General features: G+C 37.1%; 1 protein-coding gene across 2 annotated transcripts; it reads left to right on the top strand.

Moving 5' to 3' along the window:
• The first annotated feature begins 54,729 nt into the window (after window positions 1-54,729).
• Window positions 54,730-68,667, top strand: OGFRL1 (opioid growth factor receptor like 1). Of its 2 annotated transcripts, none has more exons than XM_012750301.3 (7): window positions 54,730-55,127; window positions 59,230-59,316; window positions 59,477-59,555; window positions 62,612-62,690; window positions 62,786-62,852; window positions 62,961-63,106; window positions 67,774-68,667. In XM_012750301.3, the coding sequence occupies exons 1-7, from the start codon at window positions 54,861-54,863 to the stop codon at window positions 68,441-68,443; spliced, it is 1,395 nt and encodes a 464-aa protein (XP_012605755.2). In that variant the 5' UTR covers window positions 54,730-54,860; the 3' UTR covers window positions 68,444-68,667. The 2 variants fall into 2 exon arrangements, with proteins under 2 accessions (XP_012605755.2, XP_012605754.2); XM_012750300.3 differs by having other exon boundaries at window positions 59,474-59,555.
• The last annotated feature ends 3,422 nt before the right edge of the window (window positions 68,668-72,089 follow it).

The following is a 72,089-nucleotide window of genomic DNA, read 5'->3' as shown; positions in this document are numbered from 1 at the left end:
TTTTTAAACCTCCTGATGAATTCATGGATCTAAGTAATGATCACCAATGGCAGACAAGACCATAGAAAAGAGAGAATCCAGAAATATAAATCTTGGTAGAAGTATAATGTACCACATATGAGATGGTCTTGCCAAAACACACACAAAAATGAAACAAACAATGATGAATTCATGGATCTAAGTAATGATCACCAATGGCAGACAAGACCATAGAAAAGAGAGAAGCCAGAAATATAAATCTTGGTAGAAGTATAATGTACCACATATGAGATGGTCTTGCCAAAACACAAACAAAAATGAAACAAACAATGATGAATTCATGGATCTAAGTAATGATCACCAATGGCAGACAAGACCATAGAAAATAGAGAAGCCAGAAATATAAATCTTGGTAGAAGTATAATGTACCACATATGAGATGGTCTTACCAAAACAAACACACAAACAAAAATGAAACAAACAATGATGAATTCATGGATCTAAGTAATGAACACCAATGGCAGACAAAACCATAGAAAATAGAGAAGCCAGAAATATAAATCTTGGTAGAAGTACAATGTACCACATATGAGATGGTCTTGCCAAAACACAAATGAAACAAACAAACAAAACAAACAAACAAAAAACAAAAATTGAGCATAAATTTGATCAAGGCTCTAGGTCTAGCTAACAATTTGCAGGAAATATGAAGGGACAGAGGACTATGTTGAGCAATTCCATGTGACTGCTATGACAAAATCCAAACTGAAGGAAACTATAGGACAGATGACCCAGTTTATTCAACATATATTTTTGTTTCTTAAAAAAAGAAAAATAAAAGAGGTGGAAGAAGAACATACAGATGAAGAGATTTAAGAGACATATCAGCCATGAAATATCAATATTATTTGGAGATTTATTTTTTAGGGTAAAAGAAGTATTAAATCATCAGGGAAATAGGAACATTGACTGAATATCTTACATTAAAGATTCACTTTTAATTAAAAAAATTAATGGTGGTGTTGTGGTTGTGTTAAAAAAAAGAGCATTTCAAAATGATCTGTGACCTGGCAGTGGTAGAGATGGGGCTGTTAGGGAGGAAATAAGTAAAGGTCTAAATAGAGAGTAATTGGCTATATATTGGTAATTATTGAAGCTGAGTTAATTTAGTTTTATATGCTGAAAAATTCTGTGATAGAAAAGTTAAAAGTAAATGATAATCTTTAGTTCACAGTATGATGGTAAGAATACAAATATTAATTATACTTAATAGTACAAGGGGAGATTTCTGATCCCCAAATGGCAGCAAAGAAGCAAGCTGGCTTCATCTGCACCCCTAAAAAGCCAAAAAGAAATATATGGTGCTGAGACTATCACCAGCAATATACCAGAACTCAAATATGAGGATGAGCAAGTTCCTGAAGCCACAGAGAAGTGCAAAACTCCAAGCAGATGGTAAGAGAATCAGATTTCCAAATCCTTGATGCTGCTTCCCCTAGTTTGCCTGGCATTAAGCATACAGAAACTTCCTCCTGATTCATGGTTTCTACACTTAAAAAAGTGAAACTGAGGAGGGTAACCAGCTCCCCCCCCATCTTGGATTCCCACAATGTTCTCCATAGAGGTTATATCAATTTGCAGTCCCACCAACAGTGCATAAGTGTACCCCTTTCCCTGAATCCACACAAACATCTATTGTTTTGTGACTTTTACCCCTTTGCACTCGCTTGCTTTTTTCTCATCATCCACTCGACATTATCCACACTCGACATCCGAGTGCAAAAGGTTAATAATGACCATTGTGATGGGAGTAAGGTTGTATCCCATTGTAGTTTAATTTGTATTTGCCTGCATTTTTTAATGGATTTATTTGACATTTGTATATCTTCTTTTGAAAAATGTCTATTCATGTCTCTTATCCACTTTTAAATGAGGTTTTGTTTTTTTTTTCTTGCTGATTTATTTGAGTTCCTTGTAGATTCTGGATATTAGTCATCTGTTGGATTATAATTTGTGAACATTTTATCCCCTTCTATAGGTTACCTATTTACTCTGTTGATTATTTCTTTTGCTGTGGAGAAGGTTTTTAGTTTAATTATGTCCCATTTATTTATTTTTGGTTTCTTGTATTTACTTTTGGAGTTTTAGTCACAAATTCTTTGCCTAGGCCAATGTCTAGAAGAGATTTTCCTAAGTTTTCTTCTAGCTTTATGGTTTCAAGTCTTATATTTAAGTCTTTAATCTATCTTGCGATACATCTTGAGATACATGTATGTATCTACTATGTATCCAGTACCATGCTATTTGGGTTACTATTGCCTTGTAGTATAATTTGAAATTGGGTAATGTGATGCCTCCAGATTTGTCATTTTTGCTTAGGAGTGCTTTGCCAATTCAAGCTCGTTTTTGATTCCATATGAAATTTAGAATTATTTTTCCTAATTCTGTGAAAAATGGCATTGGTATTTTGATGGTAATTACATTGAGTCTGTAAATTACTTTGGGTATTATGAACATTTTAACAATATTGATTCTTCTGATCCATGAGCATGGGATGTTTTTCCATTTATTTGTGTCATCAGTGGTTTCTTTCATCATTGTTCTCCTTGTAGAAATCTTTCACCTGGTTGGTTAAGTATATTCCTATATATTTTATTTTTTGGCAGCTATTGTAAATGGTATTTAGCTTTTGATTTGATTCTCAGCTTGGCTGTTACTAGTGTATAGAAATGTCACTGATTTGTGTACATTGATTTTGTAACTGGAGACTACTGAATTTATTTATCAATTCTAGGAGTAGAAAAGAATTTCTTAAACAAGACCTAAAAAGCACAAACTAAAAAGGAAAAAGACTTATTAGATTTGACATTGGTATCTTTCTAATAAGAGATTAATTTACTACATGTATTCATGGTAAATGAATCAATAGAATTGATAACTCAATCAGAAAAGATCAATTACATATATGTAAAATTGGCAAAGGAGATGAACCAGCCACTCATAGAAGGCAAATGTAATTGGCCTATAAACACAAAAACAGAACTTGGAGAATAATCAGGGAAATTCAAAATCAAATAATGAAATACCATTCACATATCTCATATTAGCAAAAATTAAAGAGGGCTGCAATTTCAAGTGTTAGTGAGGAAGCTGACCAATATTGATCAGTAAATCTACTTCTAGATATGTACCTATGTCCAGAACTCTATCACATGTGCAAGGAACATATACAAGAAAATTTATAGCATCATTCTAAGGACAAAGTATTGGAAATAAATGTCTTATCATAAGCAAAACTGATTTTAAAAAGTATATTATCACAATAGACTACTATCAAGTGATGAAAATTAAATATATTCCCAAGTGTTAACATGGATAAATCTCATAAATATCAAGTTTAAACACTAATGAATATATTAATAAAATTATTAATACAAAATTCAGCCAAAAACTCCTAAATACAAAATTCAGAGTAGTAATTATAGGTTGTGGAGAAGTGGGCATGTCCATAACAGGGTATGAATGAGTTGGTAATATTTTGTTTCTTAATCCAATTGGTAGGTATATGGATATTTATTATATTACAAAACTTCTACATGTATTATATATTCTGTGATTAATAAAAATATTAAGAAATATATGTAGAAAATATGAATATATTCATTGAGTTTCTTGAATGAATAAACTATATTAGACCCTGGAAAGGAATATCATATTGAATAAGAAACACATAGTTTTTAGCTTTAATAGACCTAGAAACCTATCTGGGAAAATAGACATTGAACAAATAGTTACCATCATTCCATATCACTTGTCATTTCCCAAACATATGATTTTTTTTAATGAATTCATCCCTCTTCTTGACTTTGTCTGCTCTTCTCTTGACCCATCTTCCACCATGTAAGTCTCTGTGACTATAGTTTTTCCTTGATGTCTACTGTGGTATTGATCTTGCCTTTATCTCTGATATCAATGTGCTTAATTTTTTAACCTCCAAATTGCAATTATTAGTTTACCTTTCCATTTCTGCCAACAATCTGTGAGCTCCTTAAAAGTAATAAGCACTAAGTATCTATCCACTATCATGGCACATAATCTATGTTGAAATAGATTGTGTGGAGATGTAAAAAGTGAAGTACTGAGGCAATTTTGTAAATAACAGGACTCAATTGAAAGTAATACACAAAAGTCCTTTGCTTCAAAAACTAAAATATTATTGTACAAAAGCTTGTTTTAACATAGCAAATATAAACACAGTTATAGTTACCACCAAAGGTTTTTTGTTGTTGTAACAAAAAAATAACATTTTTTAAAGGCTATTGTCTTTTTTGGAGTTTCTTTGTTGCAATACTGGCTTTCTCTCTTATATGGAACTTCTTTTATGTGACATCAAAATAAACAGGTAAAGTTAATGGAGAATTTAGAAAATTTTGACGAAAACATTCTTATTCAAGGACATTTTTTATATATTTGGTTCTTGCAGAATTTTGTTCATCATTGGCCAAATTTCCTGGAAGAAAACCTTTTCTTTTAGAAGTATGTCAGTTAGGAAAACACTAGTATTTTTTAAGTTAGTATGTTTCTCCTTGAGTTGATACATTATAAGAACTTCTCTTTGAGTTGCTTTATATGTATAAGTATTGATATCTTTTTATAACATTAATTTTTTACTATAGATTTAGTTAGTACTTCAGATAACATGCTACTTTAGTATAATGTAAGTTTTTTTCCAAACTACTCCCAAGGATTAAGTCTTACTAAATAAAATTTTCAGAAAATCTATTTAATATTTATCCTGGGGCAATTATGATTAAAAAGACCCCAATACATTATTATTAAATTCATTTGTATGGAAAAGCAACTTGAAATTGAGGTGACAATTTTGGTGTTATATACATTTGGCCAAAACATATTACAAAAGGTACATTATCTGCTGCCCTGTGACTAAAAATTTTTTTCAAGTTTTCCTACACCAAATAATCTCCAAGCACATACACATTTAAGAAAATACTAAATCAAATACCTTAAAAGCATAAAAGCACAGATGAATTCAGTTTTGCATAATACTACCAGTGACTGAGATCTGGCTTTTGTCTTAAGACTTGTTCTCACAAAGGCATATCTTATTCCCATTGTCAGGACTACAATGGCTTTTATTAGACCACCTCATCAACACAGAGAGAAGAAGGCAGCAATTTGGTACATGTAATTCAAAAGAATTTCTTTGAGACTTCTTTGAGGTAATATCAGAAAGTTCCCTTGATTTCTGCTTTAAAAGAAAATTGGATCTTAAATTTAACTCCACAGAAACACATCTTTTGGAGTATCACAAATAAAACAGGTTTTCTGCCTGGGGACACTTGCCGACTGCTCTTGCAGATTGCACTTACTGTACTATGGAAAATGAAACACTACTACATTTATCTGTCTGAAAAATTACCCTGAGAAAGATGCCTACTATCTCCACTATTATTTCATATTAAACTGGGAGTATTGGATAATGCATTCAGACAAAAGAAGCAGGGACATAGAATGGGGGAAAATAAATAAAACTCTCTCTATTTGCTATTGATGAGATAAGAGATAATATTCTTAGAAAACCTGAGAGAATCAATAATAAAATGAAATACATAAATTCTGTGAGGTAACAATATAATTTTAATATATGAAAATCAATAACCTCATATATACAAATAATAACCAGTTAGAAGTCAGAGTGGAAACAAAAAGCTACATTTACAAAAACAAAAAACATAAAATACTTAGGTATAAACTTAAAAAGAAATGTGAAAAATCAGCCAGGCACGGTGGCTCAGGACTGTAATCTTAGCATTCTGAGAGCCCAAGGGGGAGGACTGCTTGAGCTCAGGAGTTCGAGACCAGCCTGAGCAAGAGAAGACCCCATCTCTACCAAAAATATAAAAAAAATTAGCCAGGCTTTGTAGTCTGTGCCTGTAGTCCCAGCTACTTGGGAGGCTGAGGCAGGAGGATCACCTGAGCCCAGGAGTTTGAGGGTGCTATGAGCTATGATGATGCCACTGCACTCTACCCAGGGCAACTGAGTGAGACTCTTGTCTTTAAAAAAATGTGAAAAATCTATCTGAGGGAAAACTAAAATATACTTGAAAGGTACAAAAGCAAATTTTAATTAATGAAAAGAAATTCTTTATTCTTAGACAGAATGACTCAATGTAAAAAAACTAATTCTCCCCAATATATAAATTAAATGTGATCCAACAAGCATCTAAAATTTATTTCTAGAGCTATATAAATTGATTCTAAAGTTCATATTATAAAATAAACATCCAAGTGTAGCTAGGAAAATTCATTCTGAAACAGAAGAGTAATTAGTTTTATCAAATTACTAAATATATACAAACTTTTATAATTAAAATAGAGGGTACTGGTACATGAAGAGACAGATCAGTAAAAGAAGGAGAGTAATTTCAGAAATAGAAAAAAGCACATGTAAAAATTTAATATATGATGAAGATGGCATCTCAAATCACTGAGAAAAACATGGGCTTTTAAATAAATTATGTTAGAACACCTAGAAGGCCACCTATACTTCATACCAGAATAAACTTCAGATAGGCCAGAGATCTAATATAAACCATATGCAATGGTTTGAACATGTCCCCTCCAAAATTCAGGTGTTGCCAATATGATAGTATTAAGAGCTGAAGCCTTTAAGAGAAGATTAGATCATGAGGGCATCTCGCTTGTGAATGGGATGAAGCCCTTTATAAAAGAGGCTTCATGCAGCATTCAGCTCGCTTGCTAATTCACCCCTTCCACTGCGTGAGGACACAGCGTAACTCTCTTTCGGAGGATGGAGCAAGCAACAGGCGTCATCTTGGAAGGAGAGACCAGTCGCTCATCAGACACCGAACCACCTAACGCCTTAATCTGGGACTTCCAGCCTCTAGAACTATGAGAAACACATTTCTGTTCTTTATAAATTATGCAATCTCAGGTATTTTGTTCTAGCAGCACAAACTGACTAAGACACCATACAAGAACTAGAAGAGAACTGGTGAACATTTTTAGTGACCTGTGGGTGAGTTATGACTCAAATTCTAGATACAAGACTGATACATACATTCAAGTACATTAAAAAGAAAAAAAAAACAAACTTTTGAATGACCAAAACACCGTAGTAAACAAAATCAAGTGAGAAATGGCAGATGAGGAGAAAATATTTGCTACATCATCTGTCTCAAAAATTACCCTAAGAAGGATGCCCACCATCATTTCATGTAGAATTCGTCATACATAAACACAGAGTTAGTATCACTCACATATAAAAATTTCTTGAAACAGTATTTTTAAAAAGATCAACAACCTATTATGAAATGAGCAAAGGATGTGAGTAATCAGTTCACAGAACGATATACAGAAGGCCCTCATATAAATAAAAAGTTTTGTAACTTCTGTCACAATAAGAGAAATGCAAATTGACACTTAATGAGATACCATTTCTTATGTTTTAGAATGAAAAAAATTAAAAATCTTGATAACACATTTTGTATACAGGGCTATGAGAAATAGTTTCCCAACTATTGCTAATGGAGATGCAAAGTGCTACAACCTCTATGGAGGGATTTGGTTTTATCTGACAAAATTACATATCCAGTTACTCTTGTCACACCAGCAATTCCCACTTGTGGGAATTTAACCTGAAGATACATTTCCACAAATGTGAGGGGAAAAAAAAAACAACAACATATGCACAAGGTTACTCAGTGAAGCATTATTTATAATAGCAAATTATTGGAAACAACCCAAATGTCCAACTACAGGAAACGGGTCAAATAAATTATGGTGCATTCATGCATGGAATATTATTCATTGTAAAAAAATTCAGAAAGAGCTCTGTGAATTGATATGAAGTGATTCCCAGAATACATGGTAGTTTGGAAAAGAAAACCCACCCCAAATATAAATGGCATTCTATTTTTTGTGTGAGAAAAGGAAATGAGACTATATACACATATTAGATAGATAAATAGATGACAGATAGATGTGTGTATGCGTATATTGTAAAACAGAAATATAGGAAGGATAAATTGAAAACTAATAAAAGTTTTTATTACAGAAAAAGGGTAGGTGGGAACAGGGTGGAAGTGATAGCATTGGGAGTGAGACTCCTAGGAATGTATCTCTTTATATAGTTTTCACTTTTGAATAATATAAATGCTTTGCACATTCAGAAATAAAATTAAATGAAAAATATAATCCTATAATTGGTTATAAATGGAAACAGATGGGCCTAAAGGTGACATATACTGAAGTACCCGGTGCAGAAGTGTCATGATGTCTGCAACTTATTTTCAAATGATTCCCCAGAAACAAACAAAACCACATAGAAAGTAAAAGGGAAACAACAAACATGGCAGAATGCTAATAATTAGTGAATCTAGGTAAAGAGTATATTATTATATTATGTTTTGAACACTTTTTTGGTTTAACTTTTTTTAAAATAAAAAGTTGAGGAAAAACAAGTCATACTGCAAAAAATAATAGTAGCAACTTTCCCTTTGAGACTGCAATCAGATTGGTCCAATTATAGGAGGAGAAATTCTCATTTTTCTGCGCCAACCACAGCAAAACCGTCTTAGAGTTTAAAAGTCCTATTCCAGCTAAGGAGGAAAACTGTGGGTAGAATTTCCCTGAAGTCACAGAGGCTTTGTGTCATGCTTCCTAAAAGGTTTAACATTGTCAAGAAGACTGTAGAAAAGATAATAAAAAAGATGACTCTTGGGTTGGAAAAATATTTTTGAATGAGTCAAGCTATTTTTTGTGTGCCTTAAAACAAAATACCTGTTTTTGAAGACTTTTTTACTTGTAAGCCAGCCATTGATTTAAGTCTGTGTGTTTCTTTGACTATCATTAGTTCTTACCCATTAGGTGCAATTAATGGTGAGTAGTAATTTGCACCTTAGAAAATCATGAGCTGCTCCAGGGCGATCTATGCTCTCTGAGTAGCTTGTCTCCCCACCTTTATTTCTATAGGGGTTTTCCTTAAATGTGCTCATTACTTCTTCAAATGGCAAATATGTGACTTGATGTATGAAAACATATCTAAGCCTATATAATTTATGACCAGAGCCAAATTCATGTGTGGGGAAGAGAAGTGAGCAATCTTTCTGCAATTAGTGACCACCAGCCTGGACATTAAGCTGAAATCCCAGGAGACAGACCATCCTTCAATTTGTTTTCCTTTGCTGATCTTCTGAGAGTCAATTCTGATTACCTTCCTTACAAGAAATTAGACAAAATGCAAAGCATAATTACCTTAGAGCAATGCTGTTTATTCTGTCAAAGCTCAGACCTTCCATTTTTATGAATAACATACAGTCCCAAAGCATGGTAAGGGATAGGAAGAAAGTATCTTCAACTCTCTCTTTTAATTTTGTTCGGGATTGTGCCTAACTCCAAATTAGAATGTCCATCCAGACAAGTGGAGCTGTGTGGTCATCAAGGGAACTCAGGTTTTCTGGAGCTAAGTTTATACAATTTTCATAACCAACTTCAAGAAAAATAATTAAAAAGTTATGAACAGAAAATCAGGTACAATGTTTATTTAGAATTAGAAAAATTGTATCTAAGTATAACTTTTGAGAGCTAACAGATACCACAAATAGAAAAATCCTAAAAATGATATATATATATTATTACTCAACTGCCTAATACCCATTTAAATTTTTTGTCAATAATCTGTTGATCAACTTTCTATGAAACATCAATTTTGTGATTTTTTCTGTGAAGACAATGTTAAGGTAATTCAGTCTTTCCTCAAGCACAGCTGATTGAGGTTTACGGAATTCAATTACCCAGAGACTTTCTACTTCTACAACTTGTTTTTGATAATGTTAGTTTATGAAATTGTATGGATTCTTGCTAAATTTGGATAAATCTCTACCAAGTTTCTTTCATATGTGAATTGTAAGATTTCAGGACATTAGTGAGTACATTTTGGATAGGAGAGAATTTCTGTTTTAATTGAGTATCAATAAAAGCCAACCCCCCCCCCCACAATTTTATACATCTGAACATTAGAAGAATCTTCCACAGACTAACTTATGTTTCCAGATATTTCAAACCTCACTTCTCTTTTCTCCTTCACTGCCCGCATGTTCAGGGACTAGGAATTGTTGGCACCTTTATATAACATGCTGGACAAATTGTCATAGGAGATGTAGGATTTTCTCTGGTAGCAAACTCACAGGGTGACTAGCAATTTAACTACACACGGAGTTGGCTGTGAACCACGTAAGTATATTCTTCTGAACCCAACGCTCTCCACAGCTGTTCTCTGACCTCCTGCCAAGAGCAGAAGTATGATGGAAAAGAAGACTCACTAGAAAATGACAATCGTTTTAAGTTATTAGCAATAAAAACATCTTACTTTAGCAAATTTTACAAAAGAATATGACCAGGTGAACATTTTATTAGGAATTAATATTCATTAATTTCATAGTAAACCCATCTCTGGCTGTCATTACAATAGGAGAGCTATCCTTTCCAAGTCTCTGGTCCCCGGGGAGGAGCCAGGAACACAGGGACCATGCTTGTGGCCCTTTTCATCCATCCATGCCATGAACATCTGTGTAAGAGTAAGAGGAAAATATAGTTTTACTCTTCTGTTAGTGCATCTTCATCTGAGTTTGCCTACATGCAGAGGTAGGGATGAAAAAATCAACAAGCTTTTTGGGGGAGTGCAGTGGTAGTGGTTTACATGGCCTGACAGGACATTGTGAGACATTTAATTGAAGGATCATTGGGGTGCCTCATAATTGTACAGGAAAATATTTCAAGGAACATTTTCAAATGTAATAAAATTTTAATATTCAACTAAAAATTTATTAGGTGGAAGGGATTAATTATGATCTTAAGGGAAAATGGTAAAGATTAAATATAATGTCCAAAAAGGCAAAAAGATATTAGCATAACATAACAAAATCCAACAAAAATATTTTTAAAAAAATAAGGGTAAATATCACTCTGTGAATTCTTCCTCCTCCTAGGGAAGAAGTTATTTATGTAGAGTAGAAAATCTGATGGGACATTTCCTTTATGAAGGAGGTGGCAGGTGGCTGCCTGTTGGAGTGTGAAAAACAAGTAGAATCATTTGGATGCAATTCTGAAAATATTAATCAAATGACAAAAGTACAAGTAGGGAATAATTTTCCCCACCTCTTGGAAATATTTTTGTGCAGAAATTCAGGAAGATATTGGAGTAACGGGAGATGATAAAACTACATCTCTAAGAAATAATAATTGCCAGCATAAAAGGAGATGCATTATTTGGTAACAGTGAAAAGATTCCTATCATTCAAAATATCTTCAATATAGATTTCTTCTTTAGCAGTTAGTTACTGTGCATTTTAAAATGATTTACACATAAGTCTTCAGAAGCACATCACATGTACTATTGCAATATATCTTTATATTACAGCCCAAAGAAACTGACGAGGACCAATTTTTTAAATTGCTATTAGTTGGCTCTGTTAAACAAACTCTTTTTGATTTTTTTATGCAGGTGTGTGTGTGTGGAGGGGCATGTGTGTGTGTGTGTGTGTGTGTGTGTGTGTATGTGTCTGTGTGTATTTGTATATGAGCTTTCATACCAATAGATTGATAATCTAAAAGCTTGTGTTTTATTTCTACCTCTGTAACCAACTACTTCTTTCATTTTAGGAAAATTACTTAAACTGGGCCTGAGTTTTATCATCTGTATAGTGAAGACTGGAGTATTTAATATCTAAGATTTCTTTTAAGTTTCAACATTCTGTGAGTCTATGTATGTCTGACTGAAAATTTGTAGTCTTTTACTCAGGGACTTGATGAAACAGAATCTAGGCTACTAGAAAAATGAAAATAAGGTCAAGATTAAGATTCTGATCTCTGCACTGAAGTGACCAGGCAATGAGTGTTAATGGCCATAGGTTACTTTACACTTTCACCTAATGCTGCCATCTGTCCGCCGTCAGCCATGGTTTTCTGACTCTCCTCTGTCCTCCCTCTCTGTGAGTGATCTTATCTCCCACTACACTGAGAAAATAGCAACCATTAGACTCTATTTTCTCAGCACTGAAGCTACAAAAGGTACCTGAACCTGAAACCCTTTTCTCCTCTCGTTTTGATGTCTGAAGTGTCCCTTCTTCAGTAAGGAGCTAGTCTTTCTACCTCGGCTTGCAGCCCCTTCCCTCTCACCTCATTGACTTCAAGGAAGTCCTTATTGCAATAGCCTCCTTCCTCAGCTTCTCTGAAGGCACACCCTCCTGGATTTTTATCTACCATATTGTTCCTTTGGTCTCTTCTTAGTTATTTTCCAGGGTTCCCTTTCTGCCTGGGATCTGTCATTGTTGGGGGCCATCTGTGCTTGGCCCCAGGTCCTCTTCTGTCTTTTTTTCAACCCACTTCTAGGTTATCTCATCCATTCTTGTAGCTTTACGTCTTTTCTATTTGCTGATAAGAGCCAACTTTGTATGTCCAGCCTGGGATAGCAACCGACTATGTGATTATCGTTTGCATGTTTCTCAGCTATTTAAACGTAGGCTATATAAAGCCAAACTCTTGATTCTGTCTCTAACCCTTCTCGACTTGAAGATAACACATTCAATTCTCTCTCTGTGCATGGCCTCCATGCTCCCCACAGCTCAAATGAGAAACTTCAGTACCATCCTGATTCCTCTTGTGCCTACTGCCAACATTCAAACCAGTGAGTCCTGTTGTGTCTCCCTCCACATTATGGCATGACACAGGCCACTTCTCTTCATTTCCAGTGTCAGCCACTATTGTCCATACCGTCTTTTCTCATATGGTCCTTCGTAGTGTTCAGTGCCCTCTCTGCTTCCAGTTCTGTCCATTTATATCCTATGACTCTCCCAGCATTCAGAGGATACAATAACAATGGTATTATTGAAAAAGTGATATAAAGACATAAATTATTCAAGGAATATACAAAAGTAAAAAGAACAATGTAAAAAGCCCTCCCCAAACCCTACCATTTGGAAATATTAGATGAATATTATTACAAAAATCTCATACATTTCCTTAGACAGATGGATGGACAAATCATTTTTATGAAAAGAGATACTATTTAATATTATTATATTTTTCTAACAGCTACTTCTTTGAAATATATATATGCATATATAGTTATAACATTTAAAATTTTAACAAAATAAGAAGTTGTATAAAGAACAAATAGCACAAAAGAGCTTGCTATGAAAAGCAACGAACTGTCGCCATGTCCCATCCCTTCCTGTATGCCATTTAAAAAGCTCAATGGCTTCTAGGCATAGATGTTTAAAATTCTAAATAGATTAGCCATGATGTTTTGGATTATCTACCTTAAACATTATCTATTTACTTTCTGCCATGGGAAGTGAGGGTTTAGCTCACTTATACTTCCCTGGACTCCCCTCTCTTTCTCTTTTCACAGGAAGTTCCACTACTTTTAAGTCCTCTTTTAGTTAGTTTTGTACCTTCAAGAATATATATTTCCCCTTAATTTCTTATTCGTTTAGTTACAGACCATCTATTTTGACCCATGTCTCCTAAGGTAAGGCCCTGGATCCCTCACCTCTTTCATTTTCTTACTTTTGCAAACTTTTTTTGCCTTATTTTTATATTGGCAAGCCTGAAAAAAAAAATGATCTCTTATTATATAACCACAGTTAAGTTGTCGACGCTTTGACTTTGTTTAGATTTTAAAAGTTGAAAAATCAGCAAGCATTGCTTACATTAATTATCCTAACTGTGCGGACATGGCTCATTGCTGAGCCAAGCAGTGATCACATGATAACATATAGCGTTTGTACACAGTGCTCCTCCCCATCAGATTTCTGCTTGCCTTTCTTTTTTCTTTAGCCAGTCCTCAGGTTTGTTACTGCAGTTTCAAAGAACTATCGAGTCTATGGAATATCCCTTTCACCCTCACATACTCCCTTTTTAAAATACATATTTATTTCTAGACCCTACTTTAGGACTGATTTTGCTACACAGCCATCATCTTGGGTATTTCCTTTGTCATTATTATTATTATTATTTTATTTTTTTCCTTTTTCTCCCTTTATTGTTATCCCAGGTTAGATTCACTGTTTCCTACATCTTATGCTCTTCTCATTCTTAGTTACTTTCTTGTTTTTTTCTGATCCTTAAGTAACCTCATAATAAAAGGATGCATGAGAGATAAATTTTCTGAGTCTTTAGATATTCAAAAATACTTTTATTCTATCAGCGAACTTGATTAATAATTTGGCTAGATAGATAAGGACTTTTGAGTTCAAAATAAGTTTTTATCGGACTTTTGATGGTGATGCTCCTTGCATGCCTTCAGTGTTGCTATCTGTTGTCTCTGAAATTTTAGGATATTTAACCTTGGTTCTTGCAAATCTCTCCATATTTTGTTTAGGACTGGTGTTTATTTCCCTCACTGTGCTGGACATTTGCTGGGACTTCAGGATAGCTAAGTGAACGCTATAATCTTTGTACAGTCATGCGCTGCATAATGACATTTCAGCCTATGACAGACTGTATATACAGCGGTGGTCCCATAAGATTATAATGGAGCTGGATATTCCTATCACCTAAAGAAGTCATAGCTGTTGTCATATTGTTGCTGTGCAACTCATTACTCATGATCCCCGGGTAAACAGACCCCAATGTTGAAAGATTTTCATTAATAGAGAGGCACCTTCATGGTGCATTATCTGCTTAGAAGCAAATCTATGATGGAAAAAAAGAAAAAAACCAAGCAAACCACTATGCACATATTTCTGAAAAGAGTGACAACTCCTCAAGAAGAGCCTCAGGAAGGTTCTTCAGAAAGTATTCCAGGGGAAGGCATTGTTATCACAGGAGATGACAGCTCCATGTGTGCTACTGCCGCTGAAGACCTTCCACTGGGACAAGATGTGGAGGTGGAAGACAGTGACAGTGGCGATCCTCTGACCCTGTGTAGGCTAATGTGTGTGTTTGTGTCTCCATTTTTAACAAGAAACATTTAAAAAGTAAAAAAAAAAAAATTTTTAATTTAAAAAGCTTATAGAATAAGGATATAAAGAAAGAAAATTCTTTGTACAGCTGTACAACGTGTTTGTATTTTAAGCTAAGTGTTATTACAAAAAGGTAAAAAAAAATTTAAAAATTGAAAAGTTTATAAAAGCAATAAGTTATGGCAAGTTGATGTTATCCTCATTCCCATTAATCTGTTAATCTTTTTCCTTTGATTTTACTTGCTCATTTCCAACCTTTCTCCTGTATAAGCAATTAATTTTTAAGCAATTTATTTTTCAGCCATGTCCATTCAGTATCTTTCTGCATGTAATTTGTTTATAAGTTCTGTAATAGTATTATTTTAGTTTCAATTTGTTTCCTTATATTTTCAATTTTCATTTTTACCTTATTCTATGTTGTCATCATCATACATTTGAGCTTGTATTTTATTCAATTCATGTACTTAATAAGCTTTTCTATAGTATTACCTTGGTGAGATGCTTTTATGTGTTAGTTAGGCCCTGATTGCTGTAGAGTTTCTTTCATTTTTATTTATTGTTCTGCTTTCATAGTTCTCATGTCATTCTTTTTTCATCTTGTTCATATTTCCTATGAGCCCTACATCTAGACTTAGTTTTTTATTATGATATAGACTGGGTGAATTCTCCTTAAGTCTCTTCTCATATTCTCTGAGTCTTCGTGTCTTTCCCTACAAGACACAGCTTGAGAGCTTGTTATTGATTTCTACTCACTTCTAGGTAGCCTGAGGATTCAGGTGTGTATGTTTTGGCAGATACCATGTTTCCCCGAAAATAAGACCTACCCATAAAATAAGCCCTAGCAGGATTTCTAAGCATTTGCACAATATAAGCCCTACCCCCAAAATAAGACCTAGTGATGGGCATGGCTATGCAGCCTATCTGCACAACCCATGCATTTCATCGCAGAGCAGTAAAGAAGATGAGCAGCTCTTCTCATCTGCCCCATTACAGCTCTATTGCTTGACATGAGAAATTGGGGGCAATGGTTCTAAAGGAAATAGAGCCACAAGAAATTCAGGATGGAATTCGTGGTTTGGAGAGTTATGATGATGTTCCAGAAGAAGACGACTTAACTATATTTGAATAAATGTAGATCGTTGTACCGTACTTAAAAAAATAATATATCCCCTGAAAATAAGCCCTAGGGTGTCTTCTTGAGGAAAAATAAATATCAGACCCTGTCTTTTTTTTGGGGGGGGGGAACATGGTAGGTAGGAGAAGGGAGAGAGTTAAGCTGAGACCAGATGCAACCAAGTAGGTCAAATATTCTATATTCTTCTAGCTTTTGCTAACATCTCCTATTGTCATTCTGGATTTGTCAGTTTTTATAATCCTGTCAGTTTGCTCTGCCTAATGCAATGTTATTTTTAGGTGCATACATGTTAAAAATAACTTTATTGTCTTGGAGATTGTTTTCTATTATTTTGTAATACACCTTACTATAAAATCTACTTAGTTTTTTGAAATGTTATGTTCAAAATTTCCTTTTGGTTTGGTGTTAGGTGTGCCTTTTATAACCAGGTTATAGCGGAATTTATGTTATTGTTATCCCATCTGATAATCTCTGCCTTTTGATAAATGAGTTTTATCTATTCACGTTTACTCTGATATCTTACACATTTGGGTTTATTGGTGCCATCTCCTTTTGTGCTTTTCACTTACCATCCATTTTCTTTGTTTTTTTCCCCCACCTTCTGTTGAACTTATAAAGGGTTCTGTACTTTTATTTGTCTTATTTTCTTTCTTTCTCTTCTTCCTCCTTCTCTTCCTCTAAATCCTATTCTCTCTCCTTTTGATTCACCTGGTGGTTTGTAAGATATTACAGTTATTTCTATTTCTATACTAGTTACCCTAAGGTTTACTTTTACTTTTTTCTTTTATGTACAGCAGGTGTACACAGATGAGCATATTTATATGCATAAATGTCCATTTCAATGATTTTCACAAAGTAAATATACTGTGTAACAATAACCCAGATCAAGAGGTGGACCATTCCTGCCACCTAAATCCCCCCCCCCCAATTTTCCCTCCCAGTAGCTCCTTTTCCTCTCCTGAAGTTAACCACATTCTGTTTTCTTTACCACAAGTTAGCTTTGCCTGTTTTGAACTTTGTATAAGTGGAATCATACACTATGAATTGTTTGTGTCTGGCTGCTGCTGCTCAATGTTATGTTGTCAGACTCGCTTGTTACTGATTATACCGATGACTAGTTTGCTTTTACTATTGTGGAGTATTCCATTGTATGAATATACCATAATTTATTTCTTCATTCTATTCTTGCTGGACCTGTTCTTAGGGTTCTTAGGTTCTTGGGTTGTTTCCAGGGTTTGGTGATTATGAATAATGTTGTTTTGAATATTCTTTCATTACGTTTCATTCTTTGAACCTGTCTTTCACTCACATTTCTTTCACATCTGTGTTGGGCTAGGAGTAAAATGGTGGAATTGGTGGATTATAGGCTATGCATATGTTCAGCTTTAGTAGATACTAACAAAAAGTTTTTTGAAGTCGTTATACCAATTCACATTCCCATGTACAGTGTATGAAAGCTGCAGTTGCTTCATATCCTCACAAAAATACAGTACTGCTTGTTTCTATAGATTTTACCTATTTCTCATGAGTTTGTCATTGTATGCACACAATTTTCAATTCATTGATGGATAATGATGTTGAGCACTTTATATGCTTATCATCCATTTTTCTATTCTCTTTCAGGAATTACTTGTTTATATTCAAGTTTTTTCTAATTTTTCTATGGATTGTCTATATTTTATATTGCTTCACAGAAACATTTGTTTATTTTGGATAACCTTTTGTTAGGTTAAAATATTGAAAGTATCTTCTCTAGTTTGTGGCTTTCTCTTTCACTCTTTCACTGGGGTCCTTTGATGAACAGAGGTTCTTAGTTTTAAATATGTCCCATTCATCAGTATTTTTAAAAAACTTTTAAAATTTATCCTAAGGTCATAAAATACTCTTTCTCATCTATTTGATATTTTATTGTTACTTTTCATGTGGGCATATACCCCATCCCCACACCTCACCCCCAAATTGATTTTTGTGTCTTGTGTGATGTAAGATGTTAAGATGTATTTTTTCTCATATGGCTAACCAGTTAACCTAGAATCATTATTAAAAAGATCATTCTTTTCTCATTTATATTGCTTTATCATGAAACAAATGGTGATACATGTATCTATGCTGTTCCATGTGTCTATTTGTCTATTCTTGTGCCAATGCAGAACTGTCTTAACTATTGTAGCTTTGCGATACATCTTGATCACTCTTAGAGCAAGTCTTCGAATCTTGTTGTTCTACAAAATTGTCTTCTCTACCGTGTTTTCCTGAAAATAAGACAGGGTCTTATATTTATTTTTCCTCAAGAAGACACCCTAGGGCTTATTTTCAGGGGATGTGTTATTTTTTTTTAAGTATGGCACAACAATCTACATTTATTCAAATATAGTTAAGTTGTCTTCTTTTGGAACATCATCATAACTCTCCAAACTCCGAATTCCATCCTGAATTTTTTGTGACTCTATTTCCTTTAGAACCATTGGCCCCAATTTCTCATGTGGAGCAATAGAGCTCTCATGGGGCAAATGAGAAGGGCTGCTTGTCTTCTTTACTGCTGTGCGACGAAATGCATGGGTTGTGCAGATAGGCTGCATAGCCATGCACATCACTAGGTCTTATTTTGGGGGTAGGGCTTATATTGTGCAAATGCTTAGAAATCCTGCTAGGGCTTATTTTATGGGTAGGTCTTATTTTCAGGGAAACATGGTAGTCTTGGTCCTTTACATTTCCATATCTAGATACATTATATTCAATTTGTTAATTTCCACAAAAATACTTTTAACATACAAAGCTATGAATTATAAATTAATTATAAAGTATAATTTTTAAAAACCCAAAGTTAAATAGTATGTTTATTCTCTTTACAAAACCAATAATGTAAATATGCACCAATTACAAGTTGAATGTCTGTCTCCCAGCAACTTGCTTTTTCTGCCTGGTTATCTGCATTTAATATTCTAAATTTCCAGTTCCCCTTGTTAACTTGAATCGTTCTCTATTGTTTTATGGTATCTATTGTTGCTGATGTAAACGTGCTTGGTTTATTGTTTAATTACCATTTCTTCTTGGTAATTTTTCCTCCTTGTAGCTGGTAAGACTATCTCTTAATTCTTATGTATTTCATGTTTTATGATGGTGCATCTAGGTGTGAATATATTTTTATAGATCCTTTTTGCTTCTTAGAGTTCACTGTCTGTTTGAGAACACATGTTTTTTCAATTTTGGAAAACACAGCGTTTTTTCTCCTTAAATACTACTTTGAGATTCTCTCCATTAGTTCCTTCTGGCAGTCCTATTCGTCTTTAAGTGTATTCTATACATTTCTTAGGTGACCACATAATTTACTGTCTAAACTGAGATGCATCTGGGAGTTAAAAGAAGTGCCACTAATAATTACATCAGACAACAGATGTAAATTGGAACTTTCCAAGGCATACTGGACTGTATGATCTTTCTACTTAGCATGCTTTCATGTTTTATTCTCTATGCTGTTGCCTGGGCAAATCCCTCAGTAATATTTTTCAATTTATTATTTTTCTTTTATTGTCTCTGTTCCAAAAGCTGACATCATCTTTCAAATTTTTTATTTCAATCAATATATTTTTAACTTCCAAGATGCCTAATCACTTTGTTTTTTAATTTGTCTGACTTGTTTCATTTCTGAATTTCTTTTTATTTTTCATTTAAAAATTATATAATTTTTTCATTTTGCTCTTTAAGCATTCAAAGCATACTTACTGTAAAGTTTTGGCTAGAACAGTTTCATAAAATTTCACCTGGAATGAAATTGTGTTCCAATTGTTTTTCAACACGGTTACTTTCTTAGCATTAGAATTGTCCATGTGCTCTGAGCCTCATTTTGAATGGAATTTCCTCCCTTCTTTCTGTTTCTTCACACTTCTCTGGTGGTTTGCATTTTCCTTCTCCCAACTTGCTAAACCCCACTTCCAAAGCAGGTATTGTTATGGCGTTAGAGGACACCTGCCCTTGATCACAGCAGGCTTATGACATCAGCCTCTGGCCAGGAACATTTAGCACCATCCTTTAGGTGGAAGGTGTGTTTAATCCTCTTGTTTCTGAAGTATTCTACAAAGTCATAGCCCAGGGAGTGGTTGGCTCTAGATTTTTAACATCTTTTCACCAGGAGGAGCCCCACCCACCTCTGCTCTGTTTTCAAACCTGCCTGCAGCCGGCTGATCTCCACGGAGCACCTTCAGACCTCCTGCTCTGATTGCCAGCCGCCTCCTTCAGAAAGGAGACCAGCGTGGCTGCAGCCTCAGTTGTGCTCAGCTCTGCATTTCATTTCTGTTTCTGGAGCACAGGGACGCCTAATAAATTTTGAACCCAGACATGTGTTTTGGGTCTTTTCTTTTATATTTGTATATACCTTTGCTATGTGGGATTGAGGGGTGGGTACATTAAAGTATGAACTAACTGCTCTAACTTGACCAGAGTACATAAAATGAAGGAATAAATTGTATTTGTTGTAAACTAAAACATGTGATTCTAAAATATCCGGACTTCCCAAATTCGGAGGACATTTAGAGATAGATTTTCCTTGTACAAGTCACTGAAACATTTTTGTAAATGTACAATGATAGTATTTTTATTTACTTTTTAATTTTAATTTTTATTTATTTATTTATTTTTGAGGCAGAGTGTCGCTTTGTTGCCCAGGGTAGAGTGAGTGCTGTGGCGTCATCCTAGCTCACAGCAACCTCAAACTCCTAGGCTTGGGCAATCCTGCTGCCTCAGCCTCCCGAGTAGCTGGGACTACAGGCATGCGCCACCATGCCCAGCTAATTTTTTCTATATATATTAGTTGTCCAATTAATTTCTTTCTATTTTTATAGTGAGGCGGGGTCTTGCTCATGCTCAGGCTGGTTTTGAACTCCTGAGCTCGAGCAATCCTCCCGCCTCAGCCTCCCAGAGTGCTAGGATTAAAAGCGTGAGCCACCGTGCCCGGCCAACAATGGTTGTATTAATGGAAATAATAGAATCTTTTGTCCATAAGATAATTTAAAATATTTTTTGTGAATCCACAATTATTTCTCTTCCCTAAATTACTTTATATGGAAATCTCCTGTGAACTGAAGCACTTTTTGGTGCTATATGACATTATGCCTTGGCTATTTTGAAATTGGACACATTTTACCTGGTTAAAAAAAGGCAACAATTTAAATTTCCCAAGTAAAAATAATTACGCAATATGAAAATGAAATGAATAAATAGAGAAAGGAAGAAACAAAGAAATGAAAGGGCATATTCACTGCAGTCCTTTAAGTAATGTCTAGCCCTTAGTAAATATTTGTGGAAAAAATTATTGGATAACTATCTAAGCCTCACCCCATTGCTGGTTAACGCCCTTGTAGTAGAGGGAATAGAGTGGGGGGTATAATGTGGATGTGACGGGGTGAGGAAAGCATCAGGGCTCACTGATACAGGGTAATAGATCAGGTGAGCATGAGAATCGAAGTGAAGAATAGAGTCAGTTGTCAGGGTGTCTGTTTTTGCATAACCTTGTTTTAAAAAACAGTGATTTTTAAATTTTGACATTTTTATGTGGTCGTAACTTCTCTGAGCCCCACCATGTTTAAATGTCACACATCCCATTTGGAGCCTATTACCCAGCTCTACTGACCACTCAGACACGAGAAGAGACAGGCCAGCACAGTGAGGTTATTCATGAATGTCCTGCACACATGAAGAGAACATGTGTGGAGGAAAGAGGTGCATGAGTCATCCCCCGGTGCAGTCCTGGATTATGGATCCTAAAGAAAAGGTCCATTCAAGGCTGTCCTGGAATAGGTGGTTAGTGTTTCCAGCATATTTTACCAATCCTTATCCCATCTATTAATAAATCCCTAGAAGAGAAACCATGAGTTAGGTTGGGCATTAAGGAATCAAACAGAGTGACGATAGTCCTTTCTGCAGCCCCAGCCTTTGCCCTGCTCCCATCACAGCCCATTTCTAACGTGCTCTGTGGGAAGCTCTCTTTGGATTGCTTATTCCTAAGACCCACTCCCAAGAGAAGAGCTGTTCAATATCTATTAACTCAATCACTTTATCATATTAAAGGAGACAGAATTTAATGAAGGGGATATGAAAGTATTTTGACAACCAGGTCTCACTCAGCAGCACAAAGTTTTCTTGGAATCATGGTATGCTCTAAGTCACAACATACTCTGGAGCTGAATATTCCCTTTAATTCCTCTTCCTAAGTCGACATGTGCTCAGTTTATCATTAGCCAAAGACTGAGGAGAGTAAGCAGAACTTTGAGAAATCTCCTAAACAGGTAGGGAAGCCAGTTCCAGGAAATTCTAGTGCCTCCTAGCTCTGAGACGGGCATCTAGGGCTTGGAAATATTATCACTTATACTACTGTGCAAAGAAGCCAGGCCAAGGGTAAACTCATTGGAATTAAAGGCTCCCTACAAGAAAGACAGGGAGGGGAGTTCTATCACAACTCCTAATATCTGTTGGCTTTATTGCTTAGCATTAGACTGGCTCATAGTTGCTTCTTTAATTTCCATGCTATTAGAAAAGATTTGTCAGTGAAATAGTTTATTCTTCTTTGTGATTCATATATTTCTCAACAGGGAGGAAGTGAATTTACATTTGTTTAGTCCTTCATGCATGAGATTTTCTTACATTATCTCATTTTATGCTCATGTTAATATTTTAAGATACATTTTATCTCCTTTAATGTATAAAGACACTACACATCTGAGATAAACAACTTGGCCAAATCGTTAGCTTTAAGTGAGAGCTGGGATTGAAGCTAAGGAAGGCCATCGACTGTTGAACCCACTTCCCAGTGTAGTCATTTAATTCTGTGTGACTTTTTTCAAGTTACTTAACCTTCCTGTGCCACAGTTATTTCAGTTTTAAATTGGTAATAATAAACATACCTCTTCCTAAGATTATTATCAGATATTTAAGTAAAGCATTTGCAACCTAGTTTGACACAGACATTTTCATTTGCTACTGATGGAAATATAAATTGTCCCCTCTTTAGAATAAAATTTGGCAATTGTTACAAAATTTAAAATGTGCATCTCCTTTGACTCAAAAATTCCAATTTAGAAAATTTTCCTCCAGATATACTCACACATGTGCACAAAAATACTTACACAGGATGTTCATTTTAGCACTGCTAATAATAGCGAAGAGTAGGAACACAAATAGAAACATCAATGGGAAGAGGTTAAATAAATCAAGATACATAAAATGCAATGTATAATCTCCAAGATATATTGCTAAATGAAAGAAAAAGTGGCATAGAATATATGTGTACTATTCTTCCATTTGTTTTTAAGTTGTGTGTGTGTGTGTTGCATGGGTAATACAAGTATAAATGCTTGTGTGTGCATTAAGTAGATCTTAAATTATACATAAGGAACTGTTTACCATTGGAAGCCTTTGGAGAAGGAGGATAGAGACTTTGGAACTATGGTCAGAAGAGAATTACTTTTCATTGTATATTTGTTTTCTCTTAATTTTTTTATGCAAATAGAATTTTTTTCACTCAAAAGGAACCAGTTTTTAAGTTACAATATTAGATTACTGAACTAAGGATATTCATCAGCTACTCATATGTGGGTGAATTGGGGTAATTAATCCCTCAGTCCTGGCAGGACCCATTGGTGCAGTCCAGGGGCTTGTGAGAATGGAGCTGCCCCATGCAGGAGGGGCTTATAGTCACTTCTGAGATCCACGTGACCCCTCTGAGTGTGGAAGGAAGACGTGGATCCAGTATAATTTTGTCAGTAGCACCATTAAGATTTAAAACAAGCATCTGAAACACATTTCCATATTTCCTTCATATGTTATGATGCTCCTCTCTAAATCCCACTATTTCTTCAGTCCCTTCTCTAACTTGCATTTGAGCTAATATGTTGATTAAACTTGCGAATTTCAAAACCAGCTTGTTGGCTTCTAAGATTGATGAAATTTTCTTAATTAGCCACACAGAATGCCTGCACTCCAGGTCATTTGCCTAGAATACACAGGTTCACAGACCCTGATTAAACAGTGCATGTTGAAGGTCTGGCAGGGAAGTAGTTGGGAAAGATTATCTTGAGCCTCGCATCTGCTCACTACCTCATGTCCTCCATATTCTCCACCTAATGCCGTCTTCTCAGGGAGGACTTCCCTGACCCTGAATCTAAACAAGAGAACCCCTCTATAGTCCCTTTAACTCTTGATAGCCGTGTTAATGTTCTTTTTACCATCTATCACAATGTGTGATTATTTTATTTCTGTGTCTGTTTTTACTTTGTTTCCTGACTCCTCTACCCAAATGTGAGCTCCACGAGGGCAGGGACTATGGCTATTTTGCTCACAAGTGTGTGCCAGTACCCAGCACAGGTGCTTATTAAATATGTACCAGTGTCCTTGGATCAAGCCAGACCATAAGAAAGCTATACATTTGGACAGTGACATTCCTGTCATTGCTTTTGTAGAACTGTCTCTCAATTCTTAGCCATGGGCTTTTACCTTAGTTTGCTCTCCAAATTAGTTAGGCAAATTTAATTTCTCAATTTGCCACAAAGTCAATACGGAGATGATTGTGATTATATCTTATTACCTGCATTGTCACACATGAACTATGTTTTCACCAGGAAAATTTATTCTACCAAATATTTAGTAGATGCTCTAATTTCAGATAATGATGTTTAATGACTGTTAAAGGTTCCCCCTTCATCAGGGCTATGTTCCAGGGTTGATGTTCAAACGTAGCCACCGTTGACTCCTATGATTGGCGTATACCTCCCCTTCCCTCTTTTGGTTCTGTTTTATTAACCTTATTGTAAATATCTCCTTTCTCTTTTTCAATAGCTCACGTCAAATACTTTTTGTTAAAATAAAATGTAAATACATTAAGTTATGAAAATAAAATCTACTTTTTCCTATTTGTGTCATTATTTTTCCATTTCATTAGGTCTTTACAGCTAAGATTTGAGTCCACGACATATTTTGGGTTTTGGCTCAACACGATCACCATCTGGTCTCCCTCTGCCCTTAATCTTTTTCCTATTTTCTCCTGTTCCCTCCCACCAAAATGCTGTCACCAAATACATCTTTCTTTCCCATCATACTACTGTTGCTGCTGCCTCCCATATCATGCATTGTCCCATAAGATCTTGCACTGTGTCCTAAGCACTTGCTTCAGCTCGTGCCTACCTTTGCTGTCTCTTTTTGTCCCACTTACAGCCTCTTCTTGACTTGATCTGTTCTTTTTTTACTTTATAATGCTTCTGATGTGCCTGTACCACAAACGACTACCAATATAAAATCCATGTCATTTGTTTCCCCTCTAATAATCCTTGAAATCCATTTACTTATAAAATCCTTTTAAGCCTCAGCAATAATATCCATCTATCACTACCTAGAGCTTCTAAATTTATAAATTATATTATAATTATAGTACTATTTTATAAATTGTATTGGGGAATAGTTCTATGTAACTATAAAGAAATTGTTATTCTCTCTAGAGACTTTGACCAAAAAAAAAAAAAAAAAAGAAATTGTTAGAAGTAGTTCCTTAACCCCCTCTTCCCCAACCCAAAATATGATTAAATTATTTTATACATATGTGTACTTTCTCTAAAGACCTTTCAGCATGATGTAATGTAATAAATTTAATAGAAGACAAAACCAGGATGGTAACAGACAATTAGAAAACTGGAAAAACATAGCACTAATTTAGAAACCGATTAACTACTTCTTAGTTGAATAGAGGATGATAAATAAAGAATCAAGTCTGAAAAGAACAAAGCCAGAATCTTTGGCTTAAGTTTCCTCAAATGTGCAGGTAGTAAAATGAATTATAATGGCGAATAGTGTTCCAAATTTATTACTTAGTACAGAGCTTATCAGGTATTAAATTGAATTGAAGACTGAAACTTAAGGAGATATCATAGAAAAATAAAGTGGAGTCTTGTAAAATTAAAGACCCCGTTTTTCATGTAAATTGTTTGGCTGAAGCTGTTTGACTAAGAATATGAAAGAAAATTGCAAAGTCTCTTTACTTTAGAAATGGTTGTATTCACTGACATGCTTCAACCTGGTAATAAATCAGCTTGGGAACGTTTTACATAAAAAGGTGTCACTATAAATTAGCTTTTACATTTTTATCTTAAGTAGTATCATCATAAAATATTTAATCAAGACACTAAAACTGTCAAAGTAGGTGGATAATTTGAGATCTAGAGTTTAAAAAAATCCAATTCTTTTATGCTGAGATTTTTTTCCTTGTATATAAATTTTGATTTGTGAATTTACCAGGACTTGTCATGGTGATAATCTATAGACAATTTGTTCACAAATTATAACTATCACAAATGTTGGCAATCACAGATGTTAATTAAATACTTTGGTTAGGAACTAATAAGAGCAGACTAAATTAAAACACACACACACACACACACCCCAAAATGCTTTGCCCTATTTGGGTCTGCCACAAAAAGGAAAATATTCTCACTATGCAGCTGTTTTCTTTAGAGTGTTTTTTTTAAGGTTATCTATCTTTCCACAAATATTCCTTAATTATATCACAAACATTAACAATTACAAAGATAATGATATATTAGGATTCACATACAAGATTGAATTCGACCTTTTTGGCAAGGAGAGTAGGACACAGATAATAAAAACTAAAGCCTAGACAGGTCACTAGGCGTCACTTTTGTGCTGGCTTCTCACACTTCAGAAGGCAGCAAGAGCTCATTCATTTCCTTGGCTATGTCCCAAGAATGTCATTTTGCTTGCTTCCTCCTAGCACAGGGCCCTTGTTCTCATTTTCACTGGCTCTTTGACCCACAGGCTGCACCAGTTAACTGCAGCCTGCCTCAGGCTTTTCTTGCCTTTGTGACGCATTTATTTATGCATTTCTGACTTTGACCTTCGACTTTTACTATTTGCTCTCCACCTCCCTGAAACCACAGAGACCACAGAGATACTTCCTGCGATGTCCCCCATTCCCTTAAGCCCCGTTGAGCTAGGCCAGCTCTGTTCAGCCTCCAGTAGTGAGAGGGAGATCAGACACCCAGTCTGGGAGCAAAAAAGTCCAGATAATAACTCAAGTGAAATCATGCCATTCAAGTGTTGAAAATGACAACCATCACAAGTTCTTGACTATAATGTCATTACCAGGCTGGCTGCATTGATCAAACACACACACACACACACACACACACACACACACACACACACACACACACACACACTTGTTGTGAAGGCAGATCTGTGAATTCCTCTTACTTTTTAAAACTGAAGTAATAAATTCCCAAGGTATACGACTTCAAACAACATCTGTTGACTTAATTAGAGAGGAAATGCTTCAAGGATGAATTCTTTTTCTACTCTGTTGTCTTTTCAACAGATGATGCATCTGAAACAATAGGCAGGGAGCAGGTGTGTGATGGTCTGAGTCTTAGCTTGCATTTGGCAAAACTCTGACTACAGAGTGAAGCCATTAGAGATGTTGTCAGTGAGATTGATGATGTTACACATTTTGAAATTGTCCTTGACAAATTATATAAAATGCACAACTCTTCTCCAAAGACATATTGTGAATTGCTGCAAAATGTAACACATTAATATACCCCTTTTCAGGGGCGAGGACTAACGTTCAGTGAGGCACACAAACTCAGATTAAGTTAAGGCAGGTCTCTGAAAAATTCCACTAAATTGTGTCATTGTAAACAGTTCACAGAAGCAAGTGAAGTGAGAAACATGAACGACCTGGGAGGAGGCTTATTTAAATAACATCATGAACCTCTCCTATTGTTAAATTCCTCCTTCCATGTGGGGTGAGGAAATGGTGTATTGGAGAGGAGGGCCTTGAAGAAACAGATCCCAGGGCTGTGAGAAGACCATGGATAATAATCCTGAATCCAGTGCCTCAGTCCAATGTGTTGACCTGAGTTTCTTAGAATGCATTTGTCCTGGCCGGGCGCGGTGGCTCAGGCCTGTGATCCTAGCACTCTGGGAGGCTGGGATGGGAGGATTGCTCGAGGTCAGGAGTTCGAAACCAGCCTGAGCAAGAGCAAGACCCTGTCTCTACTATAAAAATAGAAAGAAATTAATTGGACAACTAATATATATATAGAAAAAATTAGCTGGGCATGGTGGCGCATGCCTATAGTCCCAGCTACTTGGGAGACTGAGGCAGTAGGATTGCTTGAGCCCAGGAGTTTGAGGTTGCTGTGAGCTAGGTTCATGTCATGGCACTCACTCTAGCCTGGGCAACAAAGCAAGACTCTGTCTCAAAAAAAAAAAAAAAAAAAAAAAGAATGCATTTGTCCTATGCATAGGAAGAAATCAGAGGAACATCTGCCCAGATAGATTGGGGTGAGATCCTCACTCCTTAATAATTGATAATTTAAAATATTAGTTTATATTAAAACAGATGTATTATGAAGTATAATTTCAAATTCCCTTAGAGTTTTTAAAATGAAGAATAATAATTCAAAGAAATCTGTTTTTGCATTGATTGTCCATCCCTCCAGCTACTGGTATGCATCTACCTGCTTTTGACTTTAGGATACTTATATGGATGTGCTGGACCAGAACACGGGTATCTAAGTATGGAGTCAGAATGAACAGGCAAAGGGACAACCTTAGGAAGCCTGAAGAACTCCAGAGACCAAGGCTGAAATCCATGGAAGAGTGAATAAGAAAGCTTTTCCTACCATCCAAGAATATGACTTGTTTAGGAAATGCAAGTATGGTTCTTGGTATAAATATTTGTTTCTGAAGTCAGATTATAAGAAGGAAAGTTGGCCTTAGACATCTACTTATTCTGACTTCTCATTCAGTGCTCTTTCCACAAACCTTTAGTAGATGCTCTTGATTATAAAGTAGTCAAAAGGAAACTAGTCTGTCAAAACTCTGAAAGGGAAGTTCTGATGAAAGCCAGGCAGGGAGAAAAGAGCAAATGACATCATAGGTAGTTATGAAATCTACTTCAGTGGAGAAACATGCAGAGCTCCCGACCCGCTCCTAAGACTAGGACAGGACGTTCTTTCTCCACTCCTGGGTCATGAGGCTTGTTTACTGAAGAATATTTCCTCCTTGGTTCCTCATCTCCCTCTCCTGGGTTCCTGAGTTTGCAGATGGACCAAACACACACCATTGCTCTGCCAGTAGGGGAGGGATTAAAAAGCTATTGTCCTATTCAACAAAATTAAAGGACCTACAATAAACATCAGAATGAATCTAGAATTACTCTCAATTCTACAGAATAGGCTGTATGTCACTTTCAAAAATCCTGGGACATTATTTCAAAATGATAAAATCATTTCACTTTTAATAAAGCAATAGATTCTTCTCTCTTATCAAGTGTAAAGATTTTATTTGTCTTTTGATACATTCTTCTCACAATATACACCACACCAGTATATCATAACCACTCCCTTTAATGCCATGTTAACTGAAAATCCATACAAAGGATATGGTGTGTACGAAAGCCAGTCACATTAGGGAATCCACAGCTTGGTATTCAGTTCCTGCTCATTAGCCTCTAAAGCGGAGGTTTATGGTGGATATGTTCCATTCCACCAATGTTCCATTCCAACAAGTTCCCAGTTAAAACTCTTCTCACAGGAGACACCTAGGAGGAAGAACATCCTGCTCATACAATATAGCAAAGGAAACCCTAGTAACGCACACTTTCATTTTCAAACATGGCTAGACAGCCAAGGATAAGGTGAAATGTGAGAAATACCAATAGCATTAAAAAGAATAAGCAAGGCCAAAATGCAGAAAAACTGACTTGAGGAACTAGACATAATAATCTGAGCCATAAAATATTTCAAGTTTACATAAATACATAAAATATGTTTAATCATTATAACAGCCTTGTGAGCTAGGTACTTTCTGTATTACTCCATTTTACAAATGAAGAAACTAAGGCACTGCCCCTCCCCCACTCCGCATTCTCAGGCCCAGCCCTGTGGTTCAGGAAACTGCAGGGCATGTACCGCTCGCTCCCTGGCCCTGCCAACCCCCTCACACAGCAAACCTCAGGTCAGCTTGGCCCAAGCAGCCCAGAGGCTCTGCGGAAAAAGATATTAATAGCTGCCCTCATGACCATCTTGGCACAGAATGTTGTCTGTTTTCATCTTTCAGGTAGGATTTCACCTTTTCATCTTTAAACTGGAATCAGAAAGCTGGTCAAGCTAAGAAAGCAAAGTTCATATGTATAGCAGAAAAAATATAAATCAACTCTTAACATCAAATAAAAAGGAAGGTCATTTCTACAGCCAAAAAACAAAACAAAACAAAACAAAAACCTTCAGAATGGAGCACAGAGTACTGGAAGAATTTGAAAATAAATTGATTACAAGCAGAGAAATATAGCAAAAATCCAGCAATGGTTGGTCAAAATACCTAATGATTTGAAGAGATTTCAGCATCAGTTAAAAGATGTGACACCTACACCTGATTTTGTTGAAAAGCTCAGAGAAATGATGGAAACAACTGAAAATGCAATAAACACTTTTAAGGAAGAGCAGAGGTTGATTGATGAAGACAAGAAAACAACTAATGATGAGTTGAGCACTTTGTCAGGAAAAAATGGACACCTGGGCTTTGCCCAATCTAGCTTTATGGAGAGAGAGCTTTCAGAACACTGTCAAGCAAAGTTCCTGTAGACAGAGTAGCATAAAGTTCTCTTCCAGGAGAAATAATAGATTTTGAAAAATTCCTTTAGCAAACAGGAGGCTTTCAAGAGTGCTGGACAATTATATAACCAGAACTTTTTATTATATAAATTATATAACCAGAACCAGCCAACACATGCAAAGGAAGTTTTAGAACACCATCCTAACAGGGCACAGGATAAAATAAAACAGCACGGGAAATGGTATAAAATATTTCTGACTCTAAAAGAGAGAAAAAAAATTATAATCCTAAATCAGAAAACTAAAAAAACAGTGTAAGAGTGTTCCTATCTCTCCACATTCTCACCAGCATTTGTTGTTTTGGGATTTTTTGATTAAGGCCATTCTCACTGGGGTTGAGTAATATCTCACTGAGGCAAAGTCATAACATGTAACCAAAATGTTTGTATTCCCATAATATCCTGAAATAAAAAAATAAATAAATAAAAGAAAATAAAATGAAATGAAAAAAAAAAGAAAACTAAAAAACAGCAAACAAGGAGAAAACCTTCAAGTTAAAGGAAAAGGCAGAGGATATACCTATGCTTTCTCATAATCAACAAGAATATGATAAAAGCAAAAAGAAGAACAAAAATGAAATAAAATTTGACAGTTGACAGGAAAGTGTATAAATGCCAATGAAATATGCTTATATTTAAAAGAAGCTAAAAGAAGAGGAATAGAAAGAGTAAAAGAAGCAGAGGGAGGGTGAATGCCAGTTTAAACTAAAATTACTACTGGAGGTTGGGCGCAGTGGCTCATGCCTGTAATCCTAGCACTCTGGGAGGCTGAGGCGTTAGTTAGGATCACTCAAGGTCAGGAGTTTGAAACCAGCCTGAGCAAGATCGAGACCCCACCTCTACTAAAATTAGAAAGAAATTAATCGGACAACTAAAAATATATAGAAAAAATTAGCCGGGCATGGTGGCGCATGCCTGTAGTCCCAGCTACTTGGGAGGCTGAGGCGGTAGGATCGCTTAAGCCCAGGAGTTTGAGGTTGCTGTGAGCTAGGCTGACACCACGGCACTCTAGTCCAGTCAACAGAGTGAGACTCTGTCTCAAAAAAAAAAAAAAGACATAAAATCAAAACAAAAAGACCACATTACTACTGGAAAGTTATATCCAGTAGAATAAACAACAGGGAACATTTTCAAGGCTTGAAAAGGAGACAAGGGAAAAGACAAGGGGCGGGCAGAGCTCAGGTGGTGACGCTAGTGATGAGGAGCTGGGGAGCGACTGGCTCAGCCCACTGCTCACCTCCCGCTGTGCCTCACCTTCCTAAGTTTCATGGAAGACAATTTTTGCATGGACCCCGGGGGCAGGGGGAGGTGTGGAGGGGGCGTAGCTCTGTGTCCCTGTTCCTAACAGACACGGACCAGTACTGGTCTGGCGGGGGCTTGGGGATGGAAACGCACAGTACATTCTGAAGATACTTTGGTTTTGTCATGGCATAACAAAAGTAATTGGGACAATCAGAATGACGTTTTTGAAACCAAAAATTTGCAGTTTTTAGAACTTAGAGGTAGATTAGCTTAACGAAAATGTAAAGATTTTTCAGTTATAAATTAGTACCTTTTTCAAATATAACAAATTGATAGTTTCACATTTTTGTGTAATAAGTATTTTGTATGTTTGAAGTAGAACAAAAAAGAAAGAAAGAAAAAAGAAAGACAGAAAGAAAGAAAGAAAGAAGAAAGAAAGAAAGAAAGAGAAAGAAAGAAAGAAAAAGAAAGAAAGAAAGAAAGAAAGAAAGAAAGAAAGAAAGAAAGAAAGAAAGAAAGAAAGAAAGAAAGAAAGAAAGAAAGAGAAAGAAAGAAAGAAGAAAAGAAACTTTAGAAGAGGAAAAATTTCTTTCTACCCATCTTAGGATCATGGGTTGGGGCCCCTGTAACAAAATACAGATTAGCAAGAGAAAAAGCTTGCAATTCATTTCATATAAGTTTTATGTGACACAGGAACCTTTGTGAGAAAATGAAGACCCAAAGAAATAGTTACACTTAAGTATTTGTTAATAATAGGCTTGAAGAGTGGATAGTTATGGAGAAATATGAGAGAGCAAAAGAGTCTGAGGTAAGTGTAGTAAACTGGGGAAACTTAGCAAAACCTGTGTGCTCAGATTCCACTGTCCCTTTACCTCAGAAAATAGGATGTTACTTTCCTCCTGGTGTAGAGAGGGCTCCTTTCACATGAGGGTCTTATAACCTGTTTCAGAAAAAGGTCAGAAAATCCTTTCTGACCAGAGAGATCTTCCTAGAGGTAAGTTAGCTTGAGTAACAAAAATTCAAAGGTTATTCAGAATTATAAACTAGTATCTTTTCTAAGTATTCTTAGAAAACAGCTTCTGCTGTTTTCTGGATCATTATGCCAACATGTCATATTTTAGAGTAGTGTTTCTTGAACTTTCTCAAAACTGAGGAATGTACCAATTCCCCAAGGTTGCAAAGCCATAGCAGAGCTGAGATTCAGACTCTGAGCTGTCTGGCTCTAGAGTCCATCCTCTCAAACCACCATGCAGATTGCCTTTTAATAGAAGAAAGCTTTAAAAATCGAACCAATATTCTCATGGATATTTGGGAAATTGTTATGGCCTTAAATCAAGAATAGGGTACTCAAGAAAGGAATAAACAAAGACCAAGAAGAGCTCTTAGAGGTGAAAAATGAGAATGAGCAAAAAAAAAAAAAAAAAAAAAAAAAAAATAGAAGGAGCAGAAGTCAATTTGTCAGATCTGCCAAAATAGTAGTTGCATGGGATTCAGTCTATGTACCATCCCAGATCGGCAGTGACTGAATCTAGCAGCGACAGCTGCTGTTCCCATGGTGATGAAGTCAGGTCACTGCTTCTGCTGCTCCTGTCGCAAAGAGGCCTGCTGTGCCAGCTGCCTTTGGTCCTTCATGTCACCTAAGGACGCAACCTGACAGCATCTTGCCTCTAGCCCCTGCAGTATCTTTTGCCTCCTACCTTAGGGATTCCTGGTTGTTGCTAAGGACTCCCTTGGCACCAATAAATATGCAACCTGCAAGTGAGTAGGAGTTATCCGGTGCAGCAATCTTTGATCAAAAGGAGATGGAACTGGGAAAATTACACTTTTTTTCTCTTCAGATAGACTCTGTAGAGAAGCATGTCTTTAAGCTTCCTTTCTGAAGATGTCCTGCAGGACCCAGCAATCAGCTCTTTACAAAGCTGTGGACTTCTCAGTAATTTTCTCCCTCTTTCCTTGCCTCTTTCCATTTTTCTCTCACTGCTGCTTCCTGTCATTACGCTCCCAATAATAAGCTTTCACCTCCGGTGCTTTTTAGGACCCCTAGCCTGAGACAACAATCTGCACATTGGAAGGGCTCACCCCGTACCCAGAAAATAAGTGAAAAAGACGTTCCCTAGACAAAGTAGCGTGAAGTTCCAAAGTACCAAATAAAGAAAAGATGATAAGAGCTTCGACTGAGAAAAATAACATATCAGTTACGAAGGAACAGGACTCCATCTGGCATCAGCAACCCTGAAGGCTGGAAGACAAGAGAGCAATGCCTTCAAGTTTATACTCAGCCAAACTCAGAGGCAAGGGTGAAAGCAAAATGAAACAACAAAAAAATTCAGACATGCAAAGAATCAGATCATTTGCTCCATACACATCCTTTCTAAAGAAGTTACCTGAGCATGTACTCCAGGGAAACAAGGGCATATCCAAGAAAGAGGAAGACAGATTCAGGACATAGTGATTTCCACATGGAAGGGAAAGATAGGGAAGTTCCAGAATAACTGATATGCAGAAGACTAATGACAAAACTGGACAGATTGGCCAGGAGAATGGAGGCTTGGAGGGAAAGGGAACCTCATGGAATAGTCTGAAACTGTGAAGGAGATGATCAAGGCAAAGGATGCAGAAACTAAAGAAAGGGGATTAGAAATTTTAGGCAAAAATCGATAAGAAAGTCATTATTTAAAAATTATGAAATTATAATTTCACATAATTTTAAATAATTGGGCATATAAGAACAGGTAATCCATATAAGAACAGGTGATCTTGATGCTTGGAATAGTCTAGCAGTGGCACAGGGGTCAGGAAATTGGAGAAGGAAGTATAGTTTCCTCTCACATTTGGCTCAACGATAAACAATATTTACAGTGTGATAGTAATATAAATACTGTTTAATAGTAAGAGCAATGCTGTTTGTTGGTTTCTGCCTTTTAGCATAATTCTCTATGAAGCAAGAGAGATTTGGTTATGGTAGAAGGATAAAAATAATGGCAGAGTCCACGTGTAGTTGACATAAGAAACGAGGTGAAAGGGGAAAGAAGACTGCTCATGTCCTTATATTACAGAATGGGAAGTGAAGAAATACTGTTGAAAGTTGATGGAAAAAATTAGAAATTTAATTCTTATTTAAAATTACAAGGAAAACTGATAGAAAAATGATATAAATTGTAAATACTAGAAGGGGAAGGGGGAAAGGTGGGGATGAATGGTGTTTGGTGAGCTAGTCTCTCACCTTTCCTATTGGGACATCAGCAGACATTGTCTAAAAATCATGAAATGGAAGTATGAGCACACTACTTGGAGTTATGGAGATGAACAACATAAATAAAGGCAGCACTGGTTAACAGAGGGTGCTTCTGGTTTGTGGGGCAGTGGATACGGAAGAGTTGTGCAAGAGAGCACAGAATTTTCTTTATAAACTTTCTGAACTCTGACTTGTTTCATGAGCATGACTCAGTTTTAGAAACATAAATACAAAATTATTTAAAAAGCTATCAGCATACAGATGGCAAATCAAGCCACAAGAATTGATTGAATTACCTGGAGACAGAGCATTATGAAAAGCGAAGAGGGACACCTAGGATAGACTCCCAAGGCATTTCAAAGTTGAAAGGAAGACACGGTAGTAAAGACTTAGAGAAAATACAAAAAGGGAAATGAGAGAGCAAAACAGGAAGGCATGACAGGGACACCAGAATAGGATGTCTTCAGTAGTAGGGAGGAGAAGTTAAAGACCAGAAGACCAGAAGTGTGAGAAGGAGAACTCCAGAGACCAGAGAGGGATTCCACGGAAGAGGGCACTTCCGCCTCAGCCACAGATAATTACATTCGGGTGTGTGGCTGCCAGGAGTTAAGGGGAAGTTCCTGTCTGAAAGCTTCTAATTCTTCTGTGAAGGAAAGGCCCATGTCTGCAGGAAGACAATAAACAGGTGGACCAGGGCTTGGTTTATTGTGTGATATTTTTTCAGCACTCAGCAGGGCAGAAGCTAGGCAAGTGGAGAGCTGAATTCATCCAAGATTGGGGTTTTGTCGGGCGTGTGCTAAGAGTGAATAGGCATTTCTTTTGGAGCACAAGAGAAGGAAGGCAGAGGCAGGCCAATTAGCAAAAGGCTAATTCGTCAAGAACTAATCCTGTAAATAGTGAAAAGAATTTCAACTTTGTAATGAACAAACTTTTTTGTGCAAAGCAACAGAGAAATGAGTTGTATGGTGGAGTTCAAGTAACAAGCACAACACAAATAATGTTTATATTCAGGATTTATTAATCTAACTCCAGCTAGAGGAAAGCCCTGGATCCCCCCTGCTAAAGTTGAGGGGATTGAGAATTCCAGAATGTAGGGAATCTCTCCTACCCAATCTCAGTCTTAGTGGACAAAGGAGAAGTGCCCTAGAGAAAAAGGTCCAGTTAGCAAACAGATGAGCCCACTAGGTGAAAGGAGCCTCATGTGTAGATGACAATTAGGATGGAGAAATGGGATCACAAACTGCTATGGAAATATTCGATGGTTATAGGAAGGGTGCATGAATCTGTGGATTATTCTGGAAAAGGGTTTGAGATTCCTGGAGTCAGCCAACTGGACACTGTGCATCCCTAGCCTCGGCTCTGCTCAGCTTTTCTGGAATGGACTTTTGGCAGCTCAAGTCCCTCCTACAGGCATCAGTGGGATGTCGATATTGTGCTGGGACAGGAAGAGAGGCCTCTGCCAGGTGAGGGTAAACTGTGGATCAAAGTCACTATCATTTTTCAATAACTCCAAGAGCTGCTTCTGAGTCATGTCCCCTAAGAAGGTCTGGCAGTCAGTCCTCTGTGGCATGAAAACAAGGATCTACCCGTACTAGGTACGTTGGGGAGCACAGGGCATCTCAGAAGGAGGTTGTAATATGTAGTGGTGACCACTACCACCATACACCCCATAAAAATAGACCTGACCAACGTCTGTTTGCTATTGAATACTAATTCTGTCATCTTCTCTTTGTTTGCTGCTGTTGTCTGCAAGCTCAGGAACAGCACTCAGTGATACACTGACACATGCTTTTTGTGCTAGAAGCTGCGAGAAGGAAAGTGAGTGCTCTGCGTCTCCCTGGCTGACAGGACTCCCAGAGGACAGAGTGTGACAATTTCAACTTTGTGCTTGGCGGCTACTGGGATAATGGCTTGGTTATGGACTCTGTCCTCACTCTTTTGCAATCCCAACAACAAACAGAGACACACATTTCTTTGTTTGGTACTCTGTTTGGTACTCTGTTTGAACATTTGTTCAGGATTTTTATGTGCCATGCACTGTGCTAGATACTAGAGATGAAAAATATAATAAAGACAGGGTCTGTATTCATAAGGGCTCAGGGTCTGCTTTTCACTGAACCCCCACAGCATTTTATCTGCATCTCCCTTGAGATTTTTATCTTGTTTCACTTTGACCTATAGTTATTTATTTAATATCATCTCTTGTCTTAGGCTTGTAACCAGAATTTGCAAAATGATTGCTTTGATATGTAGATGTGTTTTTCTTTTTCCCTCAGAACTTCAAAAAACTAGAATTAATTACTACATATAAAATTTAGAAGTCTTCAGATAAAAATGATTTCTGGCTTCTCTTAAAATATCAGAAGATCTGCAACACTGGGTGCAAATTCCCACATCTGGAGCTGAGTAGAGGCTGTCCTTTTCAGACTAAGCTTGATTTTTCCAGTACAACCCAGTCCCTGCCTAATGGCTCTGTCCATCTATGATGCTTTATTTACCTCTGGAAAGCTGGAGACTGGTTAGGAGAATATGATTGCAGATTAATTGTGAATCAATAAGCACTTGGACTACTCCAAGTGGTGGTTAGGAATAAATGAGAGGGGAAGGAGAGTGATGGTGTTTATAGCAGACATAGGTGGTAGCTTGTCAAATGCCCTTTACTAGATGGTATATACATTCCCCAGCTGCTTTGAGAGTTGGCTGATAATGGTTCACAGTTTCCTTCTTCCCCAGAAAATTACCATCCACTAAAAGGATGGAAGTGTAAACAGGGGGGAGTTTACACACAGCACCCTCTGGGGAGGTGGCCATCCACAGTCAGTGATTGATGGACGTGGAAGTACAAAGGGCAATCCTTCTTGCCTCAAGGTGGGATCAACTCAGTGGTACAATTTACAATTTATGCTCCAGAGCTGCCTATGGGATCCACTGAAGCTGGACTCCAGCTGGGACCACAGCCTTGCTTAGCTTCTTCCCCTGCTGTATCCTGCTTACCTTACTCCTTTCATCCTGAGAGCACTCAATAAATCATGCCCTCAATAAATCATGCACACCAGAGTCTCAATAAATCATACATTTCTTGGGAATCCAGCCTTAGATAGTGATTATAACAGAATTCAGTAGTTTAAAACTTGGGAAATGGCTAATGGTGGGGAGACAAGATCTGGGAGCTGCTCCTTGTAGGATTGCTTTTATAATCATGATTTTATCTCTAGCTTGACAGCACAGGCCCTGGAATACACAAAGTGTGCAGCAAATGTTATTTCATCTGTCAAACAAATTTGATTTGGAGTCCATTGAGTCTGAAGAAGCAGCAGGATGTCCAGTGTGAGATATGGAACATGGTTATAGGAAAGTGGCTGGAAATTTAGATCTTTTAAAGAGGGAGGAAGCAGTTCAAGAAAGAGGGAATAATTAGTGTCAAGTGCAAATAAAGTCTTGAGTTTTTTTCAATGTAAGGCAGCCAGCATTTGTCTTTACCTCAATTAGGTACATAACTCCAATTACTCTAAATCAATGAGTTACGATCCTTTAGTAATGTGTAGGCAAGATTCCAATTAGTGAGTTTTGCTCACTGCTAGTAAGTAGGTCTAGTGGAAAAGAGGATTGACATTAGATTGGGAAGTATTTTATGGATTTTGCTTGTCTTCTGTATTCTATTGCCAAATGATTGAGTGAGCCACTGGGGATTCTCTTAGGACAAGGAAATGTGTAAAATATATAAAATAATCAAGTATTTATTGTACTTAAGAAGAGATTTATGCCCACTTCTGATTATTAAATTGATTATATTTTCTAAAAATATAGAAAAGAAAAAAAAAATAGACAGAAGCATTCATGTGTCCTAAAGATCACATTATTTATGTTTTCTAATACAGGTCTCCATTATCCCAAACAAGGTGGTTTTGAATGCTCTAAATCTTGGTTGTCTAATTTCATCCCATAAACTGTAATTATAGCTCTTTGTAACATGCTAAATAATTCCTCCTACTACTGATGTTTATACCTTTCAAATATTTATAGGCTGTCATCATTCCTTAGTCATCTCTTCACAAAGTTGCACATATTTTGTTCCTGTAATGTTTTCCATAAATCAATTTCCTTAATACTAAACTACTTTCCTTCTTTCTCTATTCAATTTACCTCCATCTTTTGATACAGTGCTAATCAAAGTAAATGAGATATTTCAGGCACAATTTATCCTAAGGTTGTTTGAGAGCATTTAAAATTTTCTCATCAGGATTAGAATTCTTCATTTATATGTAGCTCAGAATAGTGCTGACTTTATCAGTGTTTTTGCCATTTTACTTTGAAATTTCATAACTAATTTCCCATGTAATAGCATTCAGAAATCTCTATGCCATTACTGTTTCTTCACTGATCATAGGATATGTATGGATCAAATGAGTTCAGAATATATTTCTGTAATTTGTTTCTTATTATGCAGTATTGAATCACATTTCCAACTTTTTTTATATCCATACACTATTATTATTTCTCAGTGTCCTTCCAAATCAGTAATATCTGAAAACTTAAAAAATATTATTTTCACTCCAGATTGTTCAAAGAGATATTAAATTCTTTCTTGTCATTTCATTTTTCATCTTTCCACATAATTATTTCTTTCCAACAACTTTTCAGTTGGCTAGGCTATGTAATTATTCTGACAATTTGCTAAGACAATTTCTTTTGCTTATTATATCTTGAACATCCCACTAATATCATCTATATAATATATGTATATATACACCCTACATATAACAGATATTATACAAAAATAATATAAAATGCTCAATGTTTTTTCTTCAAATAACATTATTCTTCAACAGCCATGTCTTGTATTTATACATTGCAAGCTTTAAAATATTTTTACATCCATTCTTAATTTAGAAGCCTCATATAGCCCCCTAGTATTAGGAAGGATAATGACATAGGTCTGATCTCTGATGGTCCCACTCAGTCTGACCCCCTCCACCTTTCTGGTCTCTATAGTACAATTTGCACTGAGCCCCATGAGCTCTGTGCTCAACTCCACGCATTGTATCCTCTGTGAAGCCTTTTGAAGTATCCCCACAGAATTAATTGCTCCCTCCTCCTGTTTCTTTTCTCCTTGATTTGTACCTCTCTGACAGTGCTTGTTTCACTCAAAGATTCACCGTCATTTGTATACATCGCTTGTCTCCCACATACCATCATGTAAGCTTGTTTTCCCCCTGCCTAGTGCCTCACAAGCGTAGTGCTTAATGAGTAACTGTTGGATAGTGGCAACTCCAGATTTTACTTAGACAGGATTTGGGGTGATAGTCCAGTGGGAAACTGGGAGGCTTGTCCTGAAGCTGCACTGGCAGAGCAAGCACAGTGCCTTGACTGAGATTGCTTATTTGGGGTGGCTTGGAAGAGATCATGCAGGGCCACCCTTTGGTATTGGAGGTGATCAAATAAGGAAGGAAGTGAAGACAGTGAACAGCGAAGTGACAGACAAAGATCAACCTATGAGTGATCAAAATGAAAGCCCTGTTCTCTTGTTTTTATTCATGATGTTGTTCCCATGATTCATCATTCCATTTTGCTATGGATGTTTCTCTTTCTGTTTACTTTTTTTTTCAGTTTTACTATTTTTATTATTATTACAAATAATGCTGCTGTAAGCATTTCTGTACATGTCGTTTGGTATACATATGTACCGAATTATATTAACTAAATTTCTGTATTATGGTGTATGTGCATATTCAGCTTCAGAAGGTACTGCAAAACACTGCCAGAGTTGTGTGAATTCATGCGTAGGTGCACAGGGTATGAGATTTTAAGCTCTTCCATACCCTCTGCACACTGGTTTGATCAGTCATAGCTGTCCCAGTGAATCTGTAATAAAATCTCATTGTGGAGTTAATTTGCATTTCCTTGATGACTAATAACATCGAACACCTTTCCGTACATATCAGCCATTTGGATATACTCTACTTCAAAATGCCTGCTCGAGTTTTTAGCCCATTTGTTAGAATGGTTCTAATTGATCGTAGGAATCTTCACATATTTTGTATATAAGTCCTTTCTCATATATATGTGCTATGGATATCTTCTCCTAGGCTCCAGCTTACTTCTTCACTCTCATAATATTGTCTTTTGATAATAAACACTATTCATTTTAATGTAGTAATTTATCAATCTTTTTCATTATAGATAAAGCTTTTTGCATCTTGTTTAAAAAGTCTTTTATAATCTTAATACAGTTTGTGTATTTCCTTTTGTTTCTTTATCCTAGAAGTTTTATTGTTTTGCCTTTCACATTTATTTTATGTTTTGTAATACAAAATATTAAGGGGGCACAAATGTTTTTGTTATGTGGATAGCTTTTATAATGCTTTAGGCAGGGCTGTAAGTGCGCCCATCACCGAAATAGTGTTTACTGTACCTGTTAGGTAGGATTTTACCCCTCCCCCACTTCTTGATTTACAGTGACTTTTACTTCTCTCTGTGCCCATGTGTGTCCATAGATTAGTTTCAAATTATTAGAGAGTACATGTGGTGTTTTTTCATTGTTGAGATACTTCACTTAGGGTAATTGTCTCCAGTTCCATCTAAATTGCTACAAAAGACATTAATTTATTTCTTTTTAGCTGAGACTCATACTGACATCAGATAATGCAGATGACATTTTTTCTACTCTCATGCAATCTGTTTGGGAGATCACATCACATTTTCTAATCCTAACCACCATCAATTAGTGTCTAGTCAGAAAAAATAGAAACCACTCTAGGTATTTCAAACAGAGAAGATTTCATACAAGGGTGAGCAGAGCTGGAGCCACAGAAGGTTGCTGAAGTCCAAGGCTACCCACTGCTGCCAGAAGTAGTTAGAATTTTCTCTTTTTTTAAATAAAATAAATCTTTTCTTTTTCTTAATCTTTCCAATCTCCTGACAGTGCCTCTTTTTGGAAGAACCTATCCAGATGTTATTTGGCTGAGAAATTTGGGAAATTTAATTTTCAGCAATGAAAGGATAGAAAGGAAAGTGAAATAAAAATGGGCAAATAAATGTCAAACACCCTTATCCCACCAAATCTTTGGCATAATTACAATTCTCTACTTTGTCCTCTATTCACAAAATGATGATAGCAAGTTAAGTTTAAATATCAGTGTACCTTAACTTTTATAACCCAGTAAAAGTAGTTTTAGCACATTCAAAATTTCCAGGTGTTTCTTTAGATAAGTATTTCCTACAATGTATTCTATAATGTAAATTCTGAAGAAATGGTCCAAGGTCAAATGAGTTTGGGAAATTCTGGACTTTATACTTCTCTCTTGGAATTTCACAGTTCATATTAGCACAGTAAAGACTCTGGGAAATCCATCAGTCCCAAATCACACTTGACATTGTGTGACTTTGCAATCTTACACCCTAGTGAACAAAATCGTCATGGTCACTGATATCTGGAGTTTATGAAGAGAAGCAGAGACTAAAGTAAGCACAGAAATGTGTGTGCATGTATAATTTACACATGTGTTATTGATATGAATGAAAGAAATAGTGACAGAAAATGCAGTATCAAAAATGGGGATGGTCTTAATCAGATAGATAGTATGGTCAAGATAGACTCTTTGAGGAAGTAGTATTTCAGCTGAGACCTTAAAACTCAGATAGAATCAGTCATACATAGAGTACCATAGCACTGGACTACTCAACAGAAAACTGTTCCTGGACTCTAATAAAATCTGTACAGAAATCGAGAGTAAGCATTTGTAACATTTATAGCAAATTGATAAGACTAATGTTATGTCTGTCAAATCTAAAAATAAAAGTCTTTAAAAACATTTTCTAGTAGTTGGTTTTTTTACTGAATTTTACAAAAGGATAATTCCTTGATAGATCTGGGAGGAAAAGACTTGATCCTTCACCACAGATATTTTGAGGAGCTCTGCTCTAGCAAAAGTAAACCATGGTTGCAAATGCCCTACAGACAGCAAGAGGCAGCTGAGTCTGAGGAACTGACTGCAGGCTCATTCATGACTGGGAGTGTAGTTGTGCGCAGAGTTTTAAGGACAAAAACATGAAGTGACTGGATTTTATCCTGTATAATGGGGAGCCACTGAAGAATTTCAAACAATTTAAACAGTCACATGCTGTGATTTAGATTTTTAAAACAACCGTTCTAACTGCTTTCTGAAGGATAAGTTGGAGTGAAATAAAGTGTGTAAAATCAGTTTAGAAGCTTTCAGAAGTTTGGTGGGGAGATGACAATGCTTGGACTATGGCCGTGATGGCCAGGAGTGGGTCAACTGGGGGAGAGGCCTGAGGAAAAGCTGGCACAGCCTCCCTGCTGCTGGAGGCAGGTGGGGGAGGGACAGGAGGGGATCAGGAAGACACTCTGAGGAGCAGTTAAGGCTGGATATATACATTCAAGGGTCATCAAGATCTAGTTTTCATAGCCACAGGGACTAGACCATATTAAAGATGCAGTGAAAGGGGAAAAGCTGAGGGCCCAGGACTGAACCCTGAAGGCTATCTTTGGGTCTTCTAAGGCTCTGAGGAGAAGTCTAGCTTGAAGAGAACTGGTTACCTGAAGGGCATGTTAATTACTACGTGTGTGTTCAGATTTGTGTCTCGATATCACTAACATTAAGTTCCATTCAGTAAATTAACTGTCTATACTACTTCAGAGACCATGGAAGGCGTTGTAAAAGATAAAAGCCAAAGAAGCAAATTTTAAGAGTTTTCTATCTGGAAATATGTACAAAAAACTAGGATATGTAAAAAAAAAACAATTCAAACCTGACAGGTGCCATAAAACAATTATAGAGCAAAATAGGAATGTGCAGACACCAAACTGGAAGTCTGCATGGAGAAGGTGGCATCAAGCTTGTCTTGAAGGAGGTGCATGAATTTGAAAAAAAAAGTAGATCATATGTATACACCCGGGTGTATACATATATTAGCTCCATGCATACACAGATACATTTATTTCTATATTTATACTAGTTTGTATATATATTTCAAACCATGAGTTCGTAGCTCCAATCCAATTTTAGTTTAATACTATAAGGTTTATTCTTTCTCAAACAGTCAGAAACCTGGCTCTCTCAGTTTTCAATGTATATTTTTTTCTTGTTGTTCAGTCTTAATATACACAAGCAGTTTCAGAATTGCTAACTCATATCCCTGTGAGATTCACATTTATGAAGTAGAATGTAGTAACTATGTACAATGGTTATTATATTTATTTTTAATAATATCTGATTAAAACGCTGATTTCTAGAGTTACTTAGGTTAGTTCTGTTTCCCACCCGTGTTGTGTGGTAATGTTTTTATACCTTACATAGTAATGTTAGGCTAGTAACATTGTTAGAGTTTGTATTCCATTTTGGGATACTTCCACATCTTAGTATACTTTTATTTAGTTTGCATAAAGTAAGATTCACTCATTGTGGTTTATATTCTTTGGGTTTTGACAAATACTTAGAGCCACGTACGCACCACCACAGTATGACACAGAACAGTTCTATCACCCCTAAGGTTCTCTTGTGCTGCTTCTTTATAGACAACCACTACCCCCACCTCCAACCCTTGGCATATACCCATTTAGTTTATGTCTCAATTTAGGCCTTTCCCAGAAAGTAATATAAATGGAAAAATATAATTTATAGTCTTGGGGGTTTGGCTACTTTTACTCGGCAAAATATATTTGAGATTCATCAATGTAGGAGCAAGTGTCAATAATCATTCCTTTTTATTGCTGAGTAGTATTCCATTGTGTAGATGTATCATGCCTTGTCTATTTGCTGGTTGAAAGACATCTGGGCCATACAGTCTGGGCTAATTATGAATAGAGATATGCTAAACATTCATGTACAAGTTTTTGTGTGAATATAAGTTTTCAATCTCTTGGGTAAATGCATAGGAGGTTTTAAATTTTTTTCCTCTTTATGTTTCGTTTTGGGTAATTGCTATTGACTGATGTTCAAGTTCACTGATTCTTTATTATTTCTACTGATGTGCTCCTGAAGGCATTCTTTACCTCTATTACTGTGGCTGTCATTTCTTGCGTTGCAATTTGATTGATTCTTCCTTGTAGTTTCCATCTCTCTCCTGAAATCACCCGTCTGATCTTGCATGGTGTCCTGCTTTGCACTAGAGCTTTATCATATCACTCTTAGTTATTTTAAATTTCCTGTCAGATAGTTCCAACATCTCTGTAGTATCTGGAGTCTGATTCTGTTGATTGCTTTTTTTTTTTTTTTTGACAGTATCTTGTTTTCTCTCACCTTTTTGTATGATGACTTCTAATTTTTTGGTTAAAACCCAGACACCTTGTGTAGGACAGTAGAGATGAGGAAAATAGATTGTATGCCTGCAAATGCATTCGCTTGTGCTTCTGCTAGAATTCTAGTGTGTTGAGTTTGAGTTAGGCATCGGGCTGAATTTGATTCTCTTCCTCAGCAGCTATGGTTACCACCGTTATACCTCAGTGCACCACAGTCATCGTATTCCTTTAGGGACCCTTTGTGCTTCAGTTGGGGGCTGGTTAACTGGTAGTTTTTCTCCCATGCCTGCTCCGCCTCAGCTTTAGGTTTTCCCCTTGTGCTGCACCTCAGAGAAGGTCTGTGTCCACACTCTTGGTCCTCTTCCAGGAGTATCCCTCTGTCACTTGTTACTCATCCTGGAGGTGGGGAAGGAGTGTTCTCTGTTTTATTAAAGCCTCAGTCTTAGGCAGCACTGTGTCTGGGGTATCTGGTCCTCACAGTACTCCTGCCCCTCCCCCATAGCTGTGGGCCCCTCAGTTATTCTAGCATCTCACACAGGTTGAGGTGACCAACTCCTCCCAGTTTGTCAGGGGCTTTTCCAGTTTTAGCACTGAAAGTCCCATATCATTCCCAGACAAACTGAAACTAGGAGTAGAAGGGTGATGGTATTTTCTGCTCCTCAGCTGCAGTGGGCTCCCACCAGTGTCCTAACTGTGACAACATTTGTTACCTTGCCCCTTGTAGACGAAGGCTTTTCTTCCACAGGAGACAGAAAGGAGGAGGTCCTTGTGGGGGTTTCTTGCCCATTCAGCGGAGGCTGCTGTTGTGCTCCTCAGGCCTGCACGACCAGGGATGTCTTCCCAATGTGCTCCTGGTGGGGTTTTCAGAGAACAGCCTGCAAGAAGGTACAAACTCTCCCATACTGGGAGCTCTCAGGGGCTCCACATTTTCCTACCGGCCCACATGCAGTCTTCACCAATTCGTTAACTATTCTGGCTACTTTCTACTAGCACCTGGCTGTGTCTGCCCTGGGCCAGCAAGTGGTCTTGTTTCTCCCTGCAGACCCTTCTCACTCCTTAGAGTTTGGACCAGTTGGCTGTCCTGCAACCTTAGCTCTTTCATGGGGTCAAGAAAAGTGATAGACTTGTAGGCAGTCTGGCAGTGTCTTATAACTAACAATGAAATTTTATCATAAGTAACAATGAAGCTTCTTTCGAGCCCTCTACATTTCTGAGACAAATATTTTATTTTTAACATTTATACTAATAAAAAAATTTCAGCTGAACAGATCACACACACACACACACAGGCATACACAGAGAGACACATACACTGCACATTCAGTGCTTAGATGCCATCGGTTGATGAGTGTACCATAATTGGGCTGTATTAGTCAGGAGGCCTGGTTAGAGCAGGCAGGTCTGGTTGTAGTTTCCGTGGCCCATCCTGAAGAAGCATCATTCCCATTTCTCTTTGACATGCAATCCAGGAATATTGTGTGAGTTTCTTTGGCATTTAGGATGTAACCCACCATATTGATATTGTCTTTCTGCACATTGGGCCCTCTCTCTTTTTTTTTTTCCCCACAAATTGCATTTGTATTGTTTACTTAGATTTATTTTTATTGCAGTAGATTCATTTAATAAATATATGTTTGGTGTCTATAGAGAGTAAGATTAGAGATATAAAGTGCATATTGAGTTTTTATAGGAAGTCCCAATATCTTGACAGTTTTAGGCTCAGGGGTGTCTTGTGAGTTGATATCTTATTATTTTCAACTCTATGAAAGTCTCTGTGTCGGGAAGACCTGGATAAGTAGGTCCATATGAATCCCTCTGCTAGCCCTGTCTCCTGGGACTTCTACAAAATGTCATATCCTCAGATATGAACAGATTCTCTTTACATGGAAATACTGAGAGCCAGTTGATACGTAGCCATGACTTCCAAGCCCCCCAGTGTTCCTCCTTTCTTTCAGCTACCCTGGAACCTCCCACAATCCAGCAGGCGGCAGAGCATGGGCCCTCCAGTAATCTACCCTCCTGCCGGCATTCCACTTGACTACAGCCCATGATGTATGAGTTCTTTTAGATTTAGAATACTCTCCCTGAATAATTCACTCAAGTACTTTGGTCATTGATGGATACATAGAAAAGGCAGAGTCTAAGCAGCACAGTGTTCCTAATGGAACATTTCTTGTGGTCAAGGGAACATTGCTGTGTTCCCCATCGAACACAAAAGGAGGCTGTAGGCTTTGGGACCTTAAGATCTTTACACATTTCAATCCCATAGCATCATCTGCTCTGATTTTAGGCTCATCAAGCTGGGTGGGCAGACACCGGAGTGTGCTAGGCTTATCTGTCACAGTTCTTATTGTGAATTAAGAATTGGCATTCTAGTTTTATGTACTGATCTCTTGAGAACTCAGCCCAAGAGCTAGTTAGTATGAGTGAACATGCTCAAGGCAGATCAACTCAATGATACTGACAAGTTAGAGGTTCTGAGTCTGTGTGGCTGAAGGCAGCCTCTCTACCTTACCGAATTCACCATGGCAAATGCCACCCTGTAATAGGGGGTAGGGGCCAGACAGCCTCTCCAATGACCCCTCTCTGTTTCCATGGGCTGACTTTTGGGAAATTCTACAGTCATCAGTAGTTACTAAACATCAGTTTTCTATATCCATACAACACATCATTGACTTTAAGTAGCTATGAAACTTATAAAAGTTGTTTTAATTTTCCTTAAGGTTCATTTAATGCCAAGAAGCAATCCCCCACCTGCAGGGTTAGGACTAGAGTAAGGCAAGTAAGGAGCTTAGGGTGCAAAATTTAAGGGAACATCCACTGTCAGGGTCCTGCCAGTGCCCTGAGCCTGTGCAGATCAGCTCTGCTGCATCACCTGTGTTTCGAGCTCCAGTGAAGAAGAGGAAGGAAGCTGCTAGTGATGAAACCAGCAGAGCTGAGGGAAAGCAAGAAGGAGAACAAAGCTCCTGGCCATTTTTTCCCTTCTCTCTATCACTAATATTCTTGAAAAAATATATATCTTCTACACCAGCAGACTCTCCTTCCTCTTTCTATTCTAATTTATTATCTGTTTTCACCATTTTACAGAAACTGCTCTCTCTAAGGTCACAATATGCCAAATTCAATGGTCTCATTTTAGCTCTCCTCCAATGTATCTCCTCAGCTTTTGACTTTGACCTTGAGAGCAGGAATGGGTGTCTTGTTTGCCATATTATTACTAAGATCTATCACAGGTCACGGTGGTTCCTAGAAAGCACTAAATACATTTTTGTTGAAAGATCAAATAAATCCTCTATTGTCAAAGGAAATAAAATCATTCCTTGTTTTGGGCCCTCACAGCATTTTGTTTGTAGGATCTCATATTGTCATTTATATGTACTCATCTGTGTTCCCAAAGGATTGAGAGCAACAATTGTGCCCTGTATATCTTTGTATCCCAACCTAGCAGAAGACCTGGCATATAACAGGTGCTCCATAAAAGTTTGTGGAGCAAATGAAGTTGGTGACTAGTGTTCACTCAATGATGATGTTCCAGTTACTCCAATGATTTGTATTAAATCATTCCAAACTACAGCGCCTTAAAATAAAACAATCATCACTTATTTTCTCTTACTTTTCTGTTGGTCAGGAATTTAGGAAGGGATAGGCTGGTTAGTGGTCATTGTTGAAGTGTTGGATGGAAGGAGTCTTTTATGTAGTTACAGTCAGATGTTAGCTAGAGCTGCAGAAATCTGAAGGCTTGACTGGGGCTGGAGGATCCATTTCCAAGGTGGCTCACTCACGTGTCTGGCAAGTTTGTGCTGTTAGCTGGTATGCAAGCAATCCAAAGGAGCAAGGTGGAAGCCACAATGCCTTTTATGACCTAGCCTTAGAAGTACCCACTCATCACATCCTGCAACTCTGATAAATTAGACGTAGAATGTTTGGAAGATCCCAGGGGTTCATCAGAATCTTGGCAGGAGTTTGGGTGCAAGTGATGGAATTTAATTCATTTGTTACTAAGATTTAGTAGTAAAATATTTGACACATGCCATTATGTCCAACATATTTTATTGGCCACAATATTGGTCCCAAAGCTACTCTCTAAGTACTCTTCTAAAGGTAATTGTTAGCTATGAAGCCTGGAAGAAATAGTTGTTAGCAAGTAGGATGGCCCCTTTCTTTGAAGAGATGGCCATCTGGATGAATTATATTTCTCCTTGCCAGACATTCCCATACTTCTGTTCTCTCCTGATGGAGTTGCTGACAGTCTAGCAGGAATTACTCTTTAGCCCTCCAACCCCTGAAGAGCACACACATGTCACAGAAGGGCACCAGAGTCTGGGGTTGGTTTAGGCTTAAGCAGCCTGAACTCTTCTTTGGGCAGGAGCATGATTTGGTTCCTCTGGCACATAAGGCTGCAATTACATCCTAAGATGGAGTACAAAATGCGTGCCCTTAGGTCTCCCTGTATCCCCTGTGGTGTGTCCCAAGGCTCAGTGACAGCAAAGCTGCAGGTTCTGGTAGGTCCCCATAGGGGTATCTGCACTCAGAGGACCCTGGAGGAAACCCATCCCTACAACCTGCCTCTGAGGGCTTTTCACAAAGAGAAGGGCAGAAACTCTGAGGAATCCTGGAGTAAACCCATGAGAATCACATATTCCTTGGCTACCGATTTCCAAGTATATTTCTGAGCCAGGGAAATGTCCAGAATGTGCTTACATATCCATTTCTTATTCAGTTACTGTAATGCTTTTAAATAGTCAGATCAATTTAAAGGAACAAAAAGAAAAGGTATATGATATAGAAACAAATATTTAATGGAATAATTGGAAAAAGTATCTATTTTTATTCATGGAAAATAAGCAATAACTTTGGAGATAATAGGCAAAATTTCTCTTACTTTCCTCTTTTGAAGCCAAATATTCCTGTATCTTATAATGTTTATATATATATTTTTAAAAAAAAATCAAAATATAGTCTAAATGCTTCTGAATTGTCCAAAGAAGGACTCCAAACATTGTTTTTGACTGTTTTATTACTTTTTAAATTTAAATATGGCTCTATTTTTAATCTACTGGCTGAATTTATTCACTTACTTATGCAAATGGTTTGTTACCAAGTTCTTGCCTTAATTTCAACTTACCTTCCCTGATGTCTTATTATATACTAATTCAACACTCATAAATTCTATGAACTTTTACTTTGGCTTTATTAACAACTGTAAGTGAGATTGGTACAAAGACGTTAAGCTGTGAAATACTCAGTATTGGATAGGAATCTAGAGTTGGCCTTAGAATTGTAAACTATTTCTTAACAATAAATCAGTTCTTTAAAAATGCTAAACATTCCCTCTTAGCAAACTACGTTACATGGACTGTAGAATAAACAATTTTTCATATTTAGATATCTTTGAAATAAGACACATCTTTGAATCAATGCTTCTTAGATTCCATGAAATGCAGCACATTATCGCTTTGGTGTATTAGCCAATACTCTAGTGGCCTGAAAAAGGCTGCAGATGACACCTAACATACAGCCAGGTCAGTCACTTACTCTCTACCCTTTCACTTTACTATGAAATAATTAAAGCAATAAAAATCCCTACCGGAAACAATGTAAACAGAGTTGCTTTTGATAAAAGAAGCTAAAGATTGTTTCTTGAAAAAGCAAGAACAAAAATCTAAAAGCCCAAAATTAGTTGTTCCAACCTGCTTGGTCTCCTGCCCACCTTGCATGCCTCCTCTCTGGCCACTGTAGGGGCTAATCTTCTTCTTGCCTTGGGCCTTTGTCTACACCAGTCCCTTGGCCAGGAGTGCTTTTCTCTCTGCTTTGGGTTAACTTCTTCTCTCCTACCCTTTATTCCTTCATTTATATGTAACCTCTCCAGGGAAACCTTCCTGACTCCCCAGAGTAAAGCCAGAGCCCTGAGATCTCACTTTGCCTTCTTTGCACTTATTATGATTACTTTTGAATTTGCTGAATTTCTATCTTCCCTAACACACTCTAAACCCCCTAAAGCAGGGATTCTATCTAATGCACAGTGACTGTCCATTGTGGATGCGGGTGAAAAAAATTAAATGAAAGAAATGAAAACAAAACAAATAAAAATACCCAAAAGTACACATTCATTATATACTACTACTTTGATAAAGTAGATGTAAAATATCTGGAAGACTCAGGGGTTCATCAGAATATTAGTAATAGTGTAGATGCTAATGGGGGAATGTAATTCATTTGTTACTAAGACTTGATAGTAAAATATTTGCTATTTTATATCAGTAATAAAAAACACAGAAATCCCTTTGCTACTGCAAGTTCAGTTTAGTTAAAATTAGATGCATGTGTATTTATTTTTGCATCTCATTTAAAGCAACCTTGAAAATTTTGTTTTTGATATAAGGAAATTGCTTCAATTGCTGGACACTTCTTTGGGAATAGTAAGAGAGAATTTTAGGGAAGGTAATGGATGGCAGAAATATGTTTGCAGTTAAGCCTTGTAAAGGTAAAAGAAACATGCAGGACAAAATTTGGGTTGCATAATTGCATTGTCCCAAGAGGGAGAAAACAGACTTTTCTAAGAGAGCCTGTGGTGGTAGTAGTGGTTAGGGGGGATACAGGAGAGGTAGACTTGGGAGGTGGAGGTTAACATATCAGAATCATACAAGAAGAAAATATTGAACATTTGCAGGAAGAAAGGAGCAGAAAAACAAAACATTTTGTCTTCATAAATTATAACACATTTATAAACTCCTACCTTAGGAAAGGGAGATCCTAGGAAATTTCTGGCAAGCCTGGTCTGGTCAGAGACTCCATGTGAGGTTGCACATGCTATGTCTTGCATGAAGATGTTTAGTCCAGGCCCAGGTCACCAAGCCCTGGAGAAACGGGCATCTTATTCTCAAGGGTACAAAGGTCCCATGCATGCTAGCAGAGGCCCTGGCTATAGTCGGTGGAAGGGTATATTATAGCATGCTATTTCTAATTTAAGATGTTTCTTTAGGGTTTTGTCTTTATTATTTTTTTAAGACTATTTTTTTTTCTCCATAGGTTTTAGGTTCCTGGGAACTAGTGAGGAGTTAACTCCTGAGGCTGGAGAAATGACCCTTGATCTGCCCTTTCATTTTATTTGAAAGACTCTCAAAGGAAATTATGTAACAATAAACCTTTGTTAATGTCCCTAAACCACAACTGACTATATAAAAAAAAAAAACAAAAACAAAAACAGTTCAAGATATGCCAGATGTATTTGGGTTCCATCCAAAAAAGTTTAGTTCCTAAAGCACCAGTTCCTCCTTAAGCTCCTTAAGATGGCCTCTCCCTTAAAGGATTTCAAAACAAACTTGAAAACAGAGTTACATTAGAGCATGGCTACAGTATCTGCATAGTTTAGGGTAGGATACAGGGAGTCAGAAACTCTATTTATTATAGTCCATTGCCATACTAGTTTCTCCTTGTTCCATACATACTTATATTATTATTTAATAATTTTTTTTTTTTTTGAGACAGGATTTCACTCTGTTGCCCAGGCTGGAGTGCAGTGACATGATCATAGCTCAGTGCAGTCTCCAACTCCTGGGTTCAAGTGATTCTCCTCCCTCAGCCTCCAGAGTAGCTAGGACTACAGGCATGAGCCACTGCACCCAGCTGAATTCAATCTTCTTTAACGACATATTGGATGAATAACAATTAGAGATAACATATATTGATAAATTATTGTGCCTGGCACTGTGCTAAGTGATGATTTTTTTTTTTTATATGAAGCAAAAACATGTGTCTTTAATGTCCATGCAGGAATGTTAAATACTCTCAAAGGTAGGGATAATGAAAATGTTTAAGTATCAGGAAGGGTAATTCCTGTGAATAGAACCTGGGAATAACAGACCTCCAGAATTTACTTTCTTAAATACACAGATTGGACACAATGTGGGCAAGTTTATTGCTCTAAGCCCAACTTAAAAATTGTTTTATATTATATAAGGTGGTTGTAATACTTCACGTAAAATTATGCTCTTTAGAAAAATATTGAACAAATTGGCACATCATTTACATCCTGGATCTCCTGTTGCAATGCTTGAAGATAGGCAATCCTGATTTATCTGTAGAATAGGTAACCTGTTCACCTGATTCTTCCCTTAAGAAACAGCCCCTGAATCCCTGATTTGGCTTCCTATTTCATCATGAAGCATTTAAAAAGAAACTGTTCATTCCAAGTACAACAGTTTGGTTTTAAATATCTAATCCATTTTCTTGGTCCATATTCAACAAATGTTTACTGAGTGCCTACCAAGTTTGTGGCACTGTCCCCGGCACCAGTCTATACAGCTCTGAACAAACACAGACACACATACAGTCTGGGGACTGCCTGCAAGAGGCTTTCCTTCTGGTTAGAAAGTTAGAATCCGCATTTTACAATAGACTCTTTTCTCTGGTGCACTTGATTATGCTATTTTATCATTAAGTACTTCTATAACGTGGTTCCCCCTCCTTTCATTTACAGAAGATACCAAAGGGCTAAGGATTCTTCTCTTGGAAACTATTCACGTGTTAAAAAGATTTTGAGATTTTTTTTTTTCCTACTCAGAGCACTGATTTGGAGTGGATGTTAGTAACACTCTCCACAAATCAATGTGATAGTCTAGTGGCTATCGTTGCTTTTGTTTCAAGAAACGTTTGCTCATTTGATGATAGCTTTGACTTTGGCTAGACCGCAAGGGATGTAGGTGGCTGCCCTACTAAGTACAGTCCCGGCAGCTTAGATTTCCTGTTTAGATGGTGCCCTGTCACCATTAGCTTTTGTCTTCTGTTGCAGTTAAAGTGTCTCCCTCCTGGACCCGCCTGCTAACAGTGACACCTCCTCGGATATCACGTCCACGCCAGTCCCCAGCTCCCAGCGCTGGGCTGGATCACTCTTCCCGCTCAACTGGGAGCAGCCCCGCGCGGGTGTCCCCAGGCCCGGGTAGCAGCAGAACCAGGTCCACTCCAGGGGCCGCCAGAGGCTGGCCTTGCAGGGGGAGGAGTGGAAGTGAGGGGCGTCCCCGGGGGCCGAGGCGGCGGCGCCCAGGCCCGGGGCGGCAGCTCGCTCCCCCGTGCTCTGGGCTTGCGCCGGCTCCCGCCCGTGGGGAGAAGGAACCAGATGGGCGGGTTCGAGCGTGAGCGGCGGCGGTCCCGGGGCCGCCGGCTCCTCCCCGCGAGTGTGACCGTCTGCCGCTGGCCGCGCTGAGGCAGTGCGGCGGCGGGCGCGCCCAGGCTGCCGCCCTGCGCCCTCGCCGCGGCCATGCCCGGGCCCTAGCGCGCCTGCCGCAGCCCGCGCCCCGCAGCCGCAGCGCGCGCCCGCCACCGCCTCTTCAATGGGCAACCTGCTCGGCGGGGTCAGCTTCCGCGAGCCCACCACCGTGGAGGACTGCGACTCCACCTGGCAGACCGACTCGGAGCCTGAGCCCGAGCCCGAGCCCGAGCCCGCGCCCGCGCCCGAGGAGCCGGGGCCGGGTGGCGGCGGAGAGGGCCCGGGGCAGGAGCCCGCCGAGCAGCCCGTGCAGCCCCCGGAGCGAGCTGGGGGGCGGCCCGGCGCCGGCTCCGCGCCGGACGAGGACGCCGAGGCGGCGGGCGCCGAGCAGGTACGCGGCCCAGCGGTAGCCTCGGGTCGGGCTGGGGCGCCCCTGCCCCCGGCACGGGGAGACGAGCAAGTGCCGAGCCACCCGGCGCACGGAGAGCAGGGAAGCCCGGCGGCTGCTCGCCCCCGAGACCCGAGCCTCAGCGCCCCAGACCGTCCCGCCGCCCGGGGACCTGGGGGCCTGCGGTGGCTCGGAGCGCCGGGCCGCCCGCTGCCGGCCTGGGGCCTGGCTGTGGGCACGGTAGGGAAGTCCCCGGTGAAGTCCCCCAAGGCAGAACCCAACTTGAATGGGTGTTTTCGTTGCCTCTGCAGCGCGGCTCGGCGATGCGAAGGTGGGGGTGGGAGGAACCAGTCTAAAAATAGAGAATTGTGAAAACCCTTCTAGTGCATGTTTTTGGTAAAAAAAAAAAAAAAAATTACTCAGGATGAGATGGGGCTACAATTGCGAGCAGCCAGCACGCTCCCCTACAGAGGGTTCTACAGTCATTAAAAGTATTGTAGAAGGTCCCCATGGCAAGTTCAAACGTCACAGTTCTTACCCCAAGTCAGGCCCTTCCACGGAGGAGTTGGGGCACTCTTCGGAGTCTTATTTCACCCAAAGGACTTGTTGATCTAACTGCGCTTTAAATCGTTTGACTAACACAGTTTGGGAACAGAGCTTAGAAAAGAGATAGATAACCCCCTTAACCTCTGATGGACTGAAAATAATCAGAAACTTTAAAAATGAGGAAGAGTGTACCGTGGAGGTGTTTAAGGTTTGTGGTTCTGCACGGGGCTCTCCTCTTCACCAGCCATGGGGGATCAAGAGTGGGAAAATGGAGCCCAGAGTCAGATGTGACTGCAGGGTATTAGAGGAATCATCACCTAAATGTTACAGCGAATGCTTCCTCATCCATCTTGGTGATAAGCTCTGTTTAGGTAAGGAGGAATCATAAAGTCTTAGTGCAGGCTCCATGCTAAGCACAATTCGGAGGTGGAGGTTTGTTGTTTATAACCTCCATTTTAAAGGAAACTGGGGCTTAAAGAGAAAGTGACATTTGCCCAGGATCATTCAGGGAGAGAGCGATGCCAACCCAAGTATGTCTGCCACCAACATCAGAACCTTGGACCTGTTGGAATTCTGAATATCTTCCTGCACCTTTGCCGCTCTGTCATTTTGTATTGCTAATTTAAGCCTAGGAAAGTATTGGATACTGTATTCCCGCGTTTCTCACTTCCACTTGCTCCCAATTAAATTTATATAGACATTTGGGATATCAAAAAACTAGCTAAGATTCAATCCAACTAACCAGGCCCATCCATATAAAACAATTTAATAATGCTTCAGTCAGTGAATTGTAATCTCAGTAAACAATAGGCCCACACCAACCCTCCCTAGTCCCTTTTAATGATTATTCATTTTTCTTGCTAGTATCACCATCTAACTTTCTAAAAATAAATCTACTTTTTGATTTTGCTTTTTGACTGTCAACCCCATTTGTTCTGTACTCCCCAGAGTCAATCCACTTGCAGCCACTACTAGAGTTACCTTTAAATTGTATCCCAGACTGACTACTTTACACCACTTGCATTTCATCATCCTAGTCCCAGGAAATATTGGGCAAAATGATGGTGCTATTAACTAAGATGGGGAAGTTTAGGGAGAATTCAGCTTTAGAGGTTAAATCAAGGATTCTCTTGAGTTTAATATCCTCTTAGATACCCAAGTGGAGTAGCTGGGTGGTTAAATTATATCTATGAATGGAGGCTCAGTCCAGGATTGGCATCATCAGTGTCTAAGATCTGTGGTATTTAAAGTCATGGGAAGATATGAGGTCATCAAGGAGTGACGAGGAATGAGGACTAAGCCCTGGACTCTCTTCCATTTAGACCATGTGAAGAAGAAAAAAGGAGCTAAAAAGGAGGTTGACAAGGGGGTTCAGTGAAACAGGAAGCAAACCAGGAGAGACTGGCATCCCCAAAACCAACTATTAACAGTGTTTTAGAAAATAGGCATGCCTTAACTGGCCCAGTACTGTTGAGAGTTCTCCTGAAATAAACGTTGAGAGATGCTTGGCAAGATGGAAAATTGGTGAGGTTCACAAGAGCCATTTTGATGGAATGCTGAGGAAGAGGCCTGATCGGGGTGGGTCATGGAACAATGGGGAAGAGAAGAAGACAGGAGTGTGGGCAGTTCTTGGGTGATGATTTACTATAAAAGAGAGCAGAGATTTAGATCTATAATTGAGGGAGGACTTGGGTCAAGGAACGTTTCGTATGTTTATGTTAAGATTAGAGACGGTACAACATGTTTTTTTTTTTGTTTTTTTTTTTTGCTGAGGGGAATGATCGAGAAGAGAGGGAAATTTTGATGATCTAGGAAAGAGGAACAATATTTAAGGAACAAAATCTTTGCCTGAGCAGGTGAAAGGAGTCTGAATAGAGTCCAAGAGGAATAGAGGTTGGAAGAGCAGGAACAGATCCTGGCAGGTGGGCACATTTAGAGTTTGGCCCACAGTCATTCTTATGATAATCCTGGGAAATAGGTAGAGCATGAGTCTTCTCTTCATTTCACAGCTGATAAAACCACGGTTCATTTAAGTGATTTCCTCAAGTCCTCACAAATACTAAGTAGAAGAGTTAAGATCCAACTGAGTCTCCTGACTCTAAGTCTTGGGCTATTGACATTATACCAAGATCTTCCTATATCCTTCACGTTAGTGGAGCAGAAATTGATTCAGACCTAATTGGTTGGACTTGGATCTTGGAGCCTAGAATTGTAGTTCTTGCACTGTCACTGGGGTTGGTGTTGCTCAGCTTCTCTAAGCCTCAGTTACCTTGTTTTTAAGATGGAAACACTAATAACTGTCAGCCAGGTGTGTTGTAAGAATCAAATGAAATAATATACATGAAAGTGCTTTGTAAATGGAAAAGTGCTTTCTATACAAATGTAGGATGATGATTCATATGGTTGTAGCTCAAGCTAAATAGATTCAGAAACTTGCTAGGCAGAGCTATTTTGAAACGTGTGGCAAGGACCAGAATTCAAGCTTATTCTTGCTTATGTAACATGACAGAGTAACTAATGTTAAACATCAAAGGGTTTAGTGTTAAAGTATCTCTGTGCTTGTAGTAATAGTGAGAGTCACACCACTTCAAAAATGTGTGAAAATTACTTAGAGGTCTGTCAACACAAATGGGGGGGGACACGAGAAAAGGTTTGAGGGCTTGAGGGCGAAGCTCTTAATGACTGTTCTGGTCTAAACTTTGTCTTCTTTTTCCTCACCGTCATCAGTTTCATTGTCCTTCTGCATGACATTGGACACAAAGCACTTTCTCATATGTTATAATTGTGCATATAGAGAATGCAAATCGATTATATTGACCTGTATCTTATACTTTAAAAATGACTTGGTGATGGGAATTTTGCTTAGAATTTACATAGTATGAGTAAACTACCATATCTAAGTTATTTCAATCTGACATTTATTCCATTTGAGAGCTTCTTACTGCTTTTCGTATATACGTTTTAAATTAGCTGGTTTATATCACATTGTAATACCATTGATGAACAGATGATTATTCTTGCCTTTGTGTACTTTTTATGGTGCTAGAAAGGATGGCGTTTAGAAAATAATTTAGTTTGTTCCAAAATCCTTCTCTTTTCATAAACATTACTTGACTTCCAAGTACAGCTAAATGTTACAAATATAATGGCAATTTTCTTTATAGAATTGTTTTTGTATTAGGTAACTATTCTAAAATAAGTTTTGTCATAGAAACACTTCTGTAACATCTAGTAAATATATGTCTTGAATTCATTTTTTAGTTCTATTTCTGATATTGATCCATAACATTTGGCCTCTGTCGGCTTTTGTTTAATAATAAAGTTTTTTTATTTAGTAATATACTTTAGGACAAATGTTATTGATTGAAATAAGGAAAATAGGATGCCAACAAATGTTGCTACTAAGCATTATTGAAAGAATATTTATAATATTTTTATTAATCTGGACAGGTTGACAATTTGGAAGCTTTCTTTAGAGATCTTCATTATTTTAAACTTGGAAATTTCTTGGTGAAATTATTTTGCTTTAACATAAATGGATTTTCACTTTTTATTTTAGAGTAGTGATTCCACTGAAGCAACTGCCAAACCAAAGAGAAGTTTTTATGCTGCGAGGGATTTGTACAAATACCGACACCAGTACCCAGTAAGAGTATGAAATATTTTTTTCTAAAACATAAAATATTTCCCTTCTGCTTTTTTTTTTTTAATTTTATGATGCCAATGAGAAAACATGCAAGAAGGCTCCTTGTGCCTTTTCTTTATTTCCATATGCTGGAGATTCATTTATTTTTTTCCTTTAGCAGAACTTCAAAGATATCCGATATCAAAATGATTTGAGCAATCTTCGTTTTTATAAGAATAAAATTCCATTTAAGCCAGATGGTGAGTAATCTGCTACCTTGGTAAATTGCAAACTTTAAATAATAGCATGCACCTGATTAGTCTTTCTTCCATGGCTAGTCTCTGTTTAATGCATTTGCTTATTGAAAGGCTTTACTTTGCTCTCCAGTCTAATCTGTTCCCCAAGTCCTACACCCTAGAGTTGTAAGCATCCACTTATAAATTCTGGAGGATTAGTGACACCTTTCCACCACCTGTTTACCATGGCTATTATCTGAAAGGTAGTAATGGCAATTTTTGTGAGAGGAGGAGAGAGGAGATTTACAGAACCATAGAAGTTTAGATTAATATGCAATCTTAGAGGAGATAAAATTCAGCTTCCTCAACATGAAGATGAGATCACTGAAACTTATAGCTTAAACGACTGACTTGCTTGCTGTGTCACTTGATTATAGAGTTGGGTCTAGGTTCCAGAGTCCACTGTTCTTTCCACAGTGCCTTACCTGAGAATTATTTGGGATATGATTGAAAGTGCTGTTTGTGTTTAGAATGATCTTTCCTGTCCATTTTCAGATTCAGGGGTCAGGAAGCCATAGCAGTCCCAGTTCAGTGTTCCAGTATCCTGAGAAAGGAACAGCAGATACAGTAGCTCTCCATCCAACTTTGCTAAATAAACGTGTCTTCCTCACAACTAAACAATTGCCCTCATAGGTTCTTTTCCAAACCCATAGTGAGTGGATGCAGCTGCTATGCTCATATGACCACAACATTGTGTATTTCATTGAGGCATCATGCTGTGGTTCATGGTGGAAATCCCAATTTTATCCAGGTCAAACCAGCCTGCTTCTCTCCTTAGAGCCCCTATCTGTGTGAAGTGATCAGATGTCCCTGGCTCCTGCTCTTTCCTCTCAGTGGAAATGGAGCCAGTTCCCCAACAATGCGAGTCAGGGAATGAAGATGATGGATAGCAAGGCTTTCAAAGCGGCAGGACCTCACACTCTTTGGTGAACTAACTGGAGGAAAGAGATCTGAAGGCTGGCTCGAGTATTGGGGCGAGGGAGTCCTTATACTGCACATTGAGAGACTTACCAGTCGGGAATTAAGACTTAGGAACTTTACTAAAATGGCCAGATCCACCTGTCTTTAACTTTGTGGTGCCCCAAAAGCCAAAACTCTGCTCTGATTTGGAGGGAAACCTCTGGATAAAAATGCACTATTGTTATTTACCAATGAGAAAAATGTACTGCTTCATTTACCAATAGAAAAATATTAATTATATTATTATTATAGTTCTGTGAGGACTTGGGGTCAGAAAACCTTTTGAAGAAATATACCAATAAATTGTTAATTTGACTCTAATTTGAATTTCATAAAACTTACCTAAAATATATTAACTGAGCAGCACCTAAATGGACACATAGATACTACAGTAATTGGGTATTGGGCAGGTGGGAGGGGGTGAGGGGCGGGTATATGCATACATAATGAGTGAGATGTGCACCATCTGGGGGATGGTCATGCTGGAAACTCAGACTTGTGGGGGGAGGAGGGGAAAGGGCATTTTTTGAAACCTTAAAATTTGTACCCCCATAATATGCCAAAATAAAAAAAGAAAAAAAATTTACCTAAAAGAATGACTTCAATATTAAAAGCATTGAACCTAAAACTATGATGGTATTTAACTGTTTCTGTGTTTCTAATAGTGAATTTATTTTTGATGTATTAATTTAAAATAGTAATTTCAAGCAATATATTAAATTTTTTGTAATCTTTATCACAAAATGTATTTTGAAGTCTTATATGCTTGGTGAGGACCAGAAGTTTTAGCTAATAAGGTCACATAAAATGTTATTCTGTTTTATTATATAAATTATATCAACTCACTTTCTTCCCACTATATACTGGTGCACATGGACACAGATACAAACTCAAACACTGGCCAGTAAGCATAACCTTGCAGTGGCATATTTTACTTATCAAGTAGGAGGAGGGGGAGTTGGAAGGGAAATTAAATGGAAAATTACAGAGCTAAATGGTTTTAATATGCTAATAAAGCCAACAGTATGATTCAAAATAACTTTTTACCAAATCTTCCAAGAGTGGGCCTCTACTATAAACTGGTGATATCTGGAGGAAGTGAGAATGAAATGAGTTATGTTTAGAGAGAGAGTATGTTGTTGTTTTTTTTTTTTTTCTATACGATTGACTAGCCACATACTCAGTTCAGGAGGATTCTTAACAGACTTAACAATCTGGAGCATTTTGTTATAGTGAGTCCTCATAGGAAACAATGAGACGTGGTGAAAAGAGCTTACTTTTTGGAACCAGAAAGACTTATATTTTCCTTTGAGATTTACCTTTTTATTAGTGTATGACTTTGAACAAATCACCCAATTTCCTCATTAATAAAATGGAGATCATAATACTGGGAGAATTCTGTGAAGATGAAGCTGGGTATTATACTCTGTGTGTAATATGGGCCCACCATTTGGTAGTCACTCTACAACTTTTTTTCATTTTTCTATCCTCTTTTTCCTTCCCCTTGTCTTTGTTTTTCTCCTCATTTCTTTTCCTCCCTCCCTAATTTTCTTTCTTTCATTTTCTCTGGGATACCTTTCATTTTGATCCTATCTAGTATCTAAAAAACTACATAACCCTCTAGGGCAGGGGCTGGCAATTCTTTCTGTATGGGGGCAGATAGTAAATATTTTAGGCTTTGTAGTACAGTGGGTCTGTATTGCAGTTGTGGTGCAAATGCAGCTATAGACAGTCCGTAAATGAATGTACGTAGCTATGTTCCAATAAAACTTTATTTACAAAACAGCTGGCAGGCCATAGTTTGCCAGCCTCTGCGTTAGAGTACATTGCCCAATAGAACTTTCTGTGATCTGAGGTGCCATGAATTATTATTTTTTAAATATTAGGCTTATTACCCAACTGAGTATATGGCATAGGATATTCATCTTTAAAAAGCATTATTTTTGTTTGCTATTATTACATTTTAGAAAGTTTTAACATAAAACTCAGGTGGTCCAAATCTTAAAATGCCTTCACAATGTTTTAAATGTCTGGTTAATTTTCTAAATTTTACTATTTAGGTGTTTATATTGAAGAAGTTCTAAATAAATGGAAAGGAGACTATGAAAAACTGGAGCACAACCACACTTACATTCAATGGTCAGTTACGTATTATCTATCTTGAGTCATGTCCCATATAATCATATATGTTTTCTAGACCATATTAATAGAAAAATTTTATTTTTTAAAAACAGGCTTTTTCCCCTGAGAGAACAAGGCTTGAACTTCTATGCTAAAGAACTAACTACATATGAAATTGAGGTAATACAGGCTTATTTCATTTTTATATGAAGGGGGCATATGATATTGTTGTTTTACTGTCGGTAGCTACTGAATCATTTCAGCTGACTTTTTTCTTTTTTATATTAGGAATTCAAAAAAACAAAAGAAGCAATTAGAAGATTTCTCCTAGCTTATAAAATGATGTTAGAATTTTTTGGAATAAAACTGACTGATAAAACTGGAAATGTTGCTCGGGCTGTTAACTGGCAGGAAAGATTTCAGCATCTAAATGAGTAAGTAAAGCCCTTGTGACAAATCAGAGGTCAGCATGGTATTTTCTCTTGGTTGGAGTTCTCCATGGAACAGAAGAACAACTAGTAAGGCCGGGCGAGGTGGCTCATGCCTGTAATCCTAGCACTCTGGGAGGCCGAGGCGGGCGGATTGCTTGAGGTCAGGAGTTTGAAACCAGCCTGAGCAAGAGCGAGACCCCATCTCTACTATATAAATAGAAAGAAATTAATTGGCCAACTAACATATATATAGAAAAAATTAGCCGGGCATGGTGGCGCATGCCTGTAGTCCCAGCTACTCAGGAGGCTGAGGCAGGAGGATTGCCTGAGCCCAGGAGTTTGAGGTTGCTGTGAGCTAGGCTGATGCCACGGCACTCACTCTAGCCTGGACAACAAAGCGAGACTCTGTCTCAAAAAAAAAAAAAAAGAAAAAAGGAAAAAAAGAACAACCAGTAGATGGGCTCTGGAATTTGGATTCCAAAGCCAGTGTGAAATGCATTTTATTCCCTGCTCTGTATTCTAAAGTAAAACAAAACAACAAAAAAGGATGAAATTCCAGGTAAAAACATGGCTATTCAGCTTCAGAGCTGTTTCTCCCTGAAGTCTCCCTTCTATCCACAGCCAAATGTGGCCTCTTTCTCTCTTTGTGCCATGTTTCTTGGAATCTATGGTTGTTGCTTGTAGACAGTTTTGTGTATCCCTCTGCGAGGCTGTAAAATTCTTGGGATACAGTCTGTTTCTAACATTCTCAAGCCTGGTGCCTTCATGAATTCAAAAATTCATGAATTAAGCCTATGACATATAAAAGTCATTTTATCAGGATGATATGTGCCTGGTAGTTTTTATTGCAGCAGAGAGAAAATTACAGTTATCTTCACTATTTAGGTAAAAATCAAAACCCTGTTTTTGCTTAATAAGTCCCTAAACCTATGAGGAAAAATTTAACATAGTTTATTTGAAATTGTTTTGTTATATTCTTTTGTTTGACTATTTATAACTTTCATTAATAGTTATACCTGAAGTTTATTTTTCTTAATATTATCTTCATGAGCAAAACTGGCTTTTGTTTCATTTTAAATTATAGGGTGACTTGCGAGTGCTGGACTATAAAACCAACAGCTTTAAAGCACTTTTTAAGCACCTTATAATTAGCTAAACTGGGCTAGTACTAAGAGAATAGAAAATTAAAACTAACCTAAGCAGTTTCTCTTTGGCCAAAATAATATGAGTTTTGTGCGTCTGTTAACTCGTTTTTTGTGTGTGTCTTTCTAGAACTTTTGTCTTACTTTGGTAAAATGAGTGTAAACATGAATGTTAAGTCTTCCTCTTACTTTATTAGTTATAATCAACAATATTAAAATGGTAGCTTGTACTAAAACACTAACGATATGGGCATAAGGCTTTATGTTCCTGACTACAAGACCCATTAACTCATTACTCAAGTTGAATTTGATTTACATAAGGCATTCAACACATAAATATATATGACTCTACCTAAGCAATGCAGGTAGTTATCTCTGAGCAAAGTTTCTAAGCACTATTCACCCTGTCAAAGAAAGCTGTATGCAGGAAGCCTGTTGACATGAACTATGGCAATGGTAAATGTAAATCTCTGGAGAGGATTTAATAATACCTTATCTTTCATTCACTCACAGCTATCATTTTAGAGACTCTTCCTCCCCAACTTGTTATTTTTGGTTGGAATAGCAAGCCTGCTTAGTACAGTAAATTTTTGTTGAATGAGTAAATGATGAACTAAATATGGTTGTCAGCTTAAATCCTCGATGGGGTTTTATCACCAGATCTTCTGATTTATAGGTGGAAATAGAGCCCTTTTTGAAGGTTTTAATTAATTGATTTCCTGATTTGAGTCAGGGGCAGGGAGCCTGAACTAATAATCACTTCTCAGTCCTCTGCTCCATCCAGCTCCCTTCCTTTCCACCACCTATTGATTCTCTCTTTCCTTTCCATGTATACTGCATACAGCTTATCTAGCTGTGAATTAACTGCCTTGTTTTGTTGTCAAAAATTTTTATTGACTAGATTCAAACAAATTATAGGGGATTCAATGAAAATGTATATTCCATTTTCTTCTTCAGTTGGTATCTTTTCTGATTTATTCTTAAATGTCATAACTTATTTGTGTTTTAATGCATATGGCATCATGAGATTTTTAGAGTAGGCAGGGAACTCAATATATTTATAGTAGCTAGGCAGAAGAAAAATATTGAGTCAAAGTGAGATGAAATAATGTTGAATGAACAAGTGACCAGGACTAAAAGAGGTGAAATATTTTCAAACATGAGAGTACCAATGTGTGTAACAACTACTAAGATGTATTTCTAATTTTATTTGTAATCAACTTGGATTACTGAGCCATATTTTAGACCCTGGAATATCTTTTAACTTTTATTTTGTGTCTCCTGGTTCTTGACTTTTGTGTGCCCTTACCTAGCTAGGTGTCCTGACAGTTTCAACGTTATTTACTGCCCTTAATTCTGTCCAGAGTCTCAGCTTCTTTCTTTTACCTGCTGTGCAACCTCAAGACATTTCTAACACTAGAAGGGTTTTAGCCACACCGCTCTCTTCTATTTAGTCTTTAGTTGTGACTTTCATTTCAAATCATACTGAAACACCAATTGCTTTATTCTATAGTTTTGTTCCATAGTCCTGGTCATCATTTTCTTCAACCCAAGTTTTTGTCCCTTTATATTGTTATGCAAATGTGTTTAATTGGGGAATGTAGATACAGATAAATATATACAAAAATTTAACTTGATCTTTTGTCTTAGATTGGTTATGTGAAATTGAGCTGGTTGCAAATAGAGTAAATTTTGTTTTGCCGTATAGCTCTTCTTTTTTTGAAAACATTCTTCTACCTTTCCATACATCTTTCTTCAATATAAAACAGATGTTGCACAAGAGCACTGTCACTAAGTTTCTAGAGTGTACAAACTCTATATGAATGTAACAACTAAGTCAGTCCTCCTGTTAATGGTACATTGTCTTAACTTTACCTAAATTTGTGTTGTCTCAAAAGACGATTACGGCCTAACTATTAAAAAATACAGATTTATAAAACCGAAACATATCTGTGCTACATTTTATTCTTTGGGCTTCAAAGAGTTGGATGTTAAGATGATACTCTTTTGATAAACATCCAGAAAGATGGAGAGGATAAAAACTGTCAGGCTTGTCTTTTCCTTGTTTCTTTAGGCTGAATCATTAAGGTTTTTGTTTTATCCAAACAAACTTTCTCATTATGGAACCATCCTCTTCCATCCCTTAAATAATTCATCAACATCTTTCTCTACCCTTACCAAATAATTTGCTAGTTGTTCCTAAGTTAAAAACTCTAAGCACTTTTGGAAGCTAGAGCAGGTATATGCAATGCTTGTATAAAATTCAATGTCTGAGGTATAGAAAGGTTTTAGCAGGTTAGAAATAAATGATGGTCATGGATGTGTGGCAATATTGGGTAAATAAATACCTGGACTGTTGATGACACTCATAATTAATATATATATAACTGAAAATTCCTTTAGAATTTAGCCAGGCATGTATAATAAGGCAAGAGCTGAGCTGAGTGAGGGTGGGAAGATAGATTATGAATTGTGACAAAACAGATTTGGAAAGCATTCATCTGATTATGGCCTTAGTTTTCAGAAAAAGAGAGAATAGATGTTAGTGCCATCTGGGGAAAATACATCTTTTGAATCAAGGCCATTAACAATAAGATTTAAAGTTATCTTCTAGAGAAAGAGGAGGAGACAATGATCAGGGATGAAAGAGAATGAGGTTTTAAATTGGGAAAGGTACAAATATGATGGTCCTTAATGTAAAATCTTTAAATAATGATAATGTTTTAAATAGTATCTAGTATTTATTGACTTCTACTTACCCTGTGTGTATGTCATCTCATTTGATTATTACAATAGTCCAGGAAGTTGTGGGCCATGTTTCGCATTGTATAGACAAGGATACTGAGACTTAGAGAGATATCCTAATTTGACTTGGCTGCTCTGTGACAGACCAGGGCATGAACTGAGGTCTGCCCATACTCATAATTGTTAAACTACGCTCTGCTAAATAAGTCAGGTTTGAATTCTTTGTCAGAATCATTCTAGCAGAGTAGAGTGGTTTTTGCTGCTGTCCCTGTGAATTGGCTTATAGGGTGGATTTTGGTGATCAGCTGACACTATAAATTATACCATTCAGCAGTTAGCTAGTGTGTTTATGTTCACAGTGGTTACCTATGATGAGTATAATACATTAGTGTTGTTGCAAATAAGTGCTCAGTTAGATCATTTGTCCTCAGTGTATTTAATGAACAATTCAACAACAGTGGTAATAAATTTAAATCCAAATATTTTTCTGATATGAAGAACTAAACAAACAAGGGGGGTTTATTTTATATATTTGAGTTTCACATAGGTTGACATTGAGGCCTAAGGGTTTAATACCTTCTGATTTATTCTTTTTAATGGTGTCTAATTTGAGTTTTTAAAAAGTCATTACAAGGCATATTTCCATGGCTTATAGTTCCTTAAAAAATGTTTTTCCAGTGGTTTTCATGCTCCTGCTTTTTTCTACCTTTATTTCCCCCCGCACTTTATTATTTTTTTTTCTACCTTTATTTCCCCCTCACTTTATTCAATCCTCTCTTCCAGGTCCCAGCACAACTATTTAAGAATCACCCGTATTCTTAAAAGCCTTGGTGAGCTTGGATATGAAAGTTTCAAATCTCCTCTTGTAAAATTTATTCTTCACGAGGCACTCGTGGAAAATACTATTCCCAATATTAAGCAGAGTGCTCTGGAGTATTTTGTTTATACAATCAGAGACAGAAGGGAAAGGAGAAAGCTCCTGCGGTTCGCCCAGAAACATTACACGCCTTCAGAGAATTTTATCTGGGGGCCGCCGAGAAAAGAACAGTCAGAGGGAAGCAAAGCCCAGAAAATGCCTGCCCCTGTTGCCTCCAGTCATAGCAGTCAGACTTCTATGCACAAAAAATCCAAGGACTCCAAAAATTCCTCCTCAGCTGTTCATTTAAATAGCAAAGCAGCTGAAGAAAAAAAAGTGGCACCAAAAGAGCCTGGGGAAGAGACAGACAGGCCCGACCCGGAGCCCAGCAATGGCGATGCCAAGCTGAGAGACACACAGAAGGACAGCGATGCCGCCGAAAATGTGGATTCTCAACCCGAACAAACAGTTACTGATCCCACAGAAAAAAAAGAGAGTGCATCCCCTTCTGAAAAAGAAGAAGAAAGTGAAAATCCCAATGGAGACTGTGAAGATCCTGGAAGTACTAGTTGCCACGATGTTATACCATTGCAGTGAATTATCAGAAAACCCACAAGCCAGTTTAGGTAAGGGAGGAAAATAAAAACGCTATATAATGTATCCTAAAGAACAGAGGTGAAGTCGCATTTCAAAGTTTAGCCATCTGTTTGTGATTTCTGTTGTAAGCATTTTGTTGTTTGTTTTTTATTTTGGATGACAATGAACTGAATATTTAATAAGAAGTTTTAAGATAAGACCCAATAAATGAATGTATTCTGCAATGCTTTTAGGATGTGAGTTTTCAAATTCTATCTATAATTACTTTTAAATTATTTCCAAAATATCTATCTAGAAGTAATCATGTGTTCTTTCATGAGATTATAGTCTACATGAAGACAATCAAGAGGATAATTTCATTGGATTGCCACGCCTTTATCTGATTTATGAATTAATTTTTTTAAGCTGAAAGAGTTTGGTCTTTTCAAGTATGTTCAGAAAGTAATTTGGATTCTTTGATTTCAGTACCTCGGTGTGTTTCCTTTTTAGATTCTGTTAAGTGAAATGGGTGCCCTTGGGGAGCTCGGACCTCCCCAGCTCATCTGTTCTGCTCTTTCCTTCTTCCCCTCTCTCCAGGCTCAGCCTTCAGCTGCCCTCTTTTTCAGCTAGCATGTGCACTTCTAGTGAAGTTGGCTCTCCATATCCGTGGGTTCTATATCTATGGATTCAACCAACCACAGATAAAAAATATTAGAAAAAACAAACGGATGGTTGCATCTGTACTGAACATGTACAGACTTTTTCTTGTCATTGTTCCCTAAACAATACAGTATAATTACTATTTACATAGCATTTACATTGTATGTTTTAGATATAAGAAATCTAGAGATGATTGAAAGAATACAGAAGGATGTGCATAGGTCATATGCAAATACTACACTACATAAGGGATTTGAGCATCCTTGGAATTTGGTATCCATGAGCGGGGTTTCCTAAAACCAGTCCCCAACAGATGCCAACTGTATACATTAGGATGATTTCCTATGTTGAAATCTAAATGGAACAGAGGGAGACTTTTAAATATATGATTTCACAAATTTGCTTTGTTTAAATTAATAAGGAAATCTTTTCAGGATTCAGTGCTTAAAAACAAATTTTGATGGAAAAGTCCATGAAAAGAACTTTTGCTTTCTATGGCTGTTCCATATAAATTTGGTGATTGATTTTGAATGCAAATGATTGAAGAATTAAAAAATAAGATTGGATATTATTCATTTTTAAAAGGCATGCCCCTGGTACTGTTAACAAGGCAGTAGTCCCTAAAACCATGAAGATCTCAGTATTATGTGGATTATGAAATGAATAGTGTTGTTTAGTTCACGATTATGTGTTTTTAAAAATATACATAGTTTGATATGTCAATAAATTGTCAAACTTTGAAACTGAGAAAAAAATTGAAATTACATATATTCAGTTCCAGTAAGCACTTAATATATTGTATAACACTGGTTAAGAACAAATAATTTTATTTCCTGTATTATTATTATTAATCATTACAAGTCAGAAAACAATCAGAAATATTGTGATGAGAACTTCAAAGCATAAGTATAAATAATAGTTAAAGCAATGAACAGATAAAACATTTTCACTTATTTCATTTAGAAAGGAATTGACTTTTTTGACTCTCTTAGGCCTTTAAGAAAAGTTCTATTCACTTTAACACCCCCAGAGAATTTTTAATATGTCCTGCTTCATATCACTTACCATCTTTTGTTGCCTGTTTTGATCTACATTTGCGGCGGTGGATTTCTAGAAAATTATCATGCCAATAGTATGCATTTAGAAATAGATTTTATTGCTTTTGTTTACACAAAACATCTCAGTTGTGCAACCCTAATTTTTATGTGAATCTTAGTAGCATTTATGTTGTATATCATATTCCAATAAGTATCATGTAGAACATTTTCTCATTTTTAGTTCCCATAATATGCCAAATTTTGCTTTGTACTGTTCCATGAAGTTGAGTATTAGGATTTTAGGAAATAACCTGATTTTACATTTCAGTTTCTATTTTACATGCAAGAAATAAATGGACCCTCTTATGTGGTGCTAGTTCTACCAGTGTCTCCATAGAGCTCAATAAACAATTTTACTGGGTGAATGACAGTAGATTGTCAAATTAGGCTGAGTTGTAGGAATACAATTATTTTAATTCAAAATATTTTACCAATTTTTCCTACCTAGTAAGGTATTCCGACCACTTCCTAAATGCATAATATTAAACATTTGTGACCAGAAATTAAAATATTAATAAACAGTTACCAGATACTAAAATAAATGAATCTGAATTACTTAGAAATTATAATATGTTGGAGTCTTTAGAAGTAAAAACATTTCCTATTTCATTTAACAATTTAACTGTTAGAATATTATTCTTAATTAGGGGCTTTGATTATATTATACTATTTAATTCGAAAATATTTAGTCTCAAGGGGAAAACTGCCTGGCTTCCATTTTAAATAGTGGCCTTTTTCCACTATGGTGTTTTTAAAATGCATATTCACATGTTAACAGTATTCACATGTTAACAGTTTCCTAAATTTAATCTATAAATAACTTGTGAGAGAATCATTCAGTAGAGAACAAGAGGATTGTCATTCCTTTTGCAGATAAAAATTGAGTGTTTAGAATTTTTTTTCTATTAAGAATACTTTGTACATTTAATAGTTTTTTAAAATAAGATCTATAGATATGTATTTATGTGTGTCTTATATATGAAACAGTTCCCTGGGCTTGACTCCTGTGTTTTATATTTTTAAAAACTAACATATGCTTGCAGAAGTTTACCGAGAAGCTGTTCTAAAAAATGCAGTGAAGCATGACCAAATAGCTAGAAACATTATTGAATCTTTGCAAATATATAGTCCTTATTATTGTATCATGGAGTGCAAGGATACTAAATATTGGCTATTGATAAAATACAAACTTTCATTTCATGGCAAATAGATGTTATATCGCTTGATTAGTCTAGTACATTTCTAATATTTTGTGCTTTTTCTATATCAAAGAAGATAATATATGTGAAAATATTTTGAAATCCTGTAAAGTGATATGTAATTATAAGATATATTTCTGTACAGTAGAGAAAAAGTTTATAACATTAAGAATATTGTACCATTATACATTTTCATGCTCAATCTCATAAGAAATTCAAAAGAATCATGATAGAAGTAAAAATATGTTTGCTTTCTCTAAATCAAGTCTAGTTGTCAGTTCAAAAATTATGTTGTATAGTTTTATTTTGAATTTACGTTTAGAAACTACTTGTTTCCAACTTCAAGGAGAAAATAAAATCTACAACTCAGGAGTTACTAGGGAAGTTCTAAGATTTTTTGCAAAGTATTAAAAATATAAACATATGAAAATGCCATAATGCCTGTCATAGTCATTATGTTTCATATTTTGTCATATAAAATTAATTACCTTGCTTCTAGCTTTTAGATATTAATCCAAGTGAAAGTCTGATATGATAAAGGAAAAACAATACAGTGTTACATCTGAGTTAGTCTTTGAAAAATAATTTTAGTAAATAAACTTCAATATCAAGTGGTCAAGAATTGGTTACACTAATAGAGAATATTTGCTTAATTGTTGTAATGTTAAATTTCCAAGTTTATAGTAGAGTTATGACTAAGTTTTAATCCTC

This window comes from Microcebus murinus, chromosome 5 (genome assembly GCF_040939455.1).
Source record: "Microcebus murinus isolate Inina chromosome 5, M.murinus_Inina_mat1.0, whole genome shotgun sequence".
NCBI classification, from domain to species: domain Eukaryota; kingdom Metazoa; phylum Chordata; class Mammalia; order Primates; family Cheirogaleidae; genus Microcebus; species Microcebus murinus.
This window is presented reverse-complemented; position numbering and strand designations above follow the sequence as displayed.

Bases quoted from the DNA above. Each gene is read 5' to 3' on its own strand.
- OGFRL1 (XM_012750300.3), top strand. From the start codon at position 54,861: ATGGGCAACCTGCTCGGCGGGGTCAGCTTCCGCGAGCCCACCACCGTG. The intron at 55,128-59,229 runs GTACGCGGCCCA...TTTTTATTTTAG, and splicing joins AGGCGGCGGGCGCCGAGCAG to AGTAGTGATTCCACTGAAGC. The intron at 62,853-62,960 runs GTAATACAGGCT...TTTTTATATTAG, and splicing joins TAACTACATATGAAATTGAG to GAATTCAAAAAAACAAAAGA.